This window comes from Quercus suber, unplaced genomic scaffold (genome assembly GCF_002906115.3).
Source record: "Quercus suber isolate HL8 unplaced genomic scaffold, Cork oak 2.0 scaffold_416, whole genome shotgun sequence".
Taxonomy (NCBI): Eukaryota; Viridiplantae; Streptophyta; class Magnoliopsida; order Fagales; family Fagaceae; genus Quercus; species Quercus suber.
Window position 1 is genome coordinate 178,238 of NW_027069867.1, and position 67,500 is coordinate 245,737.

Sequence of the window (67,500 nt, forward strand, 5' to 3'; positions counted from 1 at the left end):
TCTCCACAACCATGGACCTTCAACACAAACAGAAAAACAGAACACCTTCTTCCAACTTCCCAAGCCCTTTTAACAACCCCGCCGGAATTGTGACTGAAACTGGCAAAAGCCGGTATGGCCGCAGCCCCCACTGGGCTTTTGGTGCGGCAGAATCTAGGCGTAACCCCGATGGCGCCCTACAAGGTGGCCCGGAGGGATGTTGTTAGAGTGCCTAACGTCTTTCCTCGGAGCGCACCCCCGACGAAGAAGACGTGCGAATTCACCTCATGGGCGGTGCTCGAGTGTTGCCGTCTCCAATGGCCAACACTCGTGAGGATTGGAGAGAATCAAGGGAACATCATAGGGGAAGGTGTCCCAGAGCCCCTGCATCTGCTCCTCTCTTTGTTCCAGCTCCGCCTGGCCGAGAAGGGAGTTGTTGGTGGCCTGGAAACATGATGGCCCTCCCCCTTCTCTGCCTTTTGTGTCAAGCTCTCCCATTCTCTTTATACCAATAAAGGGACGGCTTGACACTTCCTACCGGCTAGCTTTTTTAGGGCGGCTCCACCTGGGCCTCTGATTGTAGAAATAACTGGTAGGATTAGCTTGTAAATTTGTGTGTGAAACACACCTGCCTGAGCCTCTGATTGTAATTTGTAATGTTTCTGTTTATGAAATAATAATAATATCAAGATTTCTCTCTTCGCTGTCAAATCTTCTATTTTTTTTTCAACCTACTGTAAAACGACTACTTAGAACACTCGCCTGGTGCGCCGGCCAGCACCCTAATCCTCCCCACAGACGGCGCCAATTGTAGGGACTCAGTTTGGATTGACCCTGAGTATGAATGGGTTTTCAGCCCAACAAGCCCAAACAATAAATTTATAGAGAGTGGGTTAAAGGTTTAGGCGCTGGCCGTCGTTCATCAAGCATGAACTCTCATTTATAAAAAGATACTTAGAGTTTCTTTACAACTGGGAGGATTCTCCTCGGCCATGGGCCGAGGAGGCCTTTTGCTTCTCTTTTTTTCCCCCCCCTTTTTTACTTTACTTGCTTTCCTTATATAGTCTTCATCTTCCTATCTCCTTATTCCATCTGTTGATCATTCATTTGCCTCTCTTCTGGCCATCCGTCCCATCAGAGGCCTTATCAGTACTCGAGTGGTTCACTCTGATCAACATTGCCCTGCTAAGGGGTTATATCCCCATTAATGCGGCCAGGGGGGTTAGGTGAATGCATTAAATGCGAGGGTGACAGCTTACTTTGGGCTTGGTCTTTCCCGAAAATCACCCTTGTCAGGCCGAGAATGAGGAGGTTCTCGGCGTGGATTGGGGAAAGTCCCCAATTTAGCCTTGAATAGTCAGTGTTCCTCGGCATGGGCCTTGGGCCTGCTACCCGATGGGCCGAGGTTGTCAGGCCCACGGGCCCCACACACATAAATATACATCAAAGAAAATCTTAGTTTTGTTTGGATGTAGATTGGTACCGAGGTATAACCCCAAATAACTATATTTTTAGGGATAATTATAGTAAACCCACCTGAGGTTTAGCCCATTTTCACTTTGCCTACCCGTGGTTCAAAACTTATCACTTTGCCCACCCGAACTTCAATCCGTTACCCTCCCGTTACCCACCTCACCCTCAGACGTTAGAAAAACATATTTTTAAGGAAAAACAAGCATAACAAAGATCAAAAGGTTAGGGTTTTTATTTCTTAAGAACTATGAGAACAAAAAATACAATTTCTTAAGAACGCTTGGGGATCCATTTTTCTAACTTGGCCTGAAATCCCACCACAAATGATCAACCTTGGCCTGAAATCCAAGGCCTTTTCCTCTAACTTATCATAATCGATATACCCAGTTGTGGAATTCACCTTATAAGGCAAACTCTCGAAGTAAATGGAGGTAGCAGAGACCTTCTTCCCACCAGAGGTGTAATACCCATGTGTCAAATGACCCCCAGATGGAAGATCCAAACCCATGATACGATCATGTGGTTGAAGCACAATGGTGTAGGCAGCGAAATTAGCTGGTGAACCTGAATATGGCTGTACATTGACACCTCATTGGGTTAGGTCGAGACGGTATGTTTGGAGGGCTCGAGATCGGCAGAGATTCTCAATCTCGTCGATGAATTCGTTACCTCCGTAGTATCGGTTACCGGGCATGCCTTCTGAGTATTTGTTGGTCAGGGCACTGCCTAAGGCTTCAATCACAGCAAAGGAGGTGAAGTTCTCGGAAGCGATAAGCTCGATGCCACGGCATTGACAACGCTTCTCCTTCTCGATTAGATCGTGGATATCTGGGTCCACTGCTTTCAGAGGTGTGTTTCCCCAAGCGTTCACGGGATCCATTTTTATGGATTGAGGACAAACAAAAATCATAGAAGTTCTTAAGAAATCATAACGGGATCCATTTTTATTTCACGGGATCCATTTCTTAAGAACTTCTACGAGCAAATCTCAGAAAAGAATAACCTCAGGACCCGAAAGCAAAAAATACCCATAAAAATCTTCAAAGAAATTTGGGAAGAAACCAGGGAAGGCCAGTTTTGACAATGTTGTCCTTGTCTTCGCTGTTGTTGTTGTTATTTGCTTCGATATATCTTTTGTTTAACATGGGCTTGGTTAAAAATTCATTTTGCATTGAGAAAATTTGTTCTCATAGAAGTTCTTAAGAAATAAAAGCCCTAACTTTTTGATCTTTGTTATGTTTGTTTTTCCTTAAAAATATGTTTTTCTAACGTTTGAGGGTGGGGTGGGTAACGGGGGAGTAACAGATTGAAGTTCGGGTGGGCAAAGTGATAAGTTTTGAACCACGGGTAGGCAAAGTGCAAACGGGCTAAACCTCAAGTGGGTTTACTGTAATTATCCCATATTTTTAATATCAAAGATTTTGTAGAAAACACAGATAAAAATGTATTAAATATTTTTATTAAAAGAATGCATATATATATATATATATATTTCTATTTCTAAGTTTATTATGATTGTGATTAGTTTCAAGTCACTTTCATATGGACCTATCACTTTTTCTCCACTACTCATAGTCGGTCACATGGACAACTGTAACAATAATTGTAATATTGTATGTGATTCTGGAATTTTTGTTAACGAAAACTGCACTTTCCTACATCAAATGCCAAACTTTTTCTTTTTTTGATAACACATCAAATAATAAACTGAGCATATGTGTATAGCTTATCATATAAAAAAAAAAAAAAATTCTCATTGACATAATGGCCGTAGGAAGATTCAAGAATAAGGCAATGACTTTGTTATAAAAAAAATAATAAGGCAATGACTTTTTTTTTTGAAAACGCAACAAAACTTTCATTCATTGAAACTGAAGAGAATCAACATACAGAGCCTCCAAGGTAGGTGGCGGATAGTCCTCTAACCAAAATACATCTTCAACTAAAGTTTTTGCAAACCGTGCTAAAGAGTGAGCTACACCATTGGCATCCCTTTTCACCAGTTTTACTTCTACCCACTGTAAACCAGCCATCAAACATTGAATATCAGCAACAATATGACCAAGCCGAAACATATTTGTATCAGTGGACCTTAGTGAATTAAGCACTTGTGCATTGTCTCCTTCAATCACTAACTTTGAAAAACCAATATCAATGGCAAATTCAAGAGCTCTCCAACATGCAAGGACTTCAGCTTTTGTGCTGTCTTGTACCTGCGGCCCATTGGCGGACATGGCACCCATCACTTCACCCTTTTCATTGTGAATGATATCTCCTAAACCAGAGCACTTAAGGTCAGGGAAAATGGATGCATCAAAGTTAAGTTTGAACCTTGAAATTGGTGGTGGACACCATCTACTCTCTGTGCTGGTTCTGCTGACTATGGTTAGCTGTCCTTGTGCTTGTCGAAACTCTGCCAGGAGATCAAAAGCTCTTTTGTTCAGTTGGGTTGGTGACTGAAGCTTGCCTCCATGTAAAATCCTATTTCGTTGGGTCCATATGAGCCAGGCTTGGACTAAGAATAGCTCCAATTCTTCCCTTAACAGCCGGTCTTGCATCTCCTCAAATAATTGCATTGAATCCCATTGACCTCCACCACATTTTTGTAACTTCACAAGGCTGCTTGCCCACACATTCCTCGCCACCCCACACTCCCATAAGGGTGAATCACTGTTTCTGAAGCACTTTTGCAGAGTTCACATGTACCATCCTCCAAAATTTGTCTATGGACTAAATTTTCTCGGGTAGGAAGTATGTTTTGGCATACCCTCCAATCAAAAACTTTGATTTTATTTGGGACCTTGAGCTTCCATAACGTTGCCCAGACTTTAGTACCACTCAGCCCTCTTGAGATTTCTGTCCAATCCGCCCCCCTAAGCACCTGTGTTGCCACATAGTAACCGGATTTCACAAAATACACTCCCTTTGCTATGTGCAGCCACATCACCGAGTCCACAACCTGCCTTCTACTTAGTGGTATCCTTAAAATAGCCTCTGCATCTTCCTTGTGAAACTTTGACATGATTAGCTCTCTATTCCAACACCTTAACTCGGGTTCCATAAGATCAGACACTCTCCATTCCCATTCTTCCTCCACCGAGTGGATAAGAATTTTATTTGTGGGGTGATTAGGGATCTAACTATCAGACATGACCCGCATGGATGATCCATCTCCTACCTTCCAACAACATCCCTTTTTTAAAACAAGTTTGGCTGCCATAATACTCTTCCAAATATAAGAGCTAGTCGGTGAATCAACTGCTTCCAAGAAGGAGCAACATGGAAAATAACGAGCTTTAAGGCACTTGAACACTAAGGATTCTTGGTTTTGCAATAATCTCCATCCCTGTTTGGCTAGCATGGCAAGATTAAAAGCCTTTAAGTCTCGGAAACCCATTCCTCCAGCTTTCTTAGCTTGAGTTAAAATACTCCACCTTCGCCAATGGATTTTTCTCTCCCTATCCACTTGACCCCACCAGAAATTTGCACACATTGCGTTGAGATCATCACAAAGTTTTGTTGGTAGTTGGAATACACCCATTGTGTATGTTGGGATAGATTGTGCCACGGCTTTAATCAACACCTCTTTCCCGACCTTGGACAGTAGCTTTCCTTTCCAACCCTGCAACTTTTTCCACACTCTGTCTTTAAGGTAGGCAAAAGTTTGGTACTTTGCCCTTCCAACCAATGTTGGCAGCCCCAGGTAATTTTCAAACTTGGCCACTTCCTTTACAGCCAACTTCGCCTTTATCCATTCCCTCATGCCCACCGGAGTGTTATTGCTGAAAAATACTAAGGACTTCTCCATATTAATCATCTGCGTCGAAGCATCAGCATAGGTTTGAAGGAGCTCATTTATCACCTAGACTTCCTTTTGAGAGGCTTTGCAAAATAACAATGAGTCATCAGCAAAAAGCAAATGAGATATCATCGGCGCCCTCCTATAAATAGCAACGCCATGAATCCTCCCCTCCAACTTAGCTTTTGCTAATAAGGATGTGAATCCTTCTGCACATAAGAGAAACAAATAAGGTGATAGAGGGTCTTCTTGACGAAGCCCTCTAGAGGGGGTAATATTTCCAAAGGGTTTGCCATTAATAAGAATAGAAAAGGATGGTGAAGAAACACAAGCCATCACCAACCTGATCCAATGTCCAGGAAAGCCCAATTTAGTCATAATGCCACGAAGGAAATCCCATTCAACCCGATCATAGGCTTTGCTAACATCCAATTTCAAAGCAAGAGAGCCTGTCTTTCCCTTTTTTCTACTATGCATAGTATGAATAGTCTCATACACCAATAAAACATTATCTGTGATGAGTCTTCCAGGTACAGAGGCACTTTGTGTAGGTGAAATGATTTGTGGTAGAATTAGTTTTAGTCTATTTGCTAAAACTTTAGAGATTATTTTATATATCACATTACAGAGGCTAATTGGGCGAAAATCAGACATTTTTTCAAGGCATTTAACTTTCGGTATGAGTACAATATTAGTAGCATTAATTCTAGGAACCATGTGACCAGACTCAAGAAAACCTAACACAGCATCTATTACATTATTACCAACAATATGCCAATATTTTTGGAAAAAGAGACCATTCATACCATCCGGACCTGGGGCCTTTGTTGGTGCCATCTAAAATAGTGTCGTTTTGACTTTGTCTGCACTAAACTCACTGGTCAAGATTTGATGCCTCTCAGCAGTAATTTAGTGGGGCACTGCATTAAGGCAGTCATCCATCCGGTCATAGTCCCCTGCTGTAAAAATTTTCTGAAAGTAGTAAAGAGCTACTCCTGCAATATCCTCCATTGTCTCAGCCCAATTATTGTCTGAATCCCTTATTCTCTGTATGTAATTCTTCCTTCTTCTTTGTGAGGCCTTTTGGTGGAAAAACTTCGTGTTTTTGTCGCCATGCTTCAGCCAAGGGATCCGAGATCTCTGTGCCTAAAAAATTTCTTATTTGCGCAGTAAATCATCCAACTTCCTACTCAGGACCAAGAGCTCTGCCTTACATTCCTCATTATAGTCACTACAGTTCAAAACTTCTATTCTTTTCTGAAGTTGTTTGATTTCCTCATTTGCCGGATGGGTTTTAGATGAACCCCAAGCCAACAAATCCGCCCCATAGGTTTCAATTTTTTGTCTTGCTGTCTCTAAGGCATTTGACCGAATACCTCCTCTACCCCAAGCTTCCTCAACCACAGCCTTACAATCATTCCATAGAAGCCACACCTCCTCAAACTTAAAGCCACAACTTCCCCATCCTTGCCATTTTTTGTCACACTTCACATAGAGCACAATTGGAAGATGATCAGAGGCATAATAGGATAAATGAGTTACCTTAGAAAGAGGGAATTTTGCTTTCCAAGCCTCATTCCCCACCGCCTTGTCCAACCTCTGTTTAGTGTTCACATATCCCGGCCTTCTATTGTTCCAAGTAAACGGGTACCCTTCAAAGCCTAAATCAATCAATTTTGCCAAGTCCAGTGCCTCTCGAAAATCATCCATAAGCCTCTATTACGGCGGTGTATTGCTTAATTTCTCTAAAAAGTTCAGTATGGCATTAAAATCACCTATACAAACCCATGGTCCATCAACAAATGATTTCAAATGATTAAGCAGAGCCCAAGACTTACCACATTGGCTCGCTTCAGGCTAACCGTAAAAACCGGTGAGAAACCAATTGAACCCATCTTTTGCCGTAACTTTGACAAGAATATGGTTCATGGTGAAATTGATAAGCTCCATCTGCACTCCTGCTCTCCAAATCAATGCTAATCCCCCTCTTGAATTCGGCTGCTTCACTATGATTTTATTTGGGAACGGTAAATCACCTAATTGTTTGTCAAACCCCTCTTTGTCCAATCTAGTTTCCATCAAAAAGCATATCGTAGGCGCTTGAACCTGCACAATATCGCGCAGGCTTCGAATTGTTCAAGGGTTCCCAAGCCCTTGGCAGTTCGAACTTAGGATTTTCATTGCAACCGGCAAGGGCAGTTCTCCACCCTCGCCATTTCTTCATCGTGGTCAACATCTTTGTCTACTACTCTCCGCTGTTTTGCTGTTCTCTCTGTAACCCAGTGTTCACCTTCAGGTTCCTCAACATATTTAATCCCTATCTTTCCCAATAATGAATCTAAGCTCTCTTTATTAGTTTGCACTGGCCCACTATCCTTACGGACAACACGAGTCCACTTAGGCTTGGCTTTTGAGTCCGTAGGCCCGCTGGTTTTAAGCTTTTGCACATGGTCATTATGAAGGAGCACGTGAGTTGAATTAAAATTTAAACTTTGTACCTCAGTACCGTTACCCTCCTTGTTGCGGTTACTATTTTCCAAACTAGTCTCAACGTCTCCAAGAATCATGGGAGAGCATTGATGGCCTTCTAAATGCAACCCGGAATTCGCGCTGCTTCTAATTCCATCTTCCTCCCTAGGGTTTTCGATAGGTTTCTCAAGTGCCGTCACCATTACCTCCGCCCTCTTGGTATTACCACCACCACCATCTTGCACCTTTTCCCCTTCCGAGGTTGAACTCATTGGGCCTTTAGTGGTTCGCTTCGGTGATGTGCTTGAACGGCCTCCAGAAGCTCGCATCCAATCCCCATATTGGCATTTCACCTCTCCACCTTGTTTGGTTGCAGCAAAATGCTCAATGCAATGCCGGAGATCATGTCCAAGCATACCACAATAGTGACAGAAAAGTGGTAGCCTCTCATACTTGAACTTGCACCATGTTCGTTCGCCGTCTGCACTAGCTAGATAAGGCCCCCGCCTAAGGGGTTTTGAGATTGGCAATGCCACTTTAACCCTCATAAAGATGTTTTGATCATCAAGATTCCTCCTCCTCTCTTCCACTTTACCGAGTCTGCCACCCACCTCCGTAGCCACAGTGGGAGACACCATATCGAATGGTGCATCCTATATTTGAATCCAGAGAGATGCCGAGTCCAGACTAACATTCTTTGCATTCATGCCTCTGTGCCATTTTTGTACCAAGAGAATTTGATTATCAAACTTCCATGGGCCGTCATGAATTATTCTCTCCATATCAAACTCAGTTTTAAATTTAAATTGGAAGAGATTCTCCCCCACTTCTACAATCTATAGTCCTTCATTCAAGCCCCAGGCCCTTCGTAGAGTGGCTTTCGCTGCTCTTTTGTTGAAAGGTTTACAAGTGAGAAACCTTCCGATTAGGCTTAAGTTGCAACTTTCAATCTCCCTTAATCTTCCTTCATCTGGGATCGCAATGGTTTCTTCTTCCTCCACTGTTAATGTTATGTTCTCTAAGCTGTCAATAACCTCCTCTGCCATCGAGATAGCAGGAGGGAGTGATAGGACCAACAACCACGGTAATTTTAGAGAATAGGCTAAACTCTAAGGGTGATCCTTAGAGAGGGAAGGCTCATCCGCAGACGAGAGAGACAGCTCCTACTCGAGGAGAGAAAAATTTTCTATTGTAGCACTTAATAAGGCAATGACTTTGATATATTTTAATAGAGAATTTAAAATTTTAAAGTTACTATATTGAGCAAAAAAATGTAAACGTCAGGAGGAGGGATTAAGATGAAAAGCTACCGATGGGGAAAAATCAAAGAAGAAAGTTGGCCATCATTGGGTGTGATGTAGTAATGGGTTTGAGATGAACAAATGCAGCTGTGCACACTTGCAAGAGAGAGGGTTGTGATTGGTGGGGGCAGCGCCTAAGGAAGATTCTTAGGAAAAAGCATAAGAAGACGACGAAGACAGCTTTCCCTTGCTGGCTTTGCTCGCTAAATAAATGACCTATATGGCCACGCAACGAACATTGTGGGGACCACAACATTTCAAAAACATTCTGGTTGGGGCCAAAATTGGGAATTGAGTCCATTTTTCAAACAATATAATTAGTAGGCACGGTTTCAAAACTATATTTTTTACTAAGATCTCGAGTCTAAGAGACTCAATTTTAGGCTATAAATCGAGTATTTGAGGGTTGATTTTCATGTTCTGATCAAGTCTGAGGTGGCACTTTGTCCACTTGGAAATTAAGTCTTAAAAACTTGATTTATATATTGACACTCAAAGACTTGATTTGTTCTTCCCCCAGATCAGCCAATACAAAACATCCAACCAAATCCACCCTAACAACCACCTAAAATCCAGATTAAAAAAAAAAAAAAAAAAAAACCCAAAAATCCATCAGATCAGAGAAAGAAAGAACCTATCAGACCACCCTAACAACCACCTAAAATCCAGATAAAAAAAAAAAAAAAAAAAAAACCCAAAAATCCATCAGATCAGAGAAAGAAAGAACCTATCAGATTAGAGAGAGAAAGAATCCGAGGAGGTGAGGTGAATCCATATTAAAAAAAATAAAAAAATAAAAACCCAAAAACCCATCAGATAAGAGAGAGAAAGAATCCGAGGAGAGAGAGCTCACCTCACCTCACCTCGTCTGGTTGATGCCTAGGTTGCGCGGCCTGGGTCGTGCAGCCTGGCTGGATCGGGTTCCGGGTCACTCAGCGCGGAGTGGACCTGCGAGTGCCGGTGATCTTCATCTTTGAAAGCTAGATTCGCCCATTTAGAGAGAGAGAGAGAGAGAAAGATAGAGAGAGAGAGAGAAAGAGAGAAGGATTTTGAGTTTGTGTGTGTGACAATGAAACTCTGTGTATGTGTGTGAAAGTGAACTGAATATTCAAGGTTAGCTTATAAATCGAGTCTTAGAGACTTGATTTTTGGGTGGTTGCCACGTGAAAAAAATGACATATCAGACGTGATCAGACCATGGAAATCAAGTCCCAAATACTCGATTTATAGGCCTAAGATCGACTTTTTTAAACTCGAGATGTTAGTAAAAAACATAGTTCGAAAATAGTGTCTACTAATTATATTGCTTGAAAATCAAGGTTAAATTTCAATTTTGGTCTTCTGGCTAGGGTTGTTGATTTGACTTCTATTCTCTCACGTCGATCGGCCTTGTTTTAGGCTTTTAGCCTTATATATTGGGCTCATCCTGGCCCATATATATATATATATATAAGGCTAAAGAAAGAAAGAAAATGATAGTATTTCCCTTGATTCCCTTTTTAAAAAAAAAAAAAAATGTTTCAACTTATGGCATCCATTCTTGATGATAGCTATTATCATGATATTAATCGGTTTTGGTGTAGGTGGGAATTGAACCTCAAATCTCTTATTCAACCATTAAAAACTTTACCAGTTGAGTTAACTAAAATTCACCCCTAATTTCCTCATATTTTTAATGGGATGTGCGACATGTAATATTTATTTAATTTTTAATTATCACGTGTCTTATATCTAAATAAAAATAGAAAGAAAATGAAAGATTCAATAAGAGGGACATGTTATCTTCCTATGTTTGATTAGTTGGCTAAGTGGATTTGGAAATAGTAGGATATGTGTTCGATCATTTTCCTTCGAAATAACTACCTCAAATTATGAATGGTTGTGAGATTCCAGATTTTCCATTAGAACATACGCACAAGTACAGCAGAGGCATCAAGTTCAAACTTAGGTGAGCTGATTCACAAAGGCAGGGCCAATTGTATATTTGTATTCCATCCCTACAGGCCCATTATTCCACAAACATATCCTAACTATTCTTGAAGAGGTGGAGAACGTAGAACCCAACCCATTCCATCCCCATTCCCCCAAAGCCCACTTCAGTATCACTTCAGCCTAAACTTTTTATTTTATTTTATTTTTTATTATTTTTTTGTTTGGGATAAAGGTAATTCCACTTCAACCAAAACTCAAGTGACAAATATTAGTATCTTTTTTTCTTGCACCTTGAAATAGAAACCATTATTAATAATTTAATACCAACACTAATATATTTATGGTCTCGTTTGGTAACAATGTTTAAATACCACAACATGTATTTCTACACGTTTTTTCACCTATACGTATTTCCATAAAACTTAGACAACATTACCAGAAATCTCTTACCAAACGGACCCTATTTCTTTTAATTATTGTTATTTGTTATTACTAAAACTAACCTCCTGTGGTGCTATACGGCTCTTCTCTTCTTTTTCTTCTTCTTCTTCTTTATTTTTTTTTTTTTTTTGTATTGTCTAATACTTTGTTCAGAATAAGTAACAAGTTAGATGTAAAAGAGTTTGTAATGTTTTGGTAGTTATATTTATGAATGAATAAAACGAGGGGTGTGGTATTAGAGATAGGTTTAAGAGATTCTTTACCGTTGACTGTTTGACCTTACCTTTAAAATAAAAAAAATAAAAAATAAAAAATTTGATTTCCTTAAAGTCTACTCAATGAGCGCTTTTTGACCCTTAAACTTTTGGAGTCAAAACAACAAGTGTTTAGAGCATTATACAGTGTTTAGGGTTTTTTTTTTTTTGGGGGGGAGGGGGGTTGATTATGGAGGTATGTATGATGTGGAAATGGTGATTGGAAGGTTAAAAATGAGATACACTCAACCTCTAGTTGTGCCCTTTACAAAGAGTGGTGTTGCATAAAAGCAACCTAATTTCTATCTACAATAACTTCTCTTAAACAGGAAACTGAATGCTCAAAGTTGGGCTAGAATCCCCCTTTTTTATGGTTTCTTGATCTTCTTGATTTTATAGAGGAATATGGATTAGAATATTTAAACTTCTCTGCCATTCCCCTACATTGGATGTTTGAGTAGAAGTTTGATTAGGGCTCTGATTTTGGTTTCAATTTTAAAATTTGCTTGATTTTTCTTAATTTTTTTATTAAATTTGAGTATAATTATAGGGTTTTAATAATTTTTAAATCATTTGTTGATGAGATTATCTTCTAACATATTTAAAGTTTTCAAGTTCCAACTACTTATCCTTTTTTACAAAGAAAATTGATCAAAATCTCAAAAACAATAATTATCTTTAGAATTTATTTGCTCCATTTTATTACACTTTGTCTAGAATTTAAACCAAAGAAATGTTGGCATGTAATTTGAAGGATCAGTTGTTGTAATGTCGAGGAGATTTGGATGAACTCAATTTGATGGTGTGTTGCAAAAAAAATATATATCAAAAGACCTTTGAGACACTGATGTGGCAATCCGAATTTGATTACTGTGGGGATGAAGAGCCTAGATGAGAATATTGGGCCGTGGGCTGCGCTCGAGGACATCAAATAGCCTGAGGACAGACCAGTACAAATGAAGACAGATAGATATTGGGCCGAGGAAGAGATTAGGTCATGGTGAGTAGGTGATGTTGTCTGAGGAGCAATATCACCTTGGCCATCAGTGCGGAGGCCTAAAGTCCGACTACCCATCAAGTACTAGGTAGCAGGCAATCATGCTTGAACGGATAAGCATCAGAAAGATATAAGGCAAAAGAGAATTGAGAAATATTTGAGAAGAAAGCTGCTACCAACGCATTGAATGCTCTGCATCTAACCCCCAGGTTGTATTAATGTGGAAGTGATGCCTGAACAATAACTTTCAGTCTTACAGCAATCCTCAATGACTTCAGAAAAGTGCTGATGGGACAAGTATCAAGAAGATTAATAGTCTGATCTACATGTGGAGGGCTAAGATGAAAGAAATGAAGGAAATATAAAAGGGATGAACTCCCTTACAGAGGGGAGGAGGAGAAAAACCAGAGAAACAGGACTGTGTAACCAAGAACTATAATTTTTGTATAAGTTAAAGAGAAATATATAAGAACATATCTTCCTTGGAATTGACCGAGGAGAATTTTTATTGTTCAAATTGTTTGTTTATTACATTAATAGCTAACCTATGGTGATCAATATATTCCTAACTCATTGAACGTTCAGTCTCAAGCCCATTCTCTAACAAATTCATTGTGTTGGGCTCATTGGGCCATTGTCCATCCATCTTTGGGTTGTGGAGCAAAACGTGCCCTTACAATTACAATGACATAAAATGGTAAATATGATCAAATCTTATTTTTAATGTTTTGAATAAAGGCATGCTTAAAAGGAAAATCTGATTCGTCATTCAATTGAATGATCACATAAATAATTCTAAAAAAAGAAAAGAAAATAATGATCACGTAAAAATGATCTTTATATTTAATTTTCTATTTAGATGAGTTGCATAATTCATGACATAAATATGTACATTAATTCCTAAAAGATTGATTTAGGTAGGATAAGGTAGGTGCCGAACACATTTGCATCTCGTAAGTTGTAACTAGCATCCTTCCTTGGATTAATAGTTCAAGGCTATGCTTTTGCAATGTAATTTTTACATTTTAAACTTGGAATTATAGCCATGTGATTTTTCTTTATATTGTTGCAAATAAATAAAGTATTGTAATTGTAATTTTTCATTTTATCATGTAACCTGAATTTTTAATGGAATAAAGGTGTGTTTTATTTATTTTCTCAATTTACTTGTCTTTATTTCTTAATAAACAAGGTACTGCTCCAAATCTAAAACACTCATCTAGAGATTAGATAGGTTGGTTGGTTGAGTCATCACACCAGACTCATTTGACCTTTGTGGTTCTCATAGATATTGAGGATGATACAAATTTTGTTATACAAGTATTATCATCAATTATTAAAAAAATAATTGAAACATTTTAGTAGGAAAAAAAAGGTAATTAGGAAATTTATATATTAATTTATTTATCATATTGTTAAAATAAAATTGTAGTTGACTTTAGAAATTTTCAATACTCTTAAACAAAAAAATAGATATAAAAGCGTTCACAGCAGTGGAGCTAAAAATTTAGGTTTTTAGCTCCACCAAAAGTTACTTTATCTATTTTACCTACACACATGCTGCAGCAGTGGATCTATTTTAGTTTTCAACACAATAAAATAATATAAACATCACAATAAAATAATATATCTCCTACAATAAAATAATATATCTACTACAATAAACAACAATCACAACCACCCGCAACTGCTACCGCTGCCACTACCGCCGCCACCGACTCTTCTACCGCCGCCGACTCTTCCGCTGCTGCCATATGATAGAATAATATATTGTTTACAATAAACAACAATCACAGCCACTACCACCACCACTGTCACTACCACTTCCGCCATCGCCATCGCAACCGCCACCATCAAAAAAATTATTTTTTTCTCACCAATATTGAATACTTAAAATTTATTACAAAAATATTGTGGTAACATTTCTTAATTTTAATTTCTTATTATTATTTTATTTTTCCCATTATCTTATTTAGTTTCATCCAAATACACGTTTCTTCTTCTTTTTTTTTTTTTTTACTCTTTGTTTTTCTCCTCCACACACGTATGCTCCTCATTATCTTCACTCTATCTTCACTTGCATTTTTGTTTTTCTACTTCAACTTTGTCTTTCTTTCTCTTTCACTCTATCTTCACCGCTGCCCCCACAACAGCCACATCGGAAAACACTGTAAACAAAATACCCTCGAAAATTTCATTAATTGCGCCAAAATGCCCACAAATTGGAAAACACAAGCCCACTACCACAAACACAAACACAAGCCCACTGCCCACAACAGATCGGAAAACACAAACACAAACCCATATCGGCACTGGGCACGAGATAGCAGAGAGAGGGTGGAGCTCGGAGGTTCGGCCTTTGAGGTGGAGATCTAGAGAGAGAAAATGCGAGATAGAGACCCACGTTGGCACTGTGCATGAGATAGCAAAGAGAGAGGGGGTGGAGTTGTGGAGAACGCAAAGAGTGGTTGGCGCTGGGCTGGGGCTTCGGTTAGTGCTGGGCAGGGGCTTGGTCGGCGGCAACAGGTAGAAACGAAGTGTGAGGATTGAGTAGAGAGGAGCAATGGGCAGAAATGGAAAAGAGGAGAGAAAAGAAAAGAAAAAAATATTATTAAAATATTCTGATTCAATGTGAACGCAACATAAAACAGTGTTTTTTTTTTTTTTTTTTTTTTTGAGCTACAATGCACATCTATCTTTAGATTTATTTTTTTTTTTTTTTTTTTTTTGAGCTACAATGCACATCTATCTTTAGATTTGCACTAGAGCTGAGAAGCTAAAATTCTTAGGTTTAGCTCCACTGCTGCAACTCTCTTTTTTGTGTTTTGGTGTAGCTGAAATAGCTATATAGCTATTTAGCTACATTGCTGCAAATGCTCTAAGCTTCTTCTAAAAAAAAAAAATAATGGGTCAATTGGATAAGGTTTTTATCTAGTTTGAAGAAAAATCCTTCAAACTCTTTATATATGTTTTTATTGGATGAAAATTGTGAAAATCTAACTATTGAATTGCATTTTCTTTATGTTTTTAACACGCATGTAAAATTTAGTTCAAATTGGATGTTATTTACTATTTAATCAATAAATTTATTTTTTATACATAATTTTAAACTACAAAAACTTAAAATTTAAATATTTGATTGATGACATATTTATTAATCTTTAATCTTCTTGAAATTTTGGAAGCGTGGATTATATAAAAAAAACATATAATCCAACTATTAGATTTTCAAAATTCACATTCAGTACAAAAATAAATGAGAAGTTTGAAGGCTATTTTTTCAAACTAGTATGAAGGCTATTTTTCCAAAATTCACATGCAATCTTTACTCATTTGACCTTTGTGGTACTCATAGACATTAAAAATAACACAAATTGGACAAAATTTAGTTACAAAATTGTTTGTTGGTGAATTTTGACAAATCTACCATTGGGTTACATTTTCTTCTTATATCCTTTATGCTTGCAAAATTTTTAGAAAATTAAAAATCAATTGCTATATTATCAATAAATAGTTTAAATTGCTAGTTTTTGTAATTTAAAATTATGTATAAAATAAAAGTTTATAGATCATATGGTAAATAATATCCAATTGACACAAAATTTGACATGTGTATTAAGGGCATAAAGAACATATAATTTAACTGTTAGATTTTCAAAATATATAGTAATGTTTATTTTATTAAGTAACGACTATAACCAATTTTGTAGTTAAACTTTAGTCATACAAATTTTGTTATACATGTATTATCATCGATTATAAAAAAAAAGTAATTGCAACTTTTTATTAAAAAAAGTAATTATGACATTTATATATTAATTTATTTATCATATTGGTACAATAAAATTGTAGTTGACTTTATAATTTTTCAAATCTCTTCAACTAAAAAATACATAAAAGATAATGGGTCAAAATTTCATTCCATGGGTAATTTCCAATTTGATAATTTTACCTTTTATTTATTTATTTTCACTTGGTCTGCAGCATCTCGGAACTCAGAAGACTATTAACTACAGTACTGGTTCCCTTCCCCAACATAACTTCATCATATATCCCCCAAAGCCACTCTAATCCGAACTCTTTCTGCCAAACTCAAAATGGGTACAATCAGTGAGGCAGAGTGTGCCTTAGAACTCGAGGCCATGAGTAAGGAAGACTCATCTTGGCACCCTTGCCAGGTCTCTTTTAGGTGAGACCAAAATACTCATCGCTTTTTATTATTTTATTTCCTTTGTTTTGTGGTCATGGGCATCTCCCAAATATGAAAAAGCTGATCACTTTAGGATACCCAAAAATAGAAATTATTGTTAGTGATTGATTTTAGTTATGTGGGTTTTATTTTTTATGTAAGTAAAGTGATTGTATTTTTAGTTATGTGTGTTGGTGTTTATGGGTTTTGTTTTTCTCTGCATTGATGATTTTTTTGGGTGTAAAATATATGACTGCATTTTTAAATTTTGTTTTTGATCAACAAAAGAGGATAGTAGATATATATATATATATATAAGGAAACTTTGTTATGACTAAAATTTGTGATCATTGTGAATTAATGTGTGTATCTAAAAGATGCTAGAGTAAAAATCTCTACTTCTTTATAACATGGACAATATTATCTATTTATTTAACTTTTTTTTTAATGAGTTTTTCATTTATTTTTGTACCATATCTGAAGTGAATAGAATGAGTTTTGATCTATTTATTTTCCTGTTTATGTTTTCCTCAATTTCTTTACTTTCTGATGACAACAAACCTTAAATTGGAACAAAAGAAAGGAAATAAAATAAAAATGAGTACATTTTTTTTTTTAGGATAATTCGATAGTTGGGGGTGGGGGAATTTGAACCATGGACATCTTCATCAAAAACACCAATTGAGCTTGGAAAGAGAGTACATTTTTTGTTTGGAAGGAGTGGGATATTCAATGAGAATATGTAGGGAGGACTTGATGAATATTTAACATGGTTTAGAGTTCCTCGCAGAGCTGGAAAGATTTGGGAGGGAGAATGATTGTAACACCATAAAGCTTTAGTGCAAAAGTTACCTTAAGCCTGTTATTTGCATTTCCTTAATTACAATCAATTTCGAAATTTCACCAACTTAGATATTCAGACAAAATGTTTGAGTATGGTTCCTGATTGTGTGCTCAGCTCTGCTGAAGATGGTCTTCTTATAGAGTTTGGGAACCAAGAGTTGGAGGATATGCTATTGCAGGATGAGGAAGCTCTTACGTGTCTCCGCTTCCGTTCTACTCCTCTTCAAGGTGATGACTGCACGCATATTGAAGAAGGAGAGCATGTTCTTGCCACCCATAAATCACAATTTAAGAGCCACTTCTATGATGCCAAGGTGGAAAAGGTACATTTCCTCTCCTTCTAGGGTAATTGCATGGAAAAATAGTAAGGATCTCTTTTGTTGACAGTAGGAGAGTGGGATCCATAAAGAGTGGACCAACAAGAACTGGTTGATGGCTTTTTCTTTTTTGATTGGTAAATTAACATGCAACTGGTGAGTCTTGGACCTATGATCTCACCCTCCACTTTGCTCTTAAAAGATGTTGTTTTAGCTAGAGCTCATTGGCAAGAATGGGTTCATAGTTTCAAGTGGGATTTGGAAATATTGTAGTATATAATGGAAGATCACCCATTTCACCAAAGAAGAAAGGAAAGAGTCAACTAGGTGAAATACAGTGCAGGTTTCTGTGTGTGTGTGTATTGAAGTTTTTGTTATTTTTTAATGTGAGATGCATAATTTTTAGAAATGCTGTTTTCTAATTCTGTTCACATCCCAACAAATAATAATTATCAGGTAGTGAGAGTACGGCACTCAAAGAAGATTTATTGTAGATGCACTTTCACTATCAAATGGCTTCACCAAGATCTGGAAGGAGAAGCCTTCACTGTCCCATCTAATTCAATCATGAAACTAGCAACTAAAAGCATAAATGACCATCCAGCTGTTGCCGTTTTCTTGAAATCAGTAAAACAGATGCGCTCATCCTGTGCATCTCTTTTTCCGACCGTGCTCGAAGAAACTGATGGTGAAATGGACATCAATAAATTGCTAGAAAAGCAAATAGAAGATATCAGCAATTCAGCTACTGAATCCAAGGAGGAAATGTCAAAAGACATTTTATTAGAGATTAAAGGTGGGCATGCTACATGACTACTTTAACAATTTGATCAATTCAAGCATCTTGTTGCAGTTTTCCTTCTAATTCCATTCTCTCTCTCTCTCTCTCTCTCTCTCTCTCTCTCTCTCTCTCTCTTTTATTTTTATTTTTATTTTTAAAGAGGTGGGGGAGAGGGGTTGTGAGACAGTGGGAGGGTGTTGGTGTATTGGGTGAAGACTCTGTTGGTGCGTTTGCTCAAGATACTATCTTGCATCTAAAGCCTCAAACCTAAAAGACCCTTCTTAAATATTGCAACAGAGGGGTTCAAGTGATAGCTCAATGGTATTGGCGTCCTTTATGGTGTCTAATGTTTTTAGTTCGAACCCCACCTCCCCCGCTATCTACCTATCCAAAAAAAAAAAAAAAGTATTGCAACAGAAATGCCACACCTTTATACCTTCAAGCATATAGGCATCACTAAGTATATAGTCCATGCTGTAAAGTAATGATGGTCAAATGAGTCTGTACTATCTGTTTTCGATGTGATATATATATATATATATAATTTATTTATATTTATAACATGTTTTTCTATGATGTTACTCTTTCTTCTGGGTATGGAAATATTAATATAGCTTGCCTCACACATTTCTTTACACCTTAGCTACCCTAGATTTTTTTCTTCTTCTATTTTTCATTTCTGATGAAAATGATGTTAAAATCAACAATGAGGCTTTGAAGGCTTAACTAAGCGAACAGCAATACAAAAGCTCAGGTATTAAGCTGTGCTTGCAAGGCACGCCTTCTAATATAAGATGATAAAAGAGTTCTACCTTAATTTAATGTTATAAGATGTTGCAAATGTCATTTATGTTCCTTCTTGTGAATGCAGTTGATAACAAGGGACATATACAACCCAACACTGTTTCAGTATGTGAAGTAAGCATTTCACATGCTCAAGCTCCTCATGGTCAGAATCAGTTGAATAGGTCAACACAGAATTCAAGTAAACTACCAATAGATTTGCAAGTCAAGGATCAACCATCAGCTGCTGCTTCCATCCAAGAAGAGCTTCCAGAAAACAGGTCCCATCTCAGTCCTCTTGCTGCTCGTGCAGCTCTGGCCTCATTAATGTCAACTAATCACATGCGTATTGCTCTGGATGGGACTAAAATGTTCAATTCCTCTGGCTTAAGTGACATGCCTATGAAGGATGAAGTTTCCTCAGAAATATTAGATGCTTCCATTCCTGTCACTTCAGCCTCTGACAAAGTGGGAAATCCACTCATCTCAACTAAAAGTATGTCTCAACTTGTGGATTTATCTTCTGGAATAACAACCAAGTTTAATAAGAGTGGCAAAAAAGAATCAGAACTCACTAATTCTGAAGTGACTTTAAAATGTTCAAAAAGAGAGAGGAATGTTAGCCAGCCTACTAAAGCTGCTAGAATAACTCGTTCAGCAGTTCAGAAAGTTACAGTAATGCAAAATGAGGGTTTTCAAATAGAGACTTGTTCTGAAGAAATGAAGTTAACGGCTACAACCAACAAGAGAAGGTTTACTCGTTCTGCAGTTAGTGAAGAAAAGAAAAATGTGGTTATGGAGGTCAAACAAGTGTTGGAAGAGAAACAGTCAAGTCATAATAGAGAGTCATGTTCCCCTGAAGGAAGTCTCTCTGTTCCCGAGAGCAATGTTTCTAAAAAGAGCAGTGTTGTATCAAAAAAGAAGAAAGCAAACTCTTCACTGCTTGATGCTGAGATTAATATCCCTGATGAGGAAAGAAATAAAAGGCAGAGTTCCTGTGAAGTCAAAACCACTCAGCAAAGTGAAGGTTATGTAAACGAACTCAAAGTGTGGTCTATTATTGTTTTTGTTTTTCACATCCAACTTTGACAATTCTAATTATCCAACCCTGATCCCAATTGCTACACATCTGTTATACAAGTTTTGTTTTTATGTTTCTAATGTTTGCAAGAACATCTGCAAATTTATTCTCATTACTTCAGTTACATTTGTGGCTTCCAATACCCTTTAGTATCTTCAAGACATAGCCAAGAAGTATTTTTAGAACACTCTGAATATTACTAACCAATTATACCAATTTTTAGTTTAGGTACAAGTAACCCAATTTTGGTTGTGGAAAGTACTACAGGTCAATGATCTTGAATAAGAATATTTTGTGGCCGACTGGACTTGCTTCTCTAGTATGCATTTTTCCTCCTAGTATCCCAAGTCAAATCTTGAATATTTACCTGCTTATTTCTGATCTTTTAACCACATTTTTGTTACAAGTAGCTTCCAAACTTGTAATATACTCCCCATCCTGTCATAAATCTGATTCAATTTTATGCTTTAAATTTCCCCTGCACCAGATTTGTGTTGCTGCATTTTGCTACTAGTTTTCTGTGTTTTGCTATTGTTGATTCAAGCTTGAGCAATTGCTGGCTTCATGGGTGATATATATCAATTCATGATTTACGTTAAGTGGTCTAGGATCCACTAAGTCACAGTTTCTTTCTAGTGCAATTCAACCAATCTGTGTTTGACCTTGATAAAATTTTACTGTGTAATTTCCTAAAAGAAGTAAAAACTGGTTGGATGATGTACATCTGATTGTGCCAAAGTTGAGGATGTAGCACTAAACCATCGGTCACACATACCCATCTTGTTGACTATATTCTGGGTGAGTGGTGCATTTATTTATGCTTATTTGTTTGTACAATATGACAGCATTGCCCATGAGCAAGGCTGTCTGAGGCACCATTAAGACAAGGGATAATTTGAGCCCTTCCTGGGGGTGTGGGATATACTGCCACCAGGCTTTTCCACCCAAGCTAGATTCAGCCTTAATGCTTGTGTAACTTAGAAACAGCTTATAGCAACTATACTAAACTGAGTTTTTCTCTCTTTAAGAATATTTTTGTTTTAAACTACGCAACGATTTCATATGTAGTACAATATTGCAGGCAAAGATTCAGGCAATAGTCAAGGCCAGAAGAGGAAGTCAACTTCTTCCAAGAAGCAAGAGCCGCCACGGTTTTCTCCCAGACTACGCTATCTCCCTCGGACTCGCTCACAAGGCAAGCGTTAGCTGATCCTTCATCAGAATAGCGCAAAATAGAAGTTCCAGCAATACAGCAATAGCAGAACTGGTTAGTGGTAATACTTGTCTTCTTTTGATGCTGTCTTGCTTTACATATTCTCTAGTAAGAAAGGGAGAACCAGGATATTATATGGGACTTTGACAAGCTAGGCTTGTTTGTATGGGGATCATGGAAGAATATTTCCATGAAGTGGATGATTGAGGTGAATATATCAAGTAAAATTTTAATAGATGGACTCCTCTAACCGTCTGTTTGTGCTTTTCCCTCTTCTTCTTCTTCTTTTATTATGCTGTGCAAATTGAGCTTTAAACGGAAGTAGACAATTGAACGACACTATTCCTTACAGAAAAAAACAAGGGGAAAAAGAAAAAAGACAAAATACTGCTTGAGGGCTATATGATTCTTACTTGTGGTTAGTTTTGTAGCCCCAAAAAGGTCAATGTTATTTTCCATGCTAATTTACAATAGTAAGAGTTTTTTTTTTTTTTTGATAGGTAAGAAAGTAATACTATTACTAGAACAGAAAAAAAAGATACAAAGAGTTCACGGTAGTGAACAAAAAACCACAATGACAAAAAGAAATAAAAGAATCAACATCCTATTCTAAGAGACAAAAGAAAATCAGTAATAGTAGAACAATCCGAAAGACCCCAACACCAAGACCAATCGAAGAGAGTCCGCTGACACAAATCTAACAATTGAGCCATTGATTTCTCAATATCCTCAAAAGAACGCCGATTATGTTTAGTCCAAATAGTCCACATCAAACAGCCTGGTACCAAATTCTAAATATCGGAATTATATTTTCCAAGCTAATGATGCCAACAACAAAGTAAGTCTACAACCGAACCTGACATCACCCAATCAATCCCAAACAGCTGAATCATATGCATTCACATAGAATGAGCTAACAAACAAGAAATAAGAAGATGATCCACAGATTCCTTGTTACAATAGCACATACAACAACGATTTGCCAAGAGGCGACCACGAAGCATAAGACTATCTAAAATGAGAATCTGGCCATGGGCTGCTGTTTGCATAAAAAATGCCACCCTTTTAGGAACCTTTACTTTCCAAATATCCTTCTAAGGGAAACTAGGAGTAACATTTCAAATCTTATGATAAAAAGACCGAGTGTCAAACTTCCCACTTCCATTAAGGCTCCAACAAAGACTGTCACCTCCACCACCCCTAGGAACTCGAGATTGGATTAAGTGAAGAAAGGAGTAAGAAGCTGCTAATTCCCAGTTGTTGAATTCCCTATAAAATCTTAAGGTCCACACTCTATCATTTCCACCCACTTGAGGACTCAAAACATCAAAAATAGAAGCTTCCTTATTGGTTGAACACAAAAATAACTGAGGATAGAGAGTTTTTAAAGTTATTCCTAATCCACTTATCATGCCAAAAAAGAATACGAGAACCATCTCTCACCACAAAAGTGAAATGCTTAGAAAAACTCTCCCACCCTTCACTAATACTTCGCCATAACCCACACCCATGAGCCCTCCTACAAACCATAGTGCTCCACCCCCCTTTCCCCTCCCCATATTTCATTGCAATAACCCTCTGCCAAAGATGAGTAGGTTCATGGCCATATCTCTAAAGCCATTTCCCTAACAAAGCTTGATTAAAAGGCACAAGTTTTTGAATTCCCAAACCACCCTGCTCCAGTGAGAAACACACCTTCTCCCAAGCCACTAAAGGGTATTTGAAACACTCCTCTGAGGAACCCCACAAAAAATTCCTTTGAATACGTTCGAATCTAATAGCCACGGCTTTAGGAACAGTAAATAGAGAAAGATAATAAGTTGGAAGACTTGAGAGAGTACTTTTCAACAAGGTGAGCTTACCACCCTTTGCGCACACATACTGACGCAGGACAACCAAAACGAAAACTAAACAATAGAAAAATAAAGGGATATGACCTAGGAGTCAGCACCTAGGCCTTGCTTGGAGTCAGCACCAAGCGGGAAAACCACTAGGAGTCAGCACCTAGGGTAGACCTGGAGTCAGCACCAGACCAAAGAAAGACCAAACGGCCATTGTTTTCATTCATCAAAAATATCAGCTATCTCCTCAAGGAGCACAATAAGTTGCTTATAAAGGATTGCTAAACCCTAGTTCTAATTGGCTAGGAAACCCTAATTGCCTTATTACAAAAATAACCTTACTTCTAAATTAAAATACTAAAAGCCCAATAAACTAATAGGACCTAAAACATAAAAATACAATGGGCTTGTAAACATAAATAATACCAAATAATAATCTTCTTGTGTCTCCCTCATCATTCTCCTCTGGTTGGAGAAAACTCGACCTCGAGTTCTAAAGTGTTGAAGTATTAGGATGCTGACAAGTAACACTTGCTTCAAATCTAGAATCACCTTAGGGAGCACAGGGAAAAGAAAAACCTTGAATTCCACCACATCAAACTCATTTGGAATAACAAAATTAATGTGTGGAATCAGTATAATCTCGTCTTGAACCTTATGAACCACAGGAAGCACTGTAGTTTTAACCTCTTCTACTTCACCAAGATGTAGATCTTCAAGGACTGTGGAGGGTTGATCGGAAACACATTCAACAACTTCAACTTTTACATCATGTGCACCCTCTAATGTAATACTCTCTTTAGGCGCCATCTCTTCACCTTGCTGCTCTTTAATAGATTCATTTCCCTGCACGCATGTTAAAGTAACACTTGTTGAGGCATGTACGTTTGTGTCAACATTAGACTTTGGTGTTGCTGGAGGATTCTCAACGACCAAGATATCATCATCAATGTTGTCTCCTATTGGGGCAGCAAGAAGTTCATTGTGATCTAATGTCCTTGGTTTCCCAATTGAATCGGATTGAGTCTTCTTGTGTTGAGCAATCCTGTCTTGAATGTCTTTCATGAGCTTTACAGTTAATTCTGTTACTTCCCTGGTAGATATTTCCTTGGTAGATTGTTCAAAAGTGCATTGAGGACATGAAATGGGATGAGAATGAGGATTTATCGTATTTGCTTCAACCTGAAAAGCACCACACTGAGATTGGGGTAGATACTTAGCTCGATAGTATGGTGACAAATACTCATCACAAAGCTTTTTTTTCATATCTTCCCACACACTGATGGCAGGTTCATAATTCACATAACGGAAATATTCAAGCTTCTCCCAAAACCTTTGTGCGTGACCTCTTAACTTCAACTTGGCATACCTAACCTTTTTATTATCTGCCCAATTTGCTTGCTCAAAGAATTGCTCCATCCCATTTATCCAGTTGACAAATTTCGTGGATAAGTATCATCACCATCAAAATAAGGTGCATCAGATATTACCATAGCTCACTTTGTCAGTGGTTAACTTACTGCACTTGATAGTCACGGGCTTGGCTCCTCAATTGAGTGGGTTCAAAACTGAAAAGAAAAATCTCTGCAATGAGAGTCTTCTGACGGGTAGCACAATTATAGGACAACAACTATTTTTTTTGGGGTATGTGATTTTTTTTTTTTTTTCTGATTCTTTCCTGCGGTAATTCTTCAACGGATCGGTGTTTGCTCTGATATCAAATATGACACAAGACAACCAGAACAAAACTGAAATAACGGAAAAATAAAAGATATGACCTAGGAGTCAGCACCTAAGCCTTACTTGGAGTCAGCACCAAGCGGGGAAACCACTAGGAGTCAGCACCTAGGGTAGACCTGGAGTCAGCACCTAGGGTAGACCTGGAGTCAGCACCAGACCAAAGAAAGACCAAACGGCCATTTTTTTCATTTATCAAAATATCAACTATCTCATCAAGGAGGACAATAAGTTGCTTATAAAGGATTGCTAAACCCTAGTTCTAATTGGCTAGGAAACCCTAATTGCTTTATTACAAAAATAACCTTACTTCTAAATTAAAATACTAAAAGCCCAATAACTAAAAGCCCAATAAACTAATAGGACCTAAAACATAAAAATACAATGGGCTTGCAAACATAAATAATACTAAATAATAATCTTCTTGTGTCTCCCTTATCACATACACTCTTAAAAATCCATTGGAAATTGTTAAATTAGGGTTTTTAAAATGTGTTTCCAATACTTAAAAACAAAACCATATGAGACCCATTCATTCAAATTCTCTTTTTATTAGATTTGGTATGATATAACTTTCTTAATGGTTATCCTAAAAAAAATTCCTAGAGCCGCCATTAATCAAATTGACTGAACTGATCAAGGCAGATTTGGAGCGGGGTTCCAGCTCGATCAGTTAATCTTGGTGCATGATTTTTAAAAATCCACTGTTGTGGTTTGGTTTGAAACCCCCCCTCCCCCCAAGACCGACTGAATCACACTGAACATGCTACTTACAGCAAAGAGTTCCAACCTAGTCATTACACCCAAACTCTTACACGCTTACCCAAAGACACGTGGAGATGGAAGAAAAAGATAAAAGGGGTCCAAATCCATAAATCGAGTGTGTTCTTGAGGCTGGTATTTGCCAAGACTCTGTTGTATCCCATAAAGAATTAGGTTCTTGTTCAAAAAATTACCATAAAATTCCATTACCAGTACTAGTGTACGGCAATGTAGCGTGAGAAGAACATTTTACATGGCCATTTGCATAAAAATAGTATCTTCTCATTGAGTTATTTGAGGACTACAACCAATTCCATATCCATTTTCACAATTATCCTATCTAATGTGGCAGACTACATGTCACTTTCACATTGACCCAATATATTTTTTTAATTGCTCACATTTTTTCCTTCTTATCCAATCTTGGAGGTGTAATTGATAAGAGTTTTTGATTGGATCTGACTCATGATCAATATACATAGGTTTAAATTTTATTTTATATTAAACTTGGCCTTATTCTGGCCAATCAAAATTTCCAAGTATGCAAAGCTAACTTAGCTTGCTTTGGTGCAAGAAACATGAGTGGATTCTGTACCCAACAAGACATCTCCTGCAAATCTACATGCATACTGATTTCTTCTTTAGAAGACATGCACCCAAGGTGTAGCAAACCCCTCTAGTCAGTTCCTAGTGAGTTCCATGCGAAAATTATAACTATTATGATTTAGTTCTTTATAACAAGTTAATGTCGTGTTCTATATGTTGCTATGTGATAATGCGTGAAGGATAGTGCAGTGTTCTCCTATCCTTGTAGTGGGACGAAAGAGAACAGAATTTAATAAAACATGATCAGTTTATTGATTTTTGGCCACCTAATAATGCATGTTAAACTAGATTATTTTAAATCAGATGATAGAGTTTCTACTTGACATCCATAGGAGTTAGGACAAATTATTTGTGTAATGACCCCAAAAGGGGGGGGGGGGGAGGGGTCTTGCATTCCATGGAATCCCACATTGCCTAGAGAAGCACATGAGAATGTGTTTATAAGGAATGACCTCCCTTCAATGTGTAGAGGCCTTTTCTCTCACTGTTGTGTGCTTTNTGGTTTGGTTTGAAACCCCCCCTCCCCCAAGACCGACTGAATCACACTGAACATGCTACTTACAGCAAAGAGTTCCAACCTAGTCATTACACCCAAACTCTTACACGCTTACCCAAAGACACGTGGAGATGGAAGAAAAAGATAAAAGGGGTCCAAATCCATAAATCGAGTGTGTTCTTGAGGCTGGTATTTGCCAAGACTCTGTTGTATCCCATAAAGAATTAGGTTCTTGTTCAAAAAATTACCATAAAATTCCATTACCAGTACTAGTGTACGGCAATGTAGCGTGAGAAGAACATTTTACATGGCCATTTGCATAAAAATAGTATCTTCTCATTGAGTTATTTGAGGACTACAACCAATTCCATATCCATTTTCACAATTATCCTATCTAATGTGGCAGACTACATGTCACTTTCACATTGACCCAATATATTTTTTTAATTGCTCACATTTTTTCCTTCTTATCCAATCTTGGAGGTGTAATTGATAAGAGTTTTTGATTGGATCTGACTCATGATCAATATACATAGGTTTAAATTTTATTTTATATTAAACTTGGCCTTATTCTGGCCAATCAAAATTTCCAAGTATGCAAAGCTAACTTAGCTTGCTTTGGTGCAAGAAACATGAGTGGATTCTGTACCCAACAAGACATCTCCTGCAAATCTACATGCATACTGATTTCTTCTTTAGAAGACATGCACCCAAGGTGTAGCAAACCCCTCTAGTCAGTTCCTAGTGAGTTCCATGCGAAAATTATAACTATTATGATTTAGTTCTTTATAACAAGTTAATGTCGTGTTCTATATGTTGCTATGTGATAATGCGTGAAGGATAGTGCAGTGTTCTCCTATCCTTGTAGTGGGACGAAAGAGAACAGAATTTAATAAAACATGATCAGTTTATTGATTTTTGGCCACCTAATAATGCATGTTAAACTAGATTATTTTAAATCAGATGATAGAGTTTCTACTTGACATCCATAGGAGTTAGGACAAATTATTTGTGTAATGACCCCAAAAGGGGGGGGGGGGGGGAGGGTCTTGCATTCCATGGAATCCCACATTGCCTAGAGAAGCACATGAGAATGTGTTTATAAGGAATGACCTCCCTTCAATGTGTAGAGGCCTTTTCTCTCACTGTTGTGTGCTTTGGGGGAGAACAAAACCGTGAAGGGTATGGGTCCCAAAGCGGACAATATCTACACAGTTGGGGCGGGGTCGTTACAGATGGTATCAGAGCCATGCCCTAGCCGGAAGTGCGGGCCCCACACGCGAGGACGCGTGTGCCCGTAAGGGGGGTGGATTGTAGTGACCCAAAAAGGGGGAGTCTTGCATTCCATGGAATCCCACATTGCCTAGGGAAGCACATGAGAATGTGTTTATAAGGAATGACCTCCCTTCAATGTGTAGAGGCATTTTCTCTCATCTACACAGTTGGGGCGGAGTCGTTACAATCTGAATTATGATGGTAATTCACATTATTATTATTAATTAGTGCCTGCTAATCATATTACATATATTTTTATTCAATAAAAAGAGAAAAAGAAAATACAGATATTTTTATTCACACTCTTAAGTGGTAGGATTTTCCTCTAAATTAGATAGGAGGGGAAATTAAAATACAAATCAATGGTCTTAACTCTCATTTACCATTGCACACTCTAGGCGTGATGATCACTCTAAGTATAAATGTTTGTGAAGTGTGGGAAGGCAACGGTTAGGACTCAAGTATTTAAGAGAGAACTTCACACACACATAGAATTAGATTATTCCAGAGTAAAATTCTATTTCAAATAAATAAATAAATAAATAAAATCTCTCATTTAATAAATTAGAGAAGATTCCTTTCAACTAAATTTAGAGGAAAACTTTATCATTTTTAAATTAGGTATCAAATTTCAAATTTTTTTATTGGTGATATATATATATATATAGAAATTTTTTGTTGAATCTTTATATTGGTCTTTTTGTTTGGATGAATATGTTTATAGAAACTTTGAATCCGGATATAAAATTTTGTGTATGGAATTTGATCTTTTTAGGAATAGGTTTAGGGTTTTTTCTTAAAAAAAATACAAAATCCAAAAAGTTGTTAATCGTAAAACAAAATTCCAAACAAGAAAGAGCTTGGTCTTTTTTTTTTTTTTTTTTTTTTTTTTTTTTTTTTTTTTTTTCAATTATGAGGAAAAAAATAGTTTTATGGGTTATGTTAGTGTAAAAAATTCAAGAAAAAAAGAAAAGCAAAATTATCTCATTTTTTGGATTGTTAACGGCAAACACCTAGTGGAAGCAGATGAAATGATTGAATTTGAATTGACAAAAATAAAAGTTAAAATATTGGAAAAAATTTAATATTAGGAGATTGACTTGAAAATAGATCAAAGTTAAAGAAAGAAAGAAAGAAAGAAAGAAATAAAGAAAAAAAGAAAAGAAAAGATAATAAATTATGTGGTTCGAATTACACATGGTGTATTTCTTCTTTAATGTTATAACATTTTTATTGAATTAATATTTCAAAAATCTTTAGTTATATGATTTATATGTTTTTAACAAGTATTTCAAATTTTGTGTCAATTTAATATATATATATATATATATTTTATCAATAATCTCATATATTTTGTTTATAGTTTTAAAGTTTAAAAATACTTGTTATAAGCCCAACTCTTTGAATTATCAGGCCATCAACTAATATAAGCCTCTTGTTTGGGATTGGCATTCTTGCTTGTATCGTGGTTTGGTCATTGACGTTAAAAAAAATGAATGGCTGGGAACTATGTCGTAAACCTCCAAAACAATCAGATACGTTTAACCCTAATCCACTACACCAAGCGAATCCCATTCCCTAGGGGCTAGGGCAGAGTGAGTTCCATCCACCATGGATGGTTTTTACAAATCAGCTTGATACAATTTTATATACATTAATTGAAGACTGTGAGTGTGGGGGTACCCAGTAATTGATTCCAGAGCTAGTTGTTCCATTGGATCAAAATGACATCCTATTTTCAGAGCATAACTGGTAGATTTGATTTGGTGTTTAGTCCAAAAAGGAAGTGCATTTTCTGTCCTGTCAATGCTATAATTTTGTGAAGTAGAGAGATTGTCATTTAGCTGAAGATAAAGGTATTCCAGTGCTTGTCATTCTTTGATTTTTCATGATTATAGATTAGGAAGCAAAAGAAAAAGACAAAATTATTTGTAAGCGCATATCAATTATCCTATGTACATATGTGTGGGTGGTAGTCGTATACTCGTATATAAAGAGATAAGTATAAAGGTTGACGAATTAATGTGATATAATTGGGTCAAAACTCACAAGAATGAATTGGTGTTTCTATATGTTATATTAAAATTCTTCTTAAAATGTTATCACGAGATGCATGTACTTGGAAGTTGGAACCCATAAATTTTATATGCTTAAAGTATCTTGAAATATTGAAGCAATATGGAATGAAATGATATTATTTTCATTTCAAAATTTATAATTTTTTTAATAATTTAATAGTTGGGGGAGGAGAATTTGAAATGTGTAAATTTATGCTGAAAACTCTAGGAAATGTTAATTGAATTAGAAGACTGAAAACTTTTATAATATTTATTCTAAATAATAATATTATTAATTAATTCTATTTAATAAAATATTTTCATTTGAGATATTAATTACGAATCAGTGGATCACATTGAGGATACCACTTATTTCTTTTTTATTTTATTTTTATAGGAACCACTTATTTCTTTTGGTCGGCTGAGTACATCTCTATTTTAAGTTTTTAACACTTGGTGTTGGGGTTGGGCTTTTTATTTATTTATTTATTGGGTTAATACTATATGTGTACAAAATTAACTTTTTGAAACACCATCTATTATTACTAATTGTTACTGAAGAAAAAAAAATAGTAGTAAGTTCAAATTATAACTAATAAAAACTTATCACATAAGATTTGTTACTAGAGTATTGTGAAAATTTTATGTAAGTAATACTTCTCGGCCTACAAAACACACTTGTCATGCATCTCAATCGATTAAATAGGACAAACACTTGCTAGTTGGTACGACTCTCTTGCTCTTCACATTAAAGGAATAAGGATACATACACAGCTAAGAGACCTGTGAATGTGAGAATAGTTGCCGAGTATATATGGTAAGCATCTTGTTCACTAATTTTCTTCGGTTGTCTGTTCTCCACAAATCGCGAAGTGTGCAGGTGTTAAAATGAAAAAGAAGTGGAACTTATTCTTGAAATAATTGTTTCTGTATTCTCCTGTCAACTTACAAGAACATTGGCGCGTTATGCGTGGCAATTTTTTGATAGAAGGGTTTGACTTGCGTCTAACATTTCAATGCATTAAACAAAACATGACACGAAACATAACATGTTATCTATCGATAACATATTCTTATTTATTGGTAAAACTAAGGTTCCTGTAGTCGCATAAAATGAATGGATTTTTAACTTGGGCAAATTACAATTTTTTGTTTCAGGGGATTTTGTAATCGGGATGATAAGTTAGAGTGAAAAAGAAAGAAAATAAATTTATCAATTTATAAACGTTGATCGTTCATCCGACACTCATGGTTCAAAATGGCCTTTTAAGCTTATTCCTTTAGTTTTCTGAAATTAATTACTACCATTTTTAAAATTATTTTCTTGAGATATAAATAAGCAGTTCCTGAAATGTTGGATTTTATTGAAAGACAGCTGGAACGAGCAATTTAAAATTTTAAAACTCCCTCACAAGGTACAAAAACTAAAGATAAAGATAATTAAAGCTGTAATTTAACAATTAAATTCAAATAAAGATAATTAAAGCTGTAATTTAACAAATAATCAAATGTAGGGCCAACATGAGGATATGCTCATGCTTAGTGTCATTTTATTGCTTTATCGATCATACTGTATTAGAATGGAACAATTATTTTAAAGTGTTTTAATTTCCACCATTCTTTTATTATTATTTTTCCTGATAAAACAATTAAATTTAAAATAAACGATTGGAAAGAAAGGTTTGTGGTCCGAGAAAATCTAGAGTTCAATTGAAACTCTTCTCTCACTTAGTGCTATGACTCTCTCTTTCTCTCTCTCTCAATTATAAGCTTGTGTCGGACACCTATAAAGAAACGGGAAAAACATCCTCTCTCAATGCTCTTATACAAGAAAAATGTTTTCTTTGATAGGAACAATTATGCAAAAAGAGCCATTAATCACCCTTAGATCTTACTATATGTAACATGGGCTTCCATCTATGCACAAAAAGAGCAAGTTATCATTTTCATGTTTTGTTTAACTCTATAAAACAAATACATTTGAGATCAATGTGTGCGGAAATGCAAATGTAAAACCCTTTCTGCCTTTGCAGCTCTTAGGAGCAATTAAGCTTGCATACAAAAAGCCCTACAACACTTGAAATGTCATCCACAGAGCCAAGAACAGGCCGAACACGAGCCGTGTGGCGTGTGCGCTTAGGCTCTACGTTACGGACCATACTAGCATGCACCATAGTTGGCTGCACCACTCTGTATAGCCCAGCCTCTGTCAAGCACTTTCTAAGATATCCAGCTTTTTCTTACGCGACAACAATCCTAATTGTGTCTGATGCGACACTAGGTGATGCTGTAAGAGGTTGTTGGCATGCCTTGTTTGCTACCATTCAGGCTTTGCTTCCATCCATGCTATGCCTGTGGGTGATTGGGCCAGCCAGGTTCACCAACGAGCTAGCAGCTTTGGCAGTGGCAACAAATGCATTTTTGGTTGCTTTGCCTGAGTCAACACACTTGATGTGTAAAAGGATTGCATTTGGGCAGGTTGTGATAGTGTATGTGGGTGCTGCCATTAATGGTGCAGAAGCTGGAGCTATCACACACCCAATTCATGTGGCATCAAGCACTGCCCTTGGAGTTTTGGCTTCTCTCCTGGCTATGTTGTTACCCTACCCGCACTTGGCCTTTCATGTGGTAATTAATTTGCTTTCTTTTACACTCTTGCACTTTAATGAGCACATGAAAAGTAATTATTGAGACTCAAGGTCTTACCTAGGTTTTTTTTTTTTTTTTTGAAAGTTTCAATCTATGACGGTCACTCATGATGATAGCTCTTTATCATAAGATCAAGACACTAATTAGTTTTTGGTATAAGTGGAGATTGAATCTCAGATCTCTTATTCAACTATCAAAATTTTTACCAATTAAACTAATTAGAATTGACTTAAGGTGTTCCCTAGTTAGACCTAATGAAATTGAACTTGAATGAAAAATAGGATATAAGTCATAGGAATAATACCCTATTTTGGTCCAATAAAGTTTTTACCCGAACCCCATCAAACTAACCAGTTTGTCAAGTCTATCCCTTTCAATCGGTCCGATGGTGAAGAAAAGGGAATTAATTATTTTCTACTTTGTAGAAGAGTTGGAGTTGAGTTTTGATGGCTTTACTTCTTTAGGTAAATTAGTTGTAATTTGGGTGTGCATCATCAGGTTGAATCAGACTTAACCAACTTCACCAGTTGGGTTAAGTTGGATTGGACTTAAATGTTTCATCACTTAAAAAAAATAAAAATTCATCAACTATTTAAGCCAATTGTTTTTCATTAAATTATTATAATTCATATAGTTTGCCTAAATTGCATTCCAAATTTCTAAATTAATTAAAACTAATTTTCAAAATATCAATATAAATCAAAATACACTATTGAAATAAGTGTAATAAAATAAACTTATATATATATATATATTTGTGTGCATGACAAGTTGAGTTAGGAGTTTTTTTGTCAACCCGTCGGACTCAACTCACAAAAAATTAAATCAAAATGTCATGTTCGATTGGGTCAGTTTCATTAGGTTGATGGGTTGAAAGTACACTCATAATTAAAACATTTAGCGGAGCCCATGAAGATTTAATACTTTCTCAATTAGGGTGACCTTTTCATATACCATGCACGTCAATACTTAATTAGAGAACTACTAGATGAAAGATCATTGGAATATCCTTTGACTTACTGGCATTTTTTGTATTTTCTGGTAATTTAAAAAAAAAAAAAAAAAAAAAAACCTGATTTGGACTTGAAATTGACAGTTAAAAGATCATTGGAATATCCTTTGACTTACTGGCATTTTTTGTATTTTCTGGTAATTTAAAAAAAAAAAAAAAAAAAAAAACCTGATTTGGACTTGAAATTGACAGTTAAACCAACCAGAGCAAATTAAGCGGGTCCTAACTACATAACTGGCTAATTTGGCACCAAAGTTAGAGTACCAAAAAAAAAAAAAAAAAAGAAAGAATCGCTTTTGCCTCTTATTCAACAATTTTATTTATTTATTTATTGCATTTACCCAAATAGAACAAACAAATATCTTTTTAGATTTGTCTTGAAGCATCAGTTTAATAACCATTCAAGTTGGCCATGACCATGGGGTTCTGATGCATTGTGCATTATTCATTCTCTGGCTGCATGCTGGCATAAGTGATTTTTTTTTTTGAAAATTTTTATTTATGAAGATTTTTGGTCTCCTTAAAGGCAGATCTTGGTCAGTATTATGCTTCCAATTTCCAAGTTTTAAAAAGAGAATAGAATAAAATGGATAGATTATATAATAATGGAATGAAATGAAAAAAAAAAAAAATGGTAAATTTTTCTATTATTTTTAGAGTTTATAAAACAAGGAATGAAAAATGGGAAAAAAAAAATTATAACTTTATAATTATTCCCTTCACTTTTTGCTTTTTTTTTCCCCTCTTAAAAAACGCCTTTTTATTTTTTAATTTTTTTTTAGAATATGAATAAAATTAAAATTACTTGTATAAAGGAAGAGTATTTCGGAATGTTTACAAGGAAATTAAGAGAATGAAATTCAATGAGCATTCTCTCGTATTCATTTAATTCATTCCAACTAAACTTCCAAACGAGTTAAGCTAAAAGAACAAGATAAGAGCATGAGAAAACCGAATCTTAGAACTTAGAAGGGCATTATACATTAAGAGATATATATTTTTAGCAAGTCTTGAAATTATGAAGGAGAGCATGAAGCATGTGAATGCATATATATATATATATATACACGAAACATTCCTTAAAAATTTCTTTCAATCTGTTCCTTTCTCTTCTCACAAACAAGCTTAGTTTTTTTTTTTTTTTTAATCCAACAAGCTTAGTTAAACTTAAAAGAACAAAGTAAGAGAACAAGGAAAAAAAAAAAAAAAAAAATCCTAGAAGGCATATTGTCCACTATCTAGACATATTTTAGGGCATCTAAAATAAAAAAGGAGAGCATGAAGAATATGATAAAGTGAGGGCTTGTGCCAATTCACAGGCTCTTTATATGCAATCGGTTACACTAATCATGAATGATGAATATGTTATGCTTGCTGGGATTGTGAAGATCTAAAATCCAACCCACCATGCAGAGAGGCGCCCAAGTTGGCTCTCATATATATATATATATATATATCTTTTTATTCTTCCTCCATTATTATAAGGTCATATGACTTCTACAATCTATTATGCTATGGGACTGCCTAGAGAGAAGTATATCCATGGCCATCTGGGCAATAGGGCAAGTTATGTGACCTTTTGTGAGTTCATATGTGGATTGTGAAAATGAAATACGGATACAAATTTTCTGTCTAAACTTTTTGTGTTCCACCATAGACTTCACCAATCATAACTAATGACTCTTACGTTTTGCAGTTACAAAAAACATGCCAATTATATGCTGAAAATGCTTTTGAGAGATTAAATTACTTCATCGATGCCATTTCTGCCCAAGACAACACAACTGCACGTGACCTGATTTCCCAAGCTATGTCCCTTTCCAAAGCAGGAGCCAAACTTCTTCAAAGTATCAAAAAAAATATGGTAAGCTAACATTCAGCTTAGTTTTTTTTTTTTTTTTAATCCAACAAGCTTAGTTAAACTTAAAAGAACAAAGTAAGAGAACAAGGAAAAAAAAAAAAAAAAAAATCCTAGAAGGCATATTGTCCACTATCTAGACATATTTTAGGGCATCTAAAATAAAAAAGGAGAGCATGAAGAATATGATAAAGTGAGGGCTTGTGCCAATTCACAGGCTCTTTATATGCAATCGGTTACACTAATCATGAATGATGAATATGTTATGCTTGCTGGGATTGTGAAGATCTAAAATCCAACCCACCATGCAGAGAGGCGCCCAAGTTGGCTCTCATATATATATATATATATATATATATCTTTTTATTCTTCCTCCATTATTATAAGGTCATATGACTTCTACAATCTATTATGCTATGGGACTGCCTAGAGAGAAGTATATCCATGGCCATCTGGGCAATAGGGCAAGTTATGTGACCTTTTGTGAGTTCATATGTGGATTGTGAAAATGAAATACGGATACAAATTTTCTGTCTAAACTTTTTGTGTTCCACCATAGACTTCACCAATCATAACTAATGACTCTTACGTTTTGCAGTTACAAAAAACATGCCAATTATATGCTGAAAATGCTTTTGAGAGATTAAATTACTTCATCGATGCCATTTCTGCCCAAGACAACACAACTGCACGTGACCTGATTTCCCAAGCTATGTCCCTTTCCAAAGCAGGAGCCAAACTTCTTCAAAGTATCAAAAAAAATATGGTAAGCTAACATTCACATATATATCATTGCTCAGCTGAGCTTAGCTAATCCAATAAGCTGAAGTCATTGTCAAGAGTCTTATAACTCAACTTGCACTTTTTAGTGTTTTGAATGAAAACATTCAGGACTCAAATTCTCCCTCCCCTTGCTATCAAATTAACTGAAGTCAATAAATTCTTTGTGAGCAGGACGTCATGCAGTGGGAAAGACCTCAGACGAAATTCTTAAAAACCCGTTACATTAACCTTGGAGAAAAATTGCAACACATGGAATTACCAATAAGAGGGATGGAAATGGCCTTAAATTGTAGCACAGCTTCCTGTACTGGCAGCATGATGGATGAAGAGCTCAGAGAAGTTTTGGGAAGTTTGAAAGTACAAATAGGCCAAAAATTTGAGCGAGCTAAGTGCTCTATGCGCTTCGATGCAACAATAACTCTTTCAGAGACAAAGGAACAATTTTTAGACATGTACCTTTGGAAGTTCCGAAACATATCCGTAACCCAAGAAAATTTGCCAGCATTCTTCTTCTTGTACTCTCTAGAACTGCTCTTGGATGACTTACCAATTGCTCAAGTCCCTAAGTGCGCTTTGGAATACACTCAGAATATTGACACTGAAGAATATATTGATTCACAAAATCAAGCAATGGGTAGCTTCAATAGGACCTGGAGGACTCTTGACATATTTCCTACAAGCCAGAGTTTGGTTTTTGCTTTTAAGTGTTCACTTTCTCTAGGTCTAGCTGTGCTATTCGGTTTGATGTACAACAAGGAAAATGGATATTGGTCGGGACTCACGATTGCCATCAGTTTTGTAACAGGACGACAAGCCACGTTTACGGTTGCAAATGCTCGAGCACAAGGCACAGCAATGGGATCGGTCTATGGAATCCTATGTTGCTATATTTTCCAAAGATTTGAGGATTTAAGGTTCTTAGCAATGCTACCTTTAATTATTTTCGCCAATTTTCTAATGCATAGCAGAATGTATGGCCAAGCTGGTGGAATTTCAGCAGTTATAGGGGCATTATTAATCTTGGGTAGGACAAATTATACCAGTCCAAGTGAGTTTGCAATTGCTAGAATTTCAGAGGCATGCATTGGATTAATTTGTTTCCTCATAGTAGAGATTCTTTTGAATCCTGCAAGAGCAGCAACTCTGGCCAAAACTGAACTTTCAAGGACCTTGGGGGCACTTCAAGATTGGATCAACAGCATAGTTCTTTGTTCTAACCAGAAGAACATGCCAGCTTCCACTTTGCAGGCATTGAGAGAAAAGCAGAACAAACTGAAAACTCATTTCAATGATTTGGAAAAGTTCATTTCAGAGGCAGGTTTGGAGCCTAATTTCTGGTTCTTGCCTTTTCATGGTCCTTGCTATGGTAAGCTTCTAGAATCTTTGTCAAAGATGTTGGACCTTACAAGTTTCGTGACTTATAAAATAGAGTTCCTCTCACAAGTATCAAAAAGATTTGCACTTGATTTTAATGAACTCAAAGAACACATGAATGATGATCTAGAGTTATTCAAGGAAAGAGTTGGCTCTTCATTGAAACAACTTGAAAAGGCGACTTCAGTCAAGTCTCTTGCAGCATTGGAGAAAGAGTTGCAAAAGACAGTCATGTCTCAAGACATTCAGTTGGGAAATTCACCAAATGTAAATGCGTTCCGGCTCTTTGGTATAGATGAAGAAGAGGTTGAAAACATTATGAGTTCTTTTCTTCGACACTTGAATGAAGAAGCTGACAAGATTTATGCAAAGGCAATTGAGGAGAAGCTTAAGAGCCAAATAGTTCTATGTTTGACTGGCCTGAGCTTCTGCATTGGTTGTTTGATAAGAGAAACGATGGAAATCGAGAAAGAAGTAAAAGAACTAGTCAAATGGGAAAATCCCACAAACCATGTAAATTTGAATGAAATTTCCTGTAAAGTTAATGCTTTGCATGCATGATATATTATATATTGATAGAACCACCACCGCGGGCAACTCTTTGAGTGGGTTTGCTATGCCTATGACTACAATCATGAAGCCGCTTGTATGAGATGAGGGCTGCAACATATCTTCTAACTTGGCCAACTGTTAGCTTATACATAATTGTTCTATCCTTCAATCATTCATGGATAAGGTACCCTATTCAGCCCAAATACAAACCCATTATTCTAGGACCACAACATTTACCACACATTTTCTCATGACTACCCTATATGACAAACTGACTGATTGTCTATTTTTTGATAAATAAATATCAAATTTCTTGTGGCTTCGTTTGAGAGTTCATAAAGGAATGGAATAGAATGATTATAAGAGAATGGAAAAAATATAATGTATTAAGTAAAGGAAAAGAATGGAATGAAATAAAATTAAGTAACCTTGATTGGATGTTTGAAAAAAAAAATGAAAAAAAAAAAATGGAATGTAAGTAATCTTCTTTGAGAGTAACATGGAGGGAATGGAATGAAATCATTTTATGACAATATTACCATTAAACCTCTATTTTAAAATAAAAGGTTGAATATATAGGGGTATTTTGGGAGTTTTAATAAAAAAAATCATTAAACCTAATTTCATTCTCATTCTTCCTAATTTCATTCCCTCTTCCCAAACAAGGCCTTAAGCTACATTTGGGAGTTCATAAGGGAATGAAATAGAATGATCATAAGGGAATGGAAATGAATGTAATGGAATGAAATGTATTTAAGTAAGAGAAATGAATGGAAAAAAATGGAATGAAATGAAATTAAATAACCTTGATTGGATATTTTAAAATAAAGGAATGAAAATCAATGGAATGTAAGTAATCTTGTTTGATAGCAACATAGAGGAAATGGAATGAAATTATTTTATGACAATATTACTATTAAACCCATATTTTAAAATAAAAGGTTGAATATATAGGAGTATTTTGGAAGTTTTAGTAAAAAAATCATTAAATATAATTGAGAGAAATGAAAATTTGAGGCTTTAAGGAAATAGAGAGGAATAAGTGTTTCCTCCTATCCATTCTATTCTCTCTCACTTAAACTTCCAAATAAGGGAATGAGTTTTAAATTCCCTCTATTAAAACTCTTAAACAAAAGAAGTGAAGAATATTTTAAAATTATTTTTTTCATTCATTTTCATTCCATTTTATTCCTTCCTCCCAAACGAGGCCTTAGTCTAATGTGGGGAACTATTATATCACACAGGCCTAATCAAATTAATCAGCCACAATAAACTATGACAGGTGCCCTTGTCCCGAATAACTTTCTTTTACAAAGGCTTGTTCTCTTTGGGAGAAGGGATTTCCTCTCTCTACAGGTGACTTTAAGACCATGAATTTTTTGTTCTTTACCTAAAGGTAAGGTCAAAAAATATATTCCTAGATTGGACGAGAAGGAAGGAAATGAGTTGTTTCTTTCGGTCTACTTTCATGACTTGTATAGTTAAAATTTCAATGTTATTCCCGAATTCTATGACTCCAATTATCCCAGCCCTAGCTTAATGCATACAGCCTGTTATAACAACTGTAGCCTTTTTACTTCGTTACCTTTTTGTTTTCATTTGAAATAACTTTTTTGACAGATCGCAGACATAGAGTCCTCTTAGAATCTTTGTCGTCACCCCATAAGATTAGTACGACGTAACAGTCTTTAGAACATTTGTAGCAATTGAGCTAAATAGCTATGTAACTATTTTAGTTCTACCAAAACACCAAAAACAGTCATATTGCAGTGGAGCTAAACTTATTTTTTTTAGTTTCATTGCTATAGATGTGCACTATAACTAAGAGCTAAAAATAGTAATAATTTTTTATTCCTCCAACCAGATTAAAATATTATTTTTTTCTTTCTTTTTTTGATTTTTCTTTTCTTCTCAGAACTCTCACAATCTCTCAACTTTCAAACCTCCCACGCCGTTGCCCCCCTGACCCACGCCGCCACAGATCTAGTTCTGACCACGGCAACCCCCACCACCACCACCACCACATCAATCACAAATCCAACCATGCCCACACTCATCAAACCCACCACTACCAATATCAATCGCCACCTCCACCACCACGACGGCAACCCCCATCACCACCACCACAACCACATTAGTTACAAATCCAACCACACCCACACTCATCAAACCCACCACTACTAGGAAAAAAAAAAAAAAAAAGCAAACATCAACAAAACCCATGGCCAAAATCCATCACTGAGAAAGTCACAACCCATGAACCATAACCCCCTGTTTCGTCTCACCCATTTTGGCCATTCTGGACAAAAAAATGTATTTCGGTCCGAAATGGTTTCTTCTGCAATTTTTTCATTGAAACTGAAGCTTGGTTGGACAGATTGTCATTTTATGGAAGAAATAAAGAGATAACAGTTGAATAAATGGAGAAGGAGATGAGGAGAAAAAGTAACAAAAATATAAAACAATAAAAAATAAGAAATGGTTTAAAGTTAAAAGGTATGGCCGAGGGTGGAGGAGATAAGAGGAGTACATGTGTGGAGGAGAAAAACAAAGAGGAAAAAAAAAAAAAAAAGGAGAAGAAAGAAACGTGTATTTGGATGAAACCAAATAAGATAATGGGAAAAATAAAATAAAGAATAATAAGAAATTAAAATTAAGAAATGTTACCATAATATTTTTGCAATAAATTTTAAGTAGTAGGTTATTACTATATAATATTGGTGAATTTTTTTTTTTTTTTGATAGTGACGAAAGCGATGGCGGTGGTGGTAGTAACAGTGGTGGTGGCAGTGGCTGTGATTGTTGTTTATTGTAGAGAATATATTATTCTATCATGTGGCGGCGGTGATGGAAGAGGCAGAAGAGTTAGCGGTGGAAGAGTCGATGGAGGCGGTGGTGGCATTGGCGGCGAAAGAGTCGGCAATGGTGGCATTGGTGTTGGCAGTGGAAGAGTCAGTGGCGGCGGTAGTGGACGTGGTAATGGCAGCGGTAGCGATTGTGGTGGCGGTGGAAGAGTCAGTGGCGGCAGCGGTAGTGGCGGCGGTAGTGGCAGCAATAGCAGTTGCGAGTGGTTGTGATTATTATTTATTGTAGTAGATATATTATTTTATTGTGATATTTATATTATTTTATTGTGTTAAAAGATAAAATAAATCCACTGCTGTAGCATGCGAGTAAGTAAAATAGATAAAGTAACTTTTTGTGGTGCCAAATAGCTTAATTTTTAACACCACTACTATGGATACTCTTATATCTTAAGATTTGAAATATTTATTATGAACAGTAAAGTGAACCCATTTAAAATAAAGAAGATTCTTTTCCAAAATTAGAGGTTAGCATTGTACAGGGGATAAGGTTCAACTTTTAATGTTCTTTTTATGTTTTGTTGCCCAAGCAGTGTACTATTTGCAAAAAAAAGAGGTAGAACTGATTCGTCCTACAAGTTCTTTGGAATTTTCCTGGAGGCTAGACTCCATAATTGAATAATAGGCATCACAAGTCACGCCGTCAAAAAAGCATTCTAATTCATTGATGATTGATGATAATAGGATTCGAGGTGGAATAGTTTGATCTGCGGATTCCACTAAGTTTACCCATCTCACTCATTTAGAGTTTTTATTAACTCTTACAATTGAGAAATTATAAGACTTACGTGGTGGATAAATGATATAGTCTACTATTCTACTAAAACACTACTATTTGTTTAAAATTGTTAGTTAGAAAATTTTAGTTTACTCATCTCACTTATTTAGAGTGTTTGTTAACTCTTACAATTAAGAAATTATAAGATTCACATGGTGGACAAGTGATGTAGTCCACCATTCCACTAAAAAACTGCCACTTGTTTAAAATTGCTAATTAGAAAAAAATTTTAAACAAAAATTAATTACTGACTTAATAATTTTAAATAAGTAGAAATTTTTTAGTGAAATGGTGAACAAATAACGTGATCTACCAGAAGACCCTATAATTTCTCAATCCAATTTTTGAAATCACAGTCTAAAACATGAACAAACATTCCCCCGTAATGGTGGCATTTTGGGTAAAGCACAAATATAAAGGCCAATTACCGACCGTCCGTATGAGGACACAAGTATTAACTATTAACACTGAATTTTATTTTATTTTATTTTTTAAGGATCAATTCAGCATGACTTTATTCAATGGCTAATAAATTCGACTCAGTAAAGCAATAAATATTCGGTGGAATAGACTCCATCTAAATTAATAATGGAGAATAATGCATACTTAATTTTTATAATATGCTAACTGATCTATCAAATAAAATGTATAATTCATACGCTTTGAACTGCCAATCTAGCGCTTCATTGGCCATTTTATACTATCTGACTATTATGTATATAAATCGTTAATAACTTAATTAACTTTAAGGTTCCACTTTTTGAATGAATTCTTAAGGTTTTAGTCCAATAATTGTACTGATTTTTTTTATTTTTTTTTATACAAGGTAGAAATTTTACTCTAACTTAATCTAAGTGTATATGTGTGTGAAGTTTTCTTCTGGAGACTTGAGCTCCGGTCCTTACTCTCCACACCTTACAAGCACTTATACTTGTAAACTACTGCCCCAAGGATGAGTGTGGCAATTGTAATGCTAATAATACATTTCTATACCCCATTAAAAATAATACATAAATATTAATTAAATACAAGTAGAACTCGTATGCTCCATCCTCCAATCTTGCCTTGTCCTTCCAAGAATTTTGACAGGGAATATTTATGCTAGAACTGTCTGACAACTAGACTTGTCTGGCATGTGCTACTCATGACAAAATTTGCTTTTACCCTTTTCTCCCAAACTAAGCAGTGTTTTGCCTCATTTCCTAAACTAATTAGGAAAATACCCATATTTTGAAACTCCATTTAAGATAAATCGAGTTAGACCCTATAGTGCATTTTTAAGGAGCCTATAATGACGTTTTAAAGACCTATAGTGGCGTTTTGGACCTCGATCTCCATGAAATCGAGTTATAGGTAAAAAAAATAAAAAATAAAAAATAGAAATTGCCTATAACTCGATTTTATGGAGGTCGAGTTACAAAACGCCACTATAGATCCTTAAAATATCACTATAGGCTCCTTAAAAAGTCGTTATAGGGCTCCATACTTTTTTTTTTTTTTTTTAAACTCGATTTATCACAAATCGAGTTACAAAAGATAAGCATTTTCCTAATTAGTTTGAAAAAAGGGCGAAACACTGTTTAGTTTGGGAGAAAAGGGCATTTGCCCATTTTGTCCGTGCTACTCATCTAACATGTTTGACTGAGTAGCTAGCTAAACCATTGCAAGCTCAGTCCACTGATGTGAGTCATCCAACCATATTCATTCGTTTGACACCCATACAGACGGACAAATGAGGGCACTTAACTCCTTAAAGTGATACATGAACTCCATTCTATACTTACCCACATACAAGAATTATTGCACACTATGCAAAAGATCTTCCTATAGATTCATATGCACTAAGCATGGGAAGTTGAACTTGAAGATCTTGGTGTCATTAACTCCACTCCTTCCATTATGCTCCCTACAAGGGAAGTGCCTAAATTTTTGGGAATGTGGTCAGCCCTAGACCACTATATAGGCACCATGCTTCCTCCATTCCAAGTTACATTCATAATTTCTTGACTTTCACACTTATAGAGTTCTTGGAGATTATTGTCAGTTTCTAACTTAATTAAGGGTGTCCACTAGTCGATCCGAGTTGGGTTTATGCCCAACCCGTACTTGACCTAACCATTTCAGATGGAGAAGATCAAAACTTACAGCCAATAATGAAGGAGCTTCAGATTGAGTCTCATTGGGTGTCAAATGGGTGTTGACCGAAGTAAGGTTTGTGGCAGCGGTTGAGATGTCAAATCTGGTTGAGATCTCCTTAAATCGGTGAAGAAAGAGTTAAAACTTACTGAATTTTTTATCCAAATTTCGAGATTTGTCAAGAAGAAAGAACCAGTCGTCAACGGGTTGGGTTCGTTGGTTTTGTTGGTGTCTTAGATGGCCAAGCCGCAACTCAGACTGATCTCTTCGGTTCCTTGCAGCAATGACCTGCCGTCGACCTAACCATCGCTTGGACTAAATAGTTTTTGGGTTAGATGGCATTAGATCATGCAAATTTGTCGGGTATAGACAAGTGGTGAATAGCCTGAGACTTAACCATTATAGGGTTTTTGACAGGCACCACGCTAAGCGTTTCATTTTTCAAGTCTTCTTATAAGTTAAGACGATAGGTTAACGATTTTGTGTATCATCAAATTTGATGCTTTGTTATGTGTTATCCAATCACTTATCAAACACGAGGAGAAACTTGATACGCAAGGGTCACTCCACTTTTAATTTACTCCGCCAAGTCGCAATCGTACGTCTACCTGCCATATATAGTGGCTTGCATGGCAGCACCTCCAACATACTAGAATAACTTTGAAAAATCCAGTTACTAGCTCGGATTATATTCCTTCTATAGATACTATATTTAATTTCAATTTTCCATGAAACTATTAATTACTGTTAACTTTCTGGCAGGGTTTCTTTCTCCCATAAAAGACCAATACGTCATTTCTCTACTACAAAACCCTTTTCCCAGCTCTGGACACCACACGATTGTTGCCACCCATTTATACTCAATGAACCCAACCCATTTACTGTGGCGCGTGCGTCTTTGCTCAGCGTTAAGGACCATTCTAGCTTGCTCCATAGTTGGCTGCACCACCCTCTATGGTCCAGAAACTCTCCAACGCTTACTAGCATATCCAGCTTTCTCTTATTTGACAACTATCTTAATCGTATCAGACGCGACACTTGGTGACACCCTAAGAAGTTTTTGGCATGCTATCTATGCTACAATTCAGGTTACGATTCTTTCTATACCAAGCTTATGGCTAGTTGGTCCTGCTCGGTTCACTAATAGCTTAGCAGCAGTGGGAGTGACTCTTTGTACGTTTGTGGTGGCGTTGCCGGAGTCTACACACTTGATGTCTAAACGAATTGCGTTTGGACAGATTGTGATTGTGTATGTTGGGGTTGTGATTCATGGTGCACAAACTGGAATCATTAAGCTCCTAATTCATATGGCATCAAGTACGGCCCTTGGAGTTGTTGCTTCTGTCCTAGCTATGTTCTTTCCATATCCTCGGCTAGCCTATAACGAGGTAACTGGTATAAGCTTTATTACTTTCTGGATTTAGTTTAGTTCTGCATCGTTCAGTCTCCCTCACTTTATAAAATTTTACTTAGATTTAGGATTGGTTCAATTCCATAGTTGAAATGGGTGCATGAAACTTGAAGCTTGGAAGTATAACATGACCTTAAAGAAATTTTTCTATGATCTACAACAACATGGGTGGGGAAAAATCTATAAAGTGACAATGTAATAAATAAGTTATGTGTTAAGAATATAACATAACCTTAACTCCATATATTCACACCTAAAAATGGCGAAAAGGCTAGCAACTTTATAAACCTTCAAATTAATTTGTAAGATTTTATAGAACTTTTTAATAATTCAAATAAAATATTAAACATAGTAGTAATTTTTATTAAAATATTAAAGTTAATTTCTTATGAACCGACAGAACCTAACTTTAGTCATAGCTTGTATAAATCAGAATTATATTTGCTTCTCAATTTTCCGCGGCTCTTTATTCTGAAGGCATCTTCAATTTTCTAAAGTACGCATGCATACTTGAAGGCTTAATTTCCAAAGTACCACGTCTCGATGTCTGCCACTCCAACTGGAAGGAGATAGAGAGAGAATTTTCTTGACTCGTTCAGCTTCAAACTTGCTGGGGAAGGAATTAATGCGATTCATGTTTCATTAGGTATAGTTTAGCATAATTGTTCCAAGTTGACTCCATATAGTATTTTCGATTTTGTTCCTATGTCCACCTTTTTGGTCATGGGTCAGGACTCTCTTGAACTCAACAAGCCACAGGGCTAGCCAGAGACCAGAGTGGTGTCCTGTGCAAGCTATTTGGCATCCTCTGGAGCGTGCTTTTTTTTTTTTCCCCTCCAATCTAGGACAGTAAGCTCTATGGAAGCCTCATAGGTAGACATATATCTAACCCATCCTTATAGCTATACACCACCAAATATGCTCAACAAGTTGATAAACAGAATCCTGAACCCTATTTGCGTAAAGAAATCCTCTTTCTTTTTCTTTTCTTTTTTTGCTGATATGAACCTAAGATTGCCAACCAAATCTCATTTAATTTGCTTATATATATATATATATATATATATGATTGTGTTCAAGTTAAACTTAGTATCACTTTAAACAAAATGTTATACCGCCCAATTACTTGTTATTTATATATATATATATATACACTTCAAATAACTTACTCACTACAATCTACTGACACGCCTAACAATTACAACATCAAAGTACTCCTACCTTGTCAAAGACAGCCCATTACAACATTATTATGAGATTTTATTAATTTGTCCAGTGGTACTAACATTAGATGTTTAACATTAGATTCCTTCACTTACACCTCCAATTTTCCCCCCTATACTAGCGAGGATTTATACTAATGAGTGCCGGACATGATTTGGCTCATTAAAGCATTCACATTAATCCGGATATAATAGGAAAAATGTGTAAAATTTACATAATTTTGCCTAAAAATGACCCATATCAATTTGTGTAAATTTACAAATTTGTTATAATAACTATATAAATTTACACTGACACCATTTATTTTGCATTTAGTTGTTTATTCTTTTTTTATGTATATTGAGAATGAAAGAAGAGAGTGAATAGTGGTCGTTGTGTGTGCAGAAAGAGAATCAAATTAAAAAAAAAATTTAAAAATTGATATTTGAATGAAACATAGTATAAAATAGATAATTTGATGTAAGGTATTTTGAAAAATAAGTTTGTAAAATGAAAAAAGTAAATTCTTATGCTAAAATAGATAAAAAAAAAAAAAAAAAAATTGGACGAACGGATGCAAATGCACGCTCTTTATAGATGGTAATAAGTTGACAAGGGGTTCTATATTACAGGTGAGGAAAACGTGTCAGTTATATGCCGAAACTGCTTCAAAAAGATTATATCTCTTAGCGGAGGCCTTCTCGGCTCAAGATAACTCAAGTGCACTCGAGTTAGTCTCCCAAGTAAAGTCCCTTTCTAAAGCAGGAGCCAAGTTTATTGAAAGCATCAAATATAATCTGGTAAGCAAATATTCACGTACTGTGTTTGAAATATAAGGAGTTGTTCTACTAATGCATGTTATTGCTTATTATTGGTAGCTGAGCTTTCCTAGCTTCTTTTCTGCTTAGGAGCTTTCGGTAGTTCAAAACTTCAAATAGCTAATGTCATTTCTTTGCTAACAGGACGGCCTGCTGTGGGAGAGACCTCAGTTGCGTTTTGTAACAGCCAATTCCATGGACCTTGGAGAAAAATTGAGAGAAATGGAAATACCAATAAGAGGGATGGAAATTGCAGTAACTTCTTGCCATTCCTTCCCTATCGGCATGGTAGATGAGGAGCTCAGAAATGTCTTACAAGGTTTAAAAGAACAAATAGGCTTAAACCTAGAGCAAGCCAAGTGGTCTGTGTGTTTTGGTGCGACAACAGCTCCAGAAAGAACAGGAAAATTTTCAGATAAATTCAAGCAGAACCTTAAGGCCACTTTGGTAACCCCTGAAGATTTTCCAGTTTCATTCTTCTTCTATTGCATAGAACTCCTATATAACTTACTCATTGCTCAAAATCCTAATTGCATTATAGAAATTGACTCTATGGAGTCATCAAGTTATTCAGAAAAACAAGCGAAGTGTCCCTTCCAAAAGACCTGGAACATTCTGAAATTAAGACCAACTAGCCAGCAAGTGGTTTTTGCATTCAAGTGCTCAGTTTCTTTGGGTCTCGCTGTGTTATTTGGTTTGATATATAACAAAGAAAATGCATACTGGTCAGGTCTCACAATTGCCATTAGTTTTGTAACAAGACGACAGGCAACATTTGCGGTTGCTAATGCTCGGGCCCAAGGGACTGCAATGGGATCTGTGTATGGAGTCCTGTGTTGCTTTATATTCCATAAGCATGTGGTTTTACGGCTTTTACCTCTTCTTCCTTGGATTATTTTTGGCAGTTTACTAAGACATAGCCAGATGTATGGTCAAGCTGGTGGAGTTTCAGCAAATGTAGGAGCATTATTAATCTTGGGTAGGAAAGATTATGGCCCTCCTAGCGAGTTTGCAATTGCCAGAATCGCTGAGGCTACAATCGGGTTAATTTGTTTCATCACAGTGGAATTGCTTGTGAACCCGGTTCGAGCAGCAACTCTGGCCAAAACTAAACTGTCCACATGCTTAGGTGCACTTCAAGAATGCTTCAAAGACATAGTTTTTGCTAAACAGAACATTCGCTCTTCAAATTTTCCCACATTGAGCGAAAGGCATAACAAGCTACGATCCCAAGTCAAGGAATTAGAAAAGTTGATTGCAGAAGCAAAGTTGGAACCAAATTTCTGGTTCTTGTCATTCCATGGTGCTTGTTACAATAACCTCCTAGGATCTTTATCAAAAATGGTAGATCTATTACTCATTGCAACTCATACAATTGAATTTCTCTCACGAGAATCACTGAGAGTTGGAGTTCCTTTGGAAGAGTTCCAAGAACATATCAATGATGTTTTAGAGCATTTCAAGAAAGAAGTTGGCTCTACATTGAAATGCTTGGAAGAGGTGACTTCAATCAAGTCTCTAGCAGTACTTGAAAAAGAGTTGCAAAAGAAAAACATATCGCAGCCCCTCTTTTCAACAAATGTGAATGCAATCAGGGTTCCAAGTTCAGAAGAAGAGGTTGAGAACATTGCAGCCTCTTTTTTCCAACATTCAAGAAGAGTGGCTGACAAAATTTATACCAGTGATGGTGAGGACAAGCTTAAAAATGAAACAATTCTTTGTCTAGGTGGGCTGGGGTTCAGCATCAATACTTTGATGAAAGAAACAATGAAGATCAAGAATGAAGTAAAAGAACTAGTCATATGGGAAAATCCTTCAAGCCACATAGATTTGTATGAAATTTCTTGTAAAGTTAAAGCCCTGCATACATAATATACTGGCACTACAAACACCTAGTTACATTCAGAAGTGTGCTTGCTTTTCATAAATCCAGCAGCAGCAGCACCACCACAACCTAGTAACACTAGTGGGTGCCTGAAAGAAAAGAGAGATAGAAAACCTAAACTCTTGGCTAACCATTAATAGATTTCACGAGTCCCACATGGAAAGGCTGTCAGGTTACAACATGCATCTCTAGGCATCCAACCAAATCACAAACCACAAAACCACAAATGCTTTACCTCTCCTCGACACCTCATGTGATTTGGTTAGATTAAGGTCTCAACCAGAAAGCCTAATCCATGATGCAAGAATAAGAAAACCCACACTTATTTCCATCCTATTTGCAATTGGACAAGAGTAGAAATGGGACCTCAAATCTACAAGGCTAAGAGTGCCAACCGCCAACACTAGAATTTGATACTTGACAATTTCATGGACATTCATAGAACCACACCGCCACCACGATCCCTAACAGCATCACTAAAATTAAAATACAGCCAAACAAAATGTGCATGCAAAGCAAGAATCTATTACTGGATGGATTAAGTTTTCACGAAAATAAAGCAGTAAAGCGACATTCAATGTAGCAAAGCGAAAAATTTGGTTACATCAAGTTTCGCCCATTTTGTGAAGCGGCTCAAGGTCTACAAAACTAGAACAACACATCTCTATTGCAAACACATCAGAAAAAAAAAAAGACAGAAAACCTTAGTTAGTTGCCTTCATATTTCGGGTCAGCCACCACGTAATGATATGCTATCACCAGTACGAAAATGAACACTCCAAGGAAATTGGCAAAGAAGCCGAGGTCCTGATCGTCGATCATCTGTAACACAACACAACACGCAAATACAGCAACTTAGCACCATTAATTTACCCCCCAACACATCACAATATCGTTTTCTCATTCTTGCTTAGATCGATTAGGGAAAATTGACTCATGGCTACAAGTTACCCAATTAATCACGCATCCAAGCAGAGATCAAGGGCTTGAATTGAAATGGAGAACAAATTAAACTGTGATTTTTTTTTTTTTTTTGAATTAGGTAGATCAGATTTACCATTTACGAATTACCAATTTCAGCTCCAGATCAAAAATTTTACCCCAAATACCAATTTGACTCCCATAAATTGTAAAAGAAAGAAAAGAGGGATCGAAAAACGAACAATGAGATCGAAATATTGAGATCAAACAAAACAGAGTAAACACGAAATGATGAATTGGCGAAATTAAAGAGAAAAAGAGGTGAAGAAGCTTACGATGTGAGGCTGGGATTTGTTACAACGATCTGGTTGACGACGACGAAGACGCAGAAGTGATGAGAGCTCTCTTTCTCTTTGTATTTTGTATCTGGAGACTACGGTAACGGAATCACTATATGTATTGGAACGGGCTATCTTAAAAAACAGTCAAAAAATGAGTATTTAAATTGGGCTAATTTGAAGAGGATTGTGATGTGCAGTATGGGCAGGCCCAATTGGGCCCAGTTTTACAGAAACACTAACTTTAAAAAATGAAGAAAAAGGAAAGTTAAAATGTGGCTGCTGGGATTCGAGCCCAGGTCTCCACGGCCACAACGTGGAATTCTTACCACTAAACTACAGCCACTGGGTGGTGGACATTAGTCGAATTAGTATTAAAATAAGTATGAAAAAAAAATTTACTTGGGCATATCTCTGTGTGTGTATCAGTTCGGTTTGATAGTTTGAAAATGTGAAAAAATGCAGCAAAAGTGATGTTTTAAAAAACTGTATATAAAAAGCTAAAAACTTAAAACTAATGTCAAACTCACCTTTAATATCAAAACAACAGATAGCAAGGGGTTAAGTGTTATTGAGTTTTTTTTTTTTTTTTTTAAATTATTTTTTTTCTGTGGTAAAAACTAAATGTGTTATAGAGTTATAAATTTGAGAGGTTGATCATTCATTTCGATAGTTTACAGGGCAAAGTGTAAAATGAGGTTAGTTTTAAAGTGAAAAAATATAATTTCTTCTAATAAAAACTCAACATTCTTTACCAAATTTCAAGAATCTTCCCAAGTTTGGGCTTTTTGAGCTATGGCAATGGCATATGCAGCTCTATTAGAAACCTTTGGAGTAGTTCGAAATTTTAATTTCTAAAATTCCTAATTTTCTTTTTTATATCACGAGAAAAATGCCCTCACATTTTTTGGACTTTTGGGTAGTTACATTTACACCCCTTAAAATTTTATTTTACCCAATTTACTACATAAACTTTGTTATTGTAGCAAATAGACTTCTTAACTTTTTCTTTCGCCAACAACATAAAAGTTTAATTAGAGGTCTATTTGTTACATTACCAAAAATTACATACTAAATTGGCTAAAATTAAAGTTCACAAAGTGTAAATGCAACTACTCCAAAGTTTAAGAAGTGTCACAATATTTTATCCTTATTTATACTATTATTTAAGGGGGTTTTCCTATTCGAAATCCTCAATTTTGATGCCCAAAATATCTTTAAGTTTATTAGTTTGTAAAACTTAAATGGTAGGGTTAGACATGTTAAAAAAAAAAAACCACATTCAAACCCACATTCAAATGTTTCTCAAAAAAAAAAAAAAAAACCACATTCAAATTTTCCCTAAAAAAAAAAAACCCACGTTCAAATTTATCCAAAAAAAAAATCTTTCAAATCTATGACAAAAGTTCCAGATAACTACTACTAAAACAACTAAAAGTTAAAAACAAATCCAAAAAATTTCAAATACCACGTCAAAACCCAACCCATATTCAGATTCTTAAAAAAAAAATTAAAAAACTATGTTATCTTTGACAAGAGTTTCAGATAATTACTGCTAAAATAACTGAAGGAAGTTTTGGATAATTACTCTACTAAAAAAACTGAACTTAAAGCCTCCCATGAAGGAGGTGAAGCTTCAATTGCTGTAAGTCATAGCACAAGAATCCTCTATATGATTTTTGACTTGAATGGATATACTTTGTTGCATTAATCACAGGTAGGCATTAATAAGTGTTTCTTCAACGGGAGGGTGTTAATCAGTGTTCTTTGTTATTAGTAGTTTAGCACCAGTGCCACTTGGATGTAATTTTAGATGTTGAAATCTGTAGTGATAAATTCTTTATTTTTTTCTTTTAAACAAAATGAAATAAATGGTGTTGAAACCATATTTACAAATCTATTAAGTTTTTGTATATATCAAATTTTTATTATAATTTTTAACCATGATGTATTATAACTTTCATTTATATTTTTTTGATATTCCCAATTAGTTTATATAGAGATGTTTAATTAGAAAGGGACTGCCTTTCACTATAATTTGTGTATAAAACCAACCTTATTTAAGGTAAAGTTGCAAGAACAAAAGCTTCATAGACATTGGCTTCAGAAATAATTTTCTTAACTCTCTTAAGCTTAAGCTTCTATTTTGGTATGGATTTTGTGGGACTAGGTGGGGATTTGACAATGATTCAAGTGCATGTGTTGGATTCAACTCAATGGACTCCTCCGCATCCTATGTGGTTTAAGATCATTGAAGGTTCTCCCGTAGAGTTGCTCTGCAATTCAAAGCATTGTGGAATGTGGACACTTCATTATAGGCTGCATATTATGTTGCTCAGTTTGCTATTGGTGTTGGCATCTTTGAAACAAATGTGTTGCCTGCTGTTCAAGCTTTGAAGTTCTGTAATAACAAATTATAGATTAATATACATTTTGTTTCTTCATTGCTTTCTTCCACCCAAATTAATAGTGTTGCATAATGTTAGCAAAGTAGGCTGTTTTTATTAACGATGATTGTAATTGGTTGGAAGATTCGTTTGCTCAATTTATGCAAGCTGTCATTTCTGATGTACCAATGTAATTTTCATCCTTAATTAAATAGTTTTTTTATTATTATAAATACTTGGCAAACACAGTAATCTAAGATAATCTCAATCAAAAGGATGTAAAGAGTCCAAAATTGCTTGATGACATTATCATAGTTACACACTTACACTATGTAATCAATTCGGTACAAATTCTGGATTTGGAATTATTCATCATCACCAATTATTTATGGTTTGGAAATTTGGTTAAATTAATGGATAATTTATGCTTCCAAATTTTACTCTTATCCAATGGTCTAAATGCAAAGCAATCACTTGGTTAAACAAGACCACAAATTCATGTGAAATGTTATTTTGTAGTCGTGGACTTTTGTAGAATTGGACCCTTTTAGGTGGGTAAGCTTTACATAAGGATTTTACATGTTGAATTGGATGGAAAAATGTTTACGTGTGACTGTAGGTTCAGGTGTGTTCATTTTTCTATACAAGATTTAATCATGCTCGGATCCATCTATTTCAATAATTGGCAAACACATAAATCTCAAATTGCATTAAATAAAAAGCTTTGACATTCAAAATAAAAATTAAAAAAAAGCCTCTTAACTAAAAAATTTTGGATTACTAGCCTTTGAGCACATGCTCACGTGCGTGCTCAAAGACTCTTAAATTTTTTTGTAAAGATTAATTTTTATTCATCATAATTCGGGGTTGCTTCATTTTTTATTCACAAAAATTTCTGAGGGTGTGATGAGATTTTTATACAAAAAAAATTATTTCACACACATGCATAACACTTATCATACCCTTAAGAATTTTTTGTGATTGAAAAATGTAGTAACTCCAAATTATAATGAATGAAAATTAATCTTTACCAAAAAAAAAAAATTAAGACCCTTTAAATACGCACTTGAGCGCGTGCTCAGAGGCAAATATCATTAATGACTATTCTTAATAGTAAGAGTCAAACGTGGGTTGCTTAAGCAAGCATTAACTTTTGAAAAATAGCAATCCCTTAAACAATCATTTACCATAAACCACGGTCCTATGCCCATCAAATAGCACGTAACATTGCCATGGATTTTACCTTAATCACATCAACCCTCAAAAAACATTGTCATCTCATTACTGCAACAACTCCTCCTACATCATGCACGATAGCATCCAATGACGGAGTAAGGGATTTAGTTTAGGGGGCAAGATCAAAGACAATAATAATAAATAAAAAAAATCTAAAATCATTAATCGATATTAATAATAAGATTATAAACAAACAGTAATTGTCATACAAAATCTATTAAAATTAAACAATTGTAAACATCTAATTCATAGTTACTGAAGATTAGTCATTAAAGTAAGAGATTAATCTATATACATACAGTTTAGAGATATAATTTGATTGCTCAAAATAAATTTCAACTTTTCTCTATTCTTCTAATTATTTAAAATTTTGGATTTATGCTAGAAACTCAAATTTTGAAATTATGAAAATGCAAGAGATGAAGGAGAAAAAGGTAATGGATTTAATGTTTTGGTACCATACAAGACATTTTATTATTATTATTATTATTATTATTATTATTTTGTGTAATTTTAGTTCCACGGGCTGAACTTGAAATGAAAAGAAGGAAATTTGGATAAGTGAAAAAAGAAAAAGAAAAAAAAGAGTGAATATTGGTCAAGAGTGTAGACAACTTTAACAAGTTTGGTGGCATATATTTTGTATCAAGTTGATTGTTTGAATTTGAATTGGGAGGAGTTGTTTTAGTAACACCACGAAATCTCATAATATTTTTCGAATAAATTGAGGTGTTAAATTGAGGTGTTAGTACATTATTGGCTAAAAAAAAGAAAAAAATTATTCAAAGATCCATCTCAATTAAAAACAAGAGTACTATGAAAATATTGTAAGATTTTATTGTTTCTTTAGGCTTTATCAATTGGAAGATCTATTTTTTATTATTTATTTCATGTCAAGTATGGTTTGTACAGGGAAAAAATTTCATTGTTTTTTCTATTAGTGTCGGTTGAACCTATAGGCCATTTAGGCCACCACCTAAGGCCCCCACTTGTAAGAGGGCCTCCAATAGTACTAATATATTATATAATGTTGCTTTCTCATCTGAAGAAAAAAAAAAAAAAAAAAAGAGTAAGGCCTGTCCAAAATATGTAAAACCCCACCCAAATTATTTAAGCCCTTAATTGAAAATTGAGAACAACAAATTATTTCTAACCGTTTCTCACAAAACAAAAAGGCTAAAATGACATTAAGTCTAATCACATCACCAAATCTTTAGCTTTCTCAAAAAAAAAAAAAAAAAAATCACCACATCCAAGTATCCTCTGGATCAAACTTTTGTACCACATTTCATTAATAAAACCATGTTTATTACTTGAAATGTAGAGAGGGAGAGAAAGAGAGACACTGATTTTCTCAAAATATAAGTAACAAAATGTAGAAGAAAATATAACAAAAGGCAGAAAAAAGAAAGAAAAAAAAAAAACACTCACTCTCTCCATCTTGATTCTAAAAAAACACTCTTTTTAATTGACTTATTCATCAATTGGTGTTGGCAATAGACTTGGTGTGTTCACAGATCTTCATTTCAGGTTCGTTTTTTGTTTTCTCTCCCTTTGCCTCTTTCGTCTTCTTCATGGTTTGGTTTGCTGGTAGGTTTTTATTCTCATTTTTGGCTTAACTTTAGTTTAGTTATACTCTTTACTCTCTTAACTTTAGTCTCTTTTGTTTGTACTGATTTCTTTAGTATTCTCTAGAAGGCTATGAAATGGACATTAATACTTTAAGTGGGTGGATCCATCCTAGTCCTACACATTTTTTTTTTAAGTCAAATTTAGTGGTATGGATAGATAGTGGGCTGGTCTTAATAAATCCAATCAAGTTTAGTCCTACACATTTTGCTAAAAAAAAAAAAGGTTTACTGCTACAATCCTACACAAAAAAAGGAGTATTGATAAAAAGATTATAAATTTAGAATAATTTACTTTGTATTAATATTAATTTTAATTTATTTGTGTAGGTTTAAAGTGTAAAGTGATCATATTAAGTAAAGCTGCAATTGTGCTTTTGATAAACCAAGTTCTATTGTTTTATACATTAAATTTATATTATTCTAGTTAAATTGTAATTTTTTTATTTATTATAGATTGTGTTTCATTTATTCATTAATATTTTTTAATAACAAGAAAGATTAAGTGGATTAGCCATATTATCAATTGAAAAGGAAATGTTAGCAGAACTTGAATGCAAAAATTTAATTAGTAATTTTGCCTCTCAAAAAACAAGAAAAATAAATTTTAATTGAAAAAAATATATGAATTTATAATTAAATATAATAAAAAGCCCCGTTTAAAGATTTCACCTAGAGCTCTCAAATTCATTTAGCCAGCCCTCGAAGTAAGGGTGTGCATGTGTGTGAGAGAGGAGAAGAACTACTCTCTGTCCTAAGAGCATCCACAGTAGTGGATGAAAAATTTTAGCTATTTAGCTACACAAAAAACCAATTTATCTATTTTAACTACACACCTGCTACAGCAGTGAATCTATTTTGGTTTTTAACATAATAAAATAATATAAATATCACAATAAAATAATATAATCACTACAATAAAATAATATATCCCACCGTCAAATACAACCACAACCACACCCACAACCACCATCACCACCACCACCACCACCACCACCACCAGCAGCCCACAACAAAAAAAAAAAAAAAACCCAAATCTCCGATCGGCAATGTGATAACCACTGGCGGCGTGAAAGAACCAATATCCACAAGCAAGCACTCCGATCAGCAGCAAGCTCCATGGGTTTCCCAGTCAGGCACTCCGATCGGCGGCGAGCTTCGTGGGTTGGTAATCGGAGTTGAGAGAGTGAGACCGGAGTTGAGAGAGTGAACTTGAGTCGAGCTTCGTGGGTCGGTGACCCAGTCATGCACTCCGATCGGCGGCGAGCTTCGTGGGTCGGTGATCGGAGTTGAGAGAGTGAGACCGGAGTTGATGAACGAGAGAGAGCGAGAATAGAGTGAAGACCGGATTTGATAAATGAAAAAAAAAAATAGAAACAAGTTGTACGTATGAATAAAAAATGATTTTTTAGTTTTTGCTCCAAGCTACAGTGCACATCTATCTTTAGAGCATTCGCAGCAGCTCATCTATAATTTTAGCTATTTAGCACCAATAAAAGTTACTTTATCTATTTTACCTACACATATGCTGCAGCAGTGGTTTTATTTTAGCTTTCAACGCAATAAAATAATATAAATATCACAATAAAATAATATACCCCTACAATAAAATAATATATCACAATACCCAAAAAACATCAACAAACCAACCACAACCACCTCTGCCATCACCACAGCCACAGCCACAGCCACAACTCCAACAACCACCACCACCACCACCAACACCACCGGCCACAACCACCGCTCTACAAAGCAACCACAACACAACATATAAAAAAAAAATAAAAATAAAAAAAATAAATAAAAAAAACAAAACCGTAACCACAATCACAAATTCCACAAACACCATTTCTATTCTCAATTCATTGAATCACTCACTTCTAAACAACGATTCCAGGCATCGAGCTCCCGGACGGAGTTGTGGGACCCAAATTCTCGATCTTAACCGCGGCGGAGGAGCTCAAATTCTCCGTCTTGATCTTCGTGTTTCGAGCGGAGCCGAACCGGAGCCTCCACCTGCGTTGGCGGCGTCGAGGCGAGCTTTGGTGAAAGTGCGAATGGAGGAGTCGTCTTCATCGGAGTTTCAGCGTTTGCGGCTTCGGGGGCTTCATCGTCGGAATCAATGTGGGCGATGGGGCTTGGGGTGGGTCGGTGAGCTGGGTCGGCGAACAGATCGGCGATGAGAGAGTTGGCCGGCGAGCTGAGGGATGAGGGAGATGAGGGAGCTTGGCGGCAAGCGAGAGAGAAAAAAAAAATTTGAGGAAGAAGGAAGACAGAAGAGAAGCCGGAGAGAGAGAGAGAATAGGAAATATATATTTAATGAGGGAGGAGAGAGAATTGTAATAAAAAAGTTTTTTTTTTTTTACCTGTGTGCTACAGTGCACATCTAAATATAGATGTGCACTGTAGCTGAGGAGCTAAATCTTTTAGATTTAGCTCCACTGCTGCAAGGTATTTTTGGTGAATAAGAGCTAAAAAAATAGCATTATACCTTTATCGCACCACTGCTGCAAATGCTCTTAGATGTGCACTATAGCAAATCAGCTAAAAATTTTAGCTTTTGCTCCACTGCGGGAGCGTGATTTTAATGAAAGTGTAGGCAAAATATAGTATTATAGCTTTTTACCTACACTGCTGCAAATGCTCTAACAGCTGATGAAGAGAGAGATGGGAGATAGCAAATTAATGAGCCAATTGCTGTCTTATAAAGGGCGAGAGTAGGGGCTTCCTCTTGTGTTCAAAATATTACTCCATCCCATTATGAGCCCAAAAACAAATAGAGAAAATAGAGGCCCCACACATTCAAATTCTTAAAATGATAATGCCAGTCCACATAAAATAATGGGTAAATACAACAACACATTCTTTACATAGGAATCTATTGCACTACATCTTTATCAAAATCTCACTAGATTGAGACAAAAGTTGCTTCTTGCAACCTTAAAGCTACTTCCATATTCTTGATTTGATCTTAGAAAAAAAGCTTGTCTTCAGGATCATCCAATCAAAAGATGTAGGCACCAACATTTCTTAAATTGAGTATTGTAAGAGGCTCCCAAAGCTACAGTAATATATTCCTTAGCCCTTTATGAAGCATTCTAATTAAAATAAAGAGTGTTTTTATTTTATTTTTATTATTATTCAATTTTTGATCTAGAGCTTCCTCATGAATCTTCAAAATATCTTGTATCGCTGCATTTAGGTGCGAGGGGATGTCAACAGGCTCCAATCACACTATCATTGATAAATGTTATTATTCTTATAAAAAACTCTTATTATATCCTCTTTAGTCTTTCACGGCAAGGCCAACCCACAGCTCTTCCTATCATAGGGATATATGAAAACTTACTAAACCCCAGGATGCGAATGGGCTCTTCTACTCTATTTGTGCTAGCTTGTCAAAAGCATTTTTAAAGGTTCTATCTAAAAGACTATTTAGTATTTACGTAGAGGTCTTGTTAATTCTACTTGTATTAGATTTGGTTGTGCAGAAACACGAACAATCAATTTGTGTGCAGAGAATATCCCAATAAGGAGAGCAATACTCACCAAGATTCTTTTACTGGCAAGAAATTTGATTAACACCGATTAAGGGATCCATTGAGGCAAACGTCAAGAGGAGAGAATGCAAGGAACTCCCAAGGCCGGCATGTGAGAACCGCGAAGAGAATTTCGACCACAACGCTCAGTGCTAAGTGCTAACCAAGCTCTTAGGAAAAAAAAAATTAGCTTATTGCGCATTTGACATTTGTTTATTTATTTATTTATTTTTTATTTTTTGGGCTGAATAAACATCTTTATTTCTCAAAAGGAATCCACGTCTGGTACAACATGGAACTCATCAGCCTAAGCCCATCTCTTTCCAAAGCTTGAGCCATTAACAAAGATGGATTAGAGATGAAAACAGGCCCAGAGTTGTTATAAAAAGCAACCCAAAGGGCTAGCAAATGAGCGGAGGAATTACCCTCTTTTTTCACAAAAGAAAAAAAAAAAACATCATTCAATAGATTACAAATAGCTAAAATATTCTGTAATATTACATCTATAGTCCATTCAGAGGATGACTTTTTGTCTTTAAGAGGAGCAATAACATTCCAAGCATCACCTTCTATTACCACTCTTTTAAATCTAGCTTCAATTGCTTTATTAACTGCTGTGTAGACCGCTTTAGCTTCACCTCACAAGGAGCTTCTTAAGGCCAAAATGTCAATCCAAGCCAAAAGAACTCTACCATGATTGTCTCTGCCCACCACTGCAACTGATGTTTTATTCTCTCTTATGGCAACATCAAAATTTAATTCCACCCAACTAGCTGGAGGAGAGGTCCAACTAGACTCAATCAATTCTAGTTTTTCCCCCGCGATCTTCTTCAACTGCTTTATTGACATTTGTTTATTTAATTTTTTGCTGATTGCTTTTTGAAATTTGACCACATACAAGTTAGAGAAACCCATGGTCTAAGTAGCGGCATGCACATGGAGCAATGCTCGCAAAAATTGACCCAAACTACACTTAAGCTTAGTATGCGTTTGACATCAATTTATTTGTTTTTTTTACTAAAAAATAGGCTAAAGTATACTTAAAAAAAAGTTTTAGAAAAACTATACATAAACAAAAGAAGAAGCTAAAAGCTAAACAAAAACAGTATTTTTTTATTTTGATACGAACAAAAACAGTATTAGACACAGACAACTTCAATTTTAGTATGATTATGCTAACACATCGAGAGAAAACATAAAATATCACCCGTATGTCTACTTGATGGATATTTATATAGGATAAATTTTAACTGTAACTTTACTCAAATCTTTCATTATATAAATAGGCAAATATTTTCCTTGCATGACGTTTCCACTGCAAAACTTTAAAGAGTAGCAATTCTCTAATCTCAAGTCTCAACGCATTTTACCAAAAAAAAAAAAAAAGGGTCCCTACACGGAGAGCTGGGTCGGCGAACAGATCGGCGATGAGAGAGTTGGCCGGCGAGCTGAGGGATGAGGGAGATGAGGGAGCTTGGCGGCAAGCGAGAGAGAAAAAAAAAATTTGAGGAAGAAGGAAGACAGAAGAGAAGCCGGAGAGAGAGAGAGAATAGGAAATATATATTTAATGAGGGAGGAGAGAGAATTGTAATAAAAAAGTTTTTTTTTTTTTACCTGTGTGCTACAGTGCACATCTAAATATAGATGTGCACTGTAGCTGAGGAGCTAAATCTTTTAGATTTAGCTCCACTGCTGCAAGGTATTTTTGGTGAATAAGAGCTAAAAAAATAGCATTATACCTTTATCGCACCACTGCTGCAAATGCTCTTAGATGTGCACTATAGCAAATCAGCTAAAAATTTTAGCTTTTGCTCCACTGCGGGAGCGTGATTTTAATGAAAGTGTAGGCAAAATATAGTATTATAGCTTTTTACCTACACTGCTGCAAATGCTCTAACAGCTGATGAAGAGAGAGATGGGAGATAGCAAATTAATGAGCCAATTGCTGTCTTATAAAGGGCGAGAGTAGGGGCTTCCTCTTGTGTTCAAAATATTACTCCATCCCATTATGAGCCCAAAAACAAATAGAGAAAATAGAGGCCCCACACATTCAAATTCTTAAAATGATAATGCCAGTCCACATAAAATAATGGGTAAATACAACAACACATTCTTTACATAGGAATCTATTGCACTACATCTTTATCAAAATCTCACTAGATTGAGACAAAAGTTGCTTCTTGCAACCTTAAAGCTACTTCCATATTCTTGATTTGATCTTAGAAAAAAAGCTTGTCTTCAGGATCATCCAATCAAAAGATGTAGGCACCAACATTTCTTAAATTGAGTATTGTAAGAGGCTCCCAAAGCTACAGTAATATATTCCTTAGCCCTTTATGAAGCATTCTAATTAAAATAAAGAGTGTTTTTATTTTATTTTTATTATTATTCAATTTTTGATCTAGAGCTTCCTCATGAATCTTCAAAATATCTTGTATCGCTGCATTTAGGTGCGAGGGGATGTCAACAGGCTCCAATCACACTATCATTGATAAATGTTATTATTCTTATAAAAAACTCTTATTATATCCTCTTTAGTCTTTCACGGCAAGGCCAACCCACAGCTCTTCCTATCATAGGGATATATGAAAACTTACTAAACCCCAGGATGCGAATGGGCTCTTCTACTCTATTTGTGCTAGCTTGTCAAAAGCATTTTTAAAGGTTCTATCTAAAAGACTATTTAGTATTTACGTAGAGGTCTTGTTAATTCTACTTGTATTAGATTTGGTTGTGCAGAAACACGAACAATCAATTTGTGTGCAGAGAATATCCCAATAAGGAGAGCAATACTCACCAAGATTCTTTTACTGGCAAGAAATTTGATTAACACCGATTAAGGGATCCATTGAGGCAAACGTCAAGAGGAGAGAATGCAAGGAACTCCCAAGGCCGGCATGTGAGAACCGCGAAGAGAATTTCGACCACAACGCTCAGTGCTAAGTGCTAACCAAGCTCTTAGGAAAAAAAAAATTAGCTTATTGCGCATTTGACATTTGTTTATTTATTTATTTATTTTTTATTTTTTGGGCTGAATAAACATCTTTATTTCTCAAAAGGAATCCACGTCTGGTACAACATGGAACTCATCAGCCTAAGCCCATCTCTTTCCAAAGCTTGAGCCATTAACAAAGATGGATTAGAGATGAAAACAGGCCCAGAGTTGTTATAAAAAGCAACCCAAAGGGCTAGCAAATGAGCGGAGGAATTACCCTCTTTTTTCACAAAAGAAAAAAAAAAAACATCATTCAATAGATTACAAATAGCTAAAATATTCTGTAATATTACATCTATAGTCCATTCAGAGGATGACTTTTTGTCTTTAAGAGGAGCAATAACATTCCAAGCATCACCTTCTATTACCACTCTTTTGAATCTAGCTTCAATTGCTTTATTAACTGCTGTGTAGACCGCTTTAGCTTCACCTCACAAGGAGCTTCTTAAGGCCAAAATGTCAATCCAAGCCAAAAGAACTCTACCATGATTGTCTCTGCCCACCACTGCAACTGATGTTTTATTCTCTCTTATGGCAACATCAAAATTTAATTCCACCCAACTAGCTGGAGGAGAGGTCCAACTAGACTCAATCAATTCTAGTTTTTCCCCCGCGATCTTCTTCAACTGCTTTATTGACATTTGTTTATTTAATTTTTTGCTGATTGCTTTTTGAAATTTGACCACATACAAGTTAGAGAAACCCATGGTCTAAGTAGCGGCATGCACATGGAGCAATGCTCGCAAAAATTGACCCAAACTACACTTAAGCTTAGTATGCGTTTGACATCAATTTATTTGTTTTTTTTACTAAAAAATAGGCTAAAGTATACTTAAAAAAAAGTTTTAGAAAAACTATACATAAACAAAAGAAGAAGCTAAAAGCTAAACAAAAACAGTATTTTTTTATTTTGATACGAACAAAAACAGTATTAGACACAGACAACTTCAATTTTAGTATGATTATGCTAACACATCGAGAGAAAACATAAAATATCACCCGTATGTCTACTTGATGGATATTTATATAGGATAAATTTTAACTGTAACTTTACTCAAATCTTTCATTATATAAATAGGCAAATATTTTCCTTGCATGACGTTTCCACTGCAAAACTTTAAAGAGTAGCAATTCTCTAATCTCAAGTCTCAACGCATTTTACCAAAAAAAAAAAAAAAGGGTCCCTACACGGATTTTTAGGGCAAGATGACATTAGTCACATTACTGCAGTCATTACGTAGGTCCCACATTTTCCAGTCCAACGGTCCCACCCTCTTCATTTCTCAAACACTAGTGTGAGACACACCGAATCAAATCATAAAACTTCAAAAAACAAAATAAAAGCTTGCAAGACCAACCAGCCTCTCCCTCTCTCTCTCTCTTTCTCAAATACAATATGTAGTAGAATAGTACTTTTCTTGCATCTACCGTAAACTGTAAACGTGAAAGGTTTAAAATCCTCAGATTCCCGAAAATCCCCATCAAAAGCAAACCCCACCACCATTTCTCAATCTCATCTTTCTCACGTCTTCTCCATCAAAAACAAAACCCTTTTGGTAATTCTATAAACCCAAAAAACCACACACCAAAACTAATATCTACCTTAAACAAACGAAAAAAAAAAAAAAAAACGTAAATATTGTGTAACTTAAGACCAGAAAGTTCGAGGTTTTAGTTTCAGATCTTGTTTTTTTTTTTTTTTTTTTTTTGGGTTTGTAAAATTTAAGGTAAATAACTGAAGGGTTTTTATTCGGAGAAGACTTAAGGGTTTAGGTGGCGATGTCTGCCGGGGTTTGCGGAAAACGGGTCGGGTTCGAAGAAATTTTCGGACCTTCGTCTCCGACGTCGTGCCCTTCTGCTAAGAGACCCAGGTCGTCCAGTTTCGGATCCGGATCCGATGACTCTGTATCTGTTTTGCTCCAAATGTTCCCCGACTTGGATCCACAGGTGCGTTTCAAATTTTTCAATGACTTAATTGATACTAATTTAGTTCATATTACTATGTCATTTCTTTTCTTTTAATCAAATTCACAGCTAGAATTTTGTAAATAAATAAATGGGCATTGAAAAGCTTCTTTTTTTTTTTTAAATGGATCGTATTTTTTATTATTTATAATCCATTCAAATATGCGGATTTCTTGACAATGTAAATTTTTTTGTGTGTGTATAATTATGGGTTCATAATGTTTGGTGTGTCCTTAACTATGTTTAGTTAGCAAATGTAGTTATGTCGGTACCAGTTTATCCATTTCATGTATTTCTAGATTCTAGTTATCCACAAGAAAGAAAGAAACTCTGATATTACATGAGATAAACATCGCTTTGTTTGTAAAATGTCTTTAACGTTCAGAATTATTGGTCTGATTATTTTGTTTTTGTTTTTGTTAGTTGGTGGAAAGAGTTTGTAGGAATCACAATAATAAGATTGAAGATGCTGTTGTGAGTCTACGAGCAATTTCTTTTGCTGATGTTAATGCAAGAAATAGATCACAAAGCTCTGATTGCACAAATATTGCAAATTGTGGTGATGTTCCTAGTCAAAGCTCCGCAACATGTAAGTTGCTGGTTATGCTTCTCTTAATTAGTTATTCTAGTTATAAGATGTTTAATGTCCGGAATGTATCTGCGTTGGGCTTAGACTGTTTTTCTTTCTTTTGGATTTGTATTAACCAGGCAGTCAAATGCCGGAGCAGAGAGTTGAAGATGTAAAGGACATGAGAACAACTGTAGACTATGGAAATACAATGGATGGGTCTAAGTGGGTCGATTTGTTTGTGCATGAAATGATGAATGCGACAGACATTGATGATGCTAGGGGACGTGCTACAAGGTTTCTGGAGGCTTTTGAACAAAGTATAACTGCCCCATCAAGGGCATCAGAGGAGGTAATTAAGAACTTTTCTTATTCATTCTTGTCTTAGCAGAAATGCCAAATTAGACTGCCAGCCAACCCCCCTGATGTTTAATATACATATGTTTACATCCTTGCTATTGTCTCTATGGAGCAGCTGGAGCATGTGTCACTAAAGGAGCATCTGCAGAGCTTGTTAAATGATAATCAGATTTTAAAGAGAGCGGTTGCCATCCAGCATGAACGCAATTTGGAGCAAGAAGAGAGGATAAAGGGGGTTGAACAGCTAAAACATCTGTTAAGCCAATATCAAGAACAAATTCGAAGTTTAGAGGTAACCTTTGGACTTGTTCTTCTTTCTGCAACATTTTGGTTAGTTCATCTTGAGCATTAATCGTATAGAATTAAGTATGAAGATCTTTGACTTCTAGGCAGGCAATCAACCTACATTTTGTTTTTGGTATCCTCCTTACATGTGTAATTTCAAAGCAGTATTCTACTTCTATTCCTTTTAGTTTAAATAACTTTCTAGCATGTAATTTTGTTTGCTTGGGTCACGATTATGGAAATATAATCAGAAGGTTCCAAAACTGGACCAATTTGGCTTAGTATCATTGTCAAGTCTTGTTTCACGATTGACAAGTGTGAGATTTTGGTACAAATAGTGTGTTGGAAGGTCTTTATCATCTGTTTTGGCTTGACTGTAATTTCTTGTTTTGATACAGCTGACAAACTACAGCTTGAAGCTCCATCTGCAGAGGGCACAAGAAAGTAGCTCAATTCCTGGGCGATTTCATCCAGACCTATATTAAGGTTCTTTGGTGTTCCATCACTTAATGTAATGTTTCCTAATACGTGATTTAGATTATCTATCTATATCACACAGGGGTAATGATGATTGTTAAGATTTACACAGTATTGTACTGAGTTTAACCATTACCTGAATCCAAGCCAAGTACACTTTGGCAGTTTGTGTGGAAGTTGCAGTATAGCCAATTGTTCCTTATAATGGAAGTGTTTTGCCTTTTCGAAAAGGAAAAGTTCTCTTTACAATTTCATTGCAATGTTTGGTTCATAGTTCATTTTAGTTGTTGCCTGTACTGATAAACTATTGTTGTTGTTGGGAGGCAATGAGCCATAGCTCAAATGGCACTTCTTCTCATGTGTGAGTGAAGGGTAAAGTCGTTGGTTCAAAAAGAAAACCATGTGAATGCCTTTTGCATGCATCTTTATGTGAGTCTTGAAGTAGGCCTAAGCCCATCTAGCGCCATTCATGGATGGATTGTGTAATTTCTTTTCTTTAAAATGGATAAGCCATCTTTGGTATGAGATTTGGGCCACAACTTTTTCCCCTTAATGGAAAAGACTCTGAGTGGGGTTGTAAATGAATAGTCATGATTGGCTTGAGAAAAAGCCTGTTTATGTTTGTTTACATACCATAAGCCAAATTTGAGTTTGGGTTTAGACTTGATTATTAAACAAACTATACATCAACAATAATGTGCTTATTTATAATATAAATAATCCATTTCATGGTAGATGAAATCACAAGCATGGTGAATCTAATTTTTATAAGTTCTTGAACGAAAATTATTTTTTCTAATTTTGATAAGTAGATGAAATTACATAGGAATTCAGCTACTTTCCTGAACTAAA

General features: G+C 35.7%; 9 protein-coding genes and 1 non-coding gene across 10 annotated transcripts in view; 5 read left to right on the forward strand and 5 right to left on the reverse strand.

Annotated features, from left to right (window-relative positions):
- Nucleotides 1-2,346, reverse strand: part of LOC112012306 (serine hydroxymethyltransferase 4) — a 4,076-nt gene extending 1,730 nt beyond the window's left edge. Inside the window, 1 exon segment of the mRNA XM_065761499.1 lies at nucleotides 1,699-2,346. Coding sequence (XP_065617571.1) covers nucleotides 1,699-2,332 — 634 coding nt within the window. The 5' untranslated portion in view covers nucleotides 2,333-2,346.
- A 2,242-nt stretch (nucleotides 2,347-4,588) lies between these two features.
- On the reverse strand, nucleotides 4,589-5,260 carry LOC112017261 (uncharacterized mitochondrial protein AtMg00310-like). The gene has a single exon (XM_024049728.2). It carries the CDS (start codon nucleotides 5,258-5,260, stop codon nucleotides 4,589-4,591), a length of 672 nt encoding a protein of 223 aa, XP_023905496.2.
- A 1,149-nt stretch (nucleotides 5,261-6,409) lies between these two features.
- LOC112017262 (uncharacterized) lies at nucleotides 6,410-6,961 on the reverse strand. The gene has a single exon (XM_024049729.1). It carries the CDS (start codon nucleotides 6,959-6,961, stop codon nucleotides 6,410-6,412), a length of 552 nt encoding a protein of 183 aa, XP_023905497.1.
- A 9,640-nt stretch (nucleotides 6,962-16,601) lies between these two features.
- On the forward strand, nucleotides 16,602-22,087 carry LOC112017289 (uncharacterized). The gene is made up of 5 exons (XM_024049761.2): nucleotides 16,602-16,834; nucleotides 17,793-18,000; nucleotides 18,451-18,790; nucleotides 19,647-20,585; nucleotides 21,721-22,087. The coding sequence occupies exons 1-5, from the start codon at nucleotides 16,743-16,745 to the stop codon at nucleotides 21,843-21,845; spliced, it is 1,704 nt and encodes a 567-aa protein (XP_023905529.1). The 5' UTR covers nucleotides 16,602-16,742; the 3' UTR covers nucleotides 21,846-22,087.
- Nucleotides 22,088-32,708: 10,621 nt separating this feature from the next.
- Nucleotides 32,709-38,882, forward strand: LOC112017264 (uncharacterized). The gene is made up of 4 exons (XM_065761502.1): nucleotides 32,709-33,254; nucleotides 35,984-36,151; nucleotides 36,744-36,911; nucleotides 37,100-38,882. The coding sequence occupies exons 1-4, from the start codon at nucleotides 32,709-32,711 to the stop codon at nucleotides 38,861-38,863; spliced, it is 2,646 nt and encodes an 881-aa protein (XP_065617574.1). The 3' UTR covers nucleotides 38,864-38,882.
- Nucleotides 38,883-41,610: 2,728 nt separating this feature from the next.
- Nucleotides 41,611-41,931, forward strand: LOC112017265 (uncharacterized). Its single transcript, XM_024049732.1, has one exon. The coding sequence runs from the start codon at nucleotides 41,611-41,613 to the stop codon at nucleotides 41,929-41,931; it is 321 nt and encodes a 106-aa protein (XP_023905500.1).
- Nucleotides 41,932-45,458: 3,527 nt separating this feature from the next.
- On the forward strand, nucleotides 45,459-49,936 carry LOC112017267 (uncharacterized). The gene is made up of 3 exons (XM_024049733.2): nucleotides 45,459-46,020; nucleotides 47,879-48,046; nucleotides 48,209-49,936. Exons 1-3 carry the CDS (start codon nucleotides 45,496-45,498, stop codon nucleotides 49,934-49,936), a joined length of 2,421 nt encoding a protein of 806 aa, XP_023905501.1. The 5' UTR covers nucleotides 45,459-45,495.
- A 518-nt stretch (nucleotides 49,937-50,454) lies between these two features.
- Nucleotides 50,455-51,340, reverse strand: LOC112017287 (dolichyl-diphosphooligosaccharide--protein glycosyltransferase subunit 4A). The gene is made up of 2 exons (XM_024049759.2): nucleotides 51,206-51,340; nucleotides 50,455-50,771 (listed from the first exon to the last, which is right to left on the reverse strand). Exon 2 carries the CDS (start codon nucleotides 50,769-50,771, stop codon nucleotides 50,658-50,660), a length of 114 nt encoding a protein of 37 aa, XP_023905527.1. The 5' UTR covers nucleotides 51,206-51,340; the 3' UTR covers nucleotides 50,455-50,657.
- A 142-nt stretch (nucleotides 51,341-51,482) lies between these two features.
- On the reverse strand, nucleotides 51,483-51,554 carry TRNAH-GUG (transfer RNA histidin (anticodon GUG)). The gene has a single exon. It is a non-coding gene; the product is annotated as a tRNA-His (tRNA).
- A 12,775-nt stretch (nucleotides 51,555-64,329) lies between these two features.
- On the forward strand, nucleotides 64,330-66,897 carry LOC112017284 (uncharacterized). The gene is made up of 5 exons (XM_024049755.2): nucleotides 64,330-64,940; nucleotides 65,382-65,547; nucleotides 65,667-65,878; nucleotides 66,002-66,178; nucleotides 66,570-66,897. The coding sequence occupies exons 1-5, from the start codon at nucleotides 64,773-64,775 to the stop codon at nucleotides 66,654-66,656; spliced, it is 810 nt and encodes a 269-aa protein (XP_023905523.1). The 5' UTR covers nucleotides 64,330-64,772; the 3' UTR covers nucleotides 66,657-66,897.
- Nucleotides 66,898-67,500: the final 603 nt, after the last annotated feature.

What these genes read in the sequence shown, in the direction of transcription:
- LOC112017262 (XM_024049729.1), bottom strand. Translation starts at nt 6,961, where the DNA reads ATGGATGATTTTCGAGAGGCACTGGACTTGGCAAAATTGATTGATTTA.
- LOC112017289 (XM_024049761.2), top strand. Translation starts at nt 16,743, where the DNA reads ATGGGTACAATCAGTGAGGCAGAGTGTGCCTTAGAACTCGAGGCCATG. An exon ending in CCTTGCCAGGTCTCTTTTAG is followed by an intron (nt 16,835 to 17,792) that starts GTGAGACCAAAA and finishes TTGTGTGCTCAG; the next exon opens with CTCTGCTGAAGATGGTCTTC. An exon ending in AACCACTCAGCAAAGTGAAG is followed by an intron (nt 20,586 to 21,720) that starts GTTATGTAAACG and finishes ACAATATTGCAG; the next exon opens with GCAAAGATTCAGGCAATAGT.
- LOC112017265 (XM_024049732.1), top strand. Translation starts at nt 41,611, where the DNA reads ATGGCGGTGGTGGTAGTAACAGTGGTGGTGGCAGTGGCTGTGATTGTT.
- LOC112017261 (XM_024049728.2), bottom strand. Translation starts at nt 5,260, where the DNA reads ATGGAGAAGTCCTTAGTATTTTTCAGCAATAACACTCCGGTGGGCATG.
- LOC112017284 (XM_024049755.2), top strand. Translation starts at nt 64,773, where the DNA reads ATGTCTGCCGGGGTTTGCGGAAAACGGGTCGGGTTCGAAGAAATTTTC. An exon ending in CATCAAGGGCATCAGAGGAG is followed by an intron (nt 65,879 to 66,001) that starts GTAATTAAGAAC and finishes TCTATGGAGCAG; the next exon opens with CTGGAGCATGTGTCACTAAA. An exon ending in AACAAATTCGAAGTTTAGAG is followed by an intron (nt 66,179 to 66,569) that starts GTAACCTTTGGA and finishes GTTTTGATACAG; the next exon opens with CTGACAAACTACAGCTTGAA.
- LOC112017264 (XM_065761502.1), top strand. Translation starts at nt 32,709, where the DNA reads ATGTCATCCACAGAGCCAAGAACAGGCCGAACACGAGCCGTGTGGCGT. An exon ending in CGCACTTGGCCTTTCATGTG is followed by an intron (nt 33,255 to 35,983) that starts GTAATTAATTTG and finishes TACGTTTTGCAG; the next exon opens with TTACAAAAAACATGCCAATT. An exon ending in AAAGTATCAAAAAAAATATG is followed by an intron (nt 36,912 to 37,099) that starts GTAAGCTAACAT and finishes CTTTGTGAGCAG; the next exon opens with GACGTCATGCAGTGGGAAAG.
- LOC112017267 (XM_024049733.2), top strand. Translation starts at nt 45,496, where the DNA reads ATGAACCCAACCCATTTACTGTGGCGCGTGCGTCTTTGCTCAGCGTTA. An exon ending in CTCGGCTAGCCTATAACGAG is followed by an intron (nt 46,021 to 47,878) that starts GTAACTGGTATA and finishes TCTATATTACAG; the next exon opens with GTGAGGAAAACGTGTCAGTT. An exon ending in AAAGCATCAAATATAATCTG is followed by an intron (nt 48,047 to 48,208) that starts GTAAGCAAATAT and finishes CTTTGCTAACAG; the next exon opens with GACGGCCTGCTGTGGGAGAG.
- LOC112017287 (XM_024049759.2), bottom strand. Translation starts at nt 50,771, where the DNA reads ATGATCGACGATCAGGACCTCGGCTTCTTTGCCAATTTCCTTGGAGTG.